Source organism: Lactuca saligna, chromosome 6 (assembly GCF_052625555.1).
Source record: "Lactuca saligna cultivar CGN05327 chromosome 6, ASM5262555v1, whole genome shotgun sequence".
In the NCBI taxonomy this organism is placed as follows: Eukaryota; Viridiplantae; Streptophyta; class Magnoliopsida; order Asterales; family Asteraceae; genus Lactuca; species Lactuca saligna.
In genome coordinates, this window is record NC_136422.1 from 33576694 (window position 1) to 33648782 (window position 72089).

The window sequence follows — 72089 nt, forward strand, 5'->3', positions numbered from 1 at the left end:
TTGCTATCCTGATATAGACTATTTTGAAAACAAATTTGTAATGACTATTGGTTTTTAAATGTTTTAAAAAGTTTTAATTTGGCATGATTCCATGGGTGTTACACAAAGCATGTCAACAATCATCCACACATACATTAGAGTCAAATAAGCCAGAAAATCATGGTGTGTGAGATACGATCATCCCGAGCTCTTCCCTTTTTAACCGGAAGTACCTGAAACATAAACTGAAAACCGTAAGCACAAAGCATAGTGAGTTTCCCCCAAATTACTACATTCCATACATAAAATGGGCCACGTCCGACATCGGGCCTAAAAAAAGTACAGATTTGTCAGTAACATGTGTTGGGCCCCGCCTAACACACTCATCAGCCCCCGAATGGCATCGGGCCCCGCCTGACATACATAGTCACATAGACAACTAGCATTCTAGTATCAATAATCTATGGGTCGGTGTTGGTGCATTCGACCCACTTAAAACACTATGAGAAGACTCACCTCGATCAGCTGATAAACAAAAACACTTCGGTTGTTGACCCAAACTGAGAGTCCAAATCCTTAATCCCGACTCCTAGGTTAAATGATTGTTTTACCCTTCCTTTATTGGGCCTAAAATATCACATTCATATCCTAAAGTCCAACAAGGCCTAAGAGACCTAAAGCACACCATAGCCCAAAAGGCATAAGATCCAATAATAACCCAACACCCTAAAACTCAAAAAGGCTCCCTGGTAAGTATGCTAAGCGTACCACCAGTATGCTCGGCATACTAGATCGCTACACAAGGAAACTGGAACCTAGATGCATACGCTCAGCATAGGCCCGACGTACGCCCTAGTTAACCAAAAACGCCAATTAAGCACCTAATGCTTTAAGTGCAACATCCAAAACATAGATCTTGCTCAAGGGAAACATATAAATCTGGCTCAAAAAGACTCAAACCTTAGATTTAGCATTCTACTTTCACCAAATGAACATTAATCCATGAATGGTTGATCTACAACCATCAAGATGTAAACTTTATGCAGTAAGGACCTTAGAAACAACAATAGGAGCAACTCAAAACTTCTGGAGTGACATTTACTCACTAAAACTCATTCATGGGACCAAATATGACCAAAACTCCACTAGATCTAGATCTAAGCATAGAATAACCAAGGCCAAGACTTTATACCTCCATGAAGCTAAAAATGATAAATGGAATCTGGATCTACAAGCTCCTACTTGATCAATTCTCCTCAACCAAGCTTTTTCTTCTTCAAGATACACCAAACACACACCAAAATACACACAAACATCAACTCTCTTTAGAAATGGGTTAGGGTTTCAAAATAGTGCTCAAAAGGGCCAATGGAGGTTGATAAGGAGAGAGCCTTAGGATATAAGATTGCTTAAATAGGGTCTAAACCCTATAAATTAGGGTTTGACCCCTGTCCACGTACGCCCACCATACGCACCCACCTATACATTTCATTTAAAGTCATAAGGGACCAATTTTGCGAATAATTTTCATTCCAAGGAATAAAATGTAAAATACCAAGAATCGAGTGGTACACAAACTCCCTACAATGGTATGATATAGGCTTGGATCTGATAGGTGAACACCATCAGTTGGAGAATAGTTTGCATTACTCTCTATAGGTGTATCCACTATCCGATTATCCATGAGTCGTGCTTGTTCAAACAAATCTGAAATATACTTCGTTTGAGATAGAAGATAACCCTTTAGATATTGAGCAACTTCATTCCCCCAATAAACAATGTAGTAAGCCTAAGTCTTTGATAGCAAAACGGTGAGCCAAATCATGCTTTAAAGATTTTATACCATCATGATCATCACCAGTAATAATCATGTCATCGACATATAAGGAAAGAATAATCTGACCTACACTTGTACACCGAATAAATAGAGTCGAGTCATGATTACTTGGTCGAAAACCAAGCGAAGTAACCACCGTAGAAAATTTCTCAAACCAAGTACAAGGGGTTTGTTTGAGACCATATAAAGCCTTCTGGAGTCAACAAACTTCACCTGGTTGGTGAGAAATATTTGGGGGAGAGAGGGAGAGAGAGAGAGAGAGAGAGAGACATTAATACTTCTTCATGAAGATCATCATTTAAAAATGCATTCTTGACATCCATTTGATAAAATTTTCATTGGCGAATGGAAGAAACTGCAATCAAGGTACAAACAGTCGTCACTTTTGCAACAGGAGCAAAGGTCTCCTCATAATCCATACCATACTTTTGTGCGTACCTTTTTCAACAAGTCAGTCTTTATAACACTCAACGAATCCATCAGACTTTTTTTATTATAAATACCCAATAAAGAACAATCGTGTGCTTCCCAAGTGGAAGCAGAACTAGATACCATGTATGAGTTTGATAAAGACCTTCAAGTTCCTCAGCCAAAGTGGTCTGCCAAAGGGATCAAATACAACCTCTTTGTAGGATGTTGGCTCAGAGAGATGATATACTTTAGCAATAAAAGAGGCAAACACTGGTGAGTAAGAGGAACAGACAAAGTCAAGAAGCTTTATGGACTTCTTATTACGATATGGTCTCGATAGTAGGGGATCCTGATGAGTTGTAGGCAGAGGATTAGCGACAGGTGGTGGATTAATGGCAAGTGGTGGATCAATAGCAAGTGATGGATCAGTGGCAGGAGTTGGATCATCAATAATTCGGCCATACCTCTTTGTTAATAAATTCGGCCATACCTCTTTGAAAAGAGGAGGATTCTTTAATTTTTATAAACTCTAAGTTTATAAAATATAAAATTTGTCTTTAGGTAAAAGACAAAAGAATCCAACTAGTCCAAAATGTTGTGCATGACTTATTAATTCATACCATATGAATTAATAACTAATTATACTCTCTTAAAATTATTATTTTCATAAAACAATAATTATTCCCTAATTAAAATACAAGAATTGGTATTCTTTATTAATAATCATATTAATAATAAATATACAAAATGTGTCAACTTGATAAATGTGTGACCCTATAGGATCATATATTATTAGCAATGTCACTCCATAATGATTCTTGGGCATATTGATCCAATATCTGGAAGGTGCCCAAACAACATTTCATAAGGAGACTTCCCTGAAGTGTGAGAAGTGGGAATGTGATTAATAAAGTAAGTTGTGGTAAGAACAAATTCTCCGAAAAACATATTAGGAACTTGAGCAGGGAGTAGCAAGGATCTTGCAGTTTCTAGGAGATGTCGATGTTTTCTTTCAACAAAACCATTCTGCTGAGGGGTGTCTATACATGATGACTAATGCACAGTACCATTAGATCACAATAATTGTTAAGAATCATTGGAGATAAATTCCCCTCCCAAATTACACTGAAAACATTTTATGACAGCAGAGTGTTGAGTCTTGACAAGGGCTCTGAAGTCACTATATATGGTGAAAAAATCAAACTTGCGCTTCATAAAACAAACCCAAGTATAATGAGTGTAATCATCAATGAATGAAACATAATAGATAGATCCTAATTTAGAGGTGATCGTGGTTGGACCCCACACATCATAATGCACAATATCAAAGGGAGCAACAGAACGAGTGACACTTTTATTAAACGGTAAAGCATAAAATTTTCTCAATTTACAACCACAACAATCAGAAATATCATCAGTTTTCAAAGAACCTAAGACGCCAATGTAAACCAAAAACTATAAATGTGGCGCTAACACATGTCCCAAACGAGAATGCCAAAGATAAAAATCAGACGACGAAGGACTTAAACGAAAAGATGACTAATCCACACTAGAGGCAGCAACATCAGCAACATGTAGCTGCTCCAAAACAAAAAGCTCCCCAAGTCTACGGCCTATCCCAATCACCCTCCAATACCAAATGTTTTGTACACAACAGAATGAATTAGAAAAGATGACCCAACAACCAAACTTACACAACTGACTGGCCAAAGCAAGATTTAAATCAAGTGTGGAAATATAATAGACATGTGCTAAAGATATATAAGGAGTGTAATAGAACCAGTACCCTCTACTGACATAGGTATATCACTAGTATACATAACATAGACGAGTGAACGAGGTGATATCGAAGCAAAATGTGATAAATGTAGCGACATGTGATGAGATGCACCAGAATCCAATATCCACAAGGATGAAGGAATACCTTAAGTGTTGGATGAAGACAGACATGAATGAGACATGAAAGCTGACATGATAGTTGGATTGGCAGAAATGAACTATTTGAATTGCTCAACAATCCGTGGATCCAAGGCTGATGGTGGTCTAAAATCTGTCTCATTCTCAACCGAAGGCGCAGCAACAACGTATTCTAGTGTCCTAAAAGGTGGAAATGAGGGGCGTGACTATCCAGAAGACTTGTTCTGATGTGATGGCTAAGACTGTGCAAGTGATCCGGTTTATTGTTGTTGTTGATTTCCCTTTCTTAACAATAAAGGATAATTTTTCCTTCATATGGTTCATCTTACAGAAAGCACACTCATCAAATGCAACTTTAGGATGATTCTGGTTTGAAGACTGAGGTCGTTGTGGAACAACGAAGACAACAGGAGTGGTTGTCTTAGGACCTTTGTCAGCATGGGACTTGATACGATTTTCTTCAGTAATCAACTCGTGAACAACCGAATCAATGGTGAAAAGAGGTGTGTTTGCAAGATTGATCCACATAAGCCTTCAAAATCTTAATGTAATGTCATCAAGAACTTAACCAAACGTTGTGTTGGATTAGTGTCTAAGTCCATAACTATTTTGGTATGTACTTGACCCGATTATGAGCATGGTCCTTTTGGGTTGCCTTCACCATAGCAATATGTAGGATGATTTAAGGAGATAAAGGTTTAAATATGATTTATTAATATATTATGAGAATAATATATTAAAGGAGAAATCATATTGTTTAATTAATATTAGTCAAGAATTAATTAAGAATTAATTTTGTGGCTAAAAGAGATTAATTAAATATAGGGGACTGGACTGCAATTATTGGATAATTGAGTTATTGGGCTAAGGAATGCTATAGGAATAAGGGGTGAACGAAATTATGATGGAAGCCCATCATATTTTCGTCCATAGCCTTGTCCAGAAGGTTCCATGGGCTGCTTAGAGTTTAAGATGTCCATTAGGGTTTTGACTGAAACCCTAGAAACCCACACTAGTATATAAAGGACCCCTTAGGCCCCAAAAACGTGGACAACACTTCCATTAGGGTTTCCAGCCGTTTTTGGTGCCTCCTTTTCTTCTCCTCTTCATCCAAGTTGCATATGTGTTTGTGACTCCATTAGAGGTACTACACTTGTGGTACTTGCTTTCAAGAGCTAAGGAAATTCAAGGAACTAGTTGTTATTGCTATATAACAACAAAAGGTATGTATTCTAGCTTTATATATGAATTTCGAAAATTATAGTAGCATGCCAGGTTTCTTTTTGTGTTCATAAAGCTGTATAACTAATAGTGAAAACATAGATCCAATACTAGGGTTGCATGCACACATAGGATTGTTTGTATTAAACCCAACAGTGGTATCAGAGCCATTGGTTTTTGTTTTCAATTAACTTTTATTCAAATTTATGAACTTGACATATTAGGGTTTATGGCTAATGAACCCTAAAGGCTAGGTAATTTTCGCAATTAGGGTTGCAAAACCCTAGATGGCGATTTTTGCTAGGGTTTCCCAAATCCTTTCCTTAGCCTCCAAGATTTTGAAATCTAGGGTTATCCAACCCTTGGATTTCGAAATTACCTCCTTCCCTAAGGTTAGATCCTAAATTTTAGGGATTTGGATAATCCCATATCTTGTAATTATCTTTTAATTGTTAAATATGGTAATTAAAGATCTTGAATTATCCCATCCCTTATTTTCGAGATTTAGAGAGGGATTCAAGGGATTAGGATATCTTAGATGTATAATTGGTAATTATCCTCATGATCTAGATAATCCCTTGTGATTTAATAATTTAAATTAATTGTTTAATTTATGGTAATTATTAAATCAAGAGTTTTAATATTTAAAATTTTAATTTAAATGTCTTAAATTCGAAAATTTTAAGTGAGATTAAAACCTAATTGTTTTGAAGAGTTTCAAAACTTGCCCTCAAGTTTTGGAATTTAAATTGTTGATTAAAAGTTAATTTTGAAAGTCTAAATTCCAAAACCCTGATTTTGAAAAAGTTCAAATTAAACCCTTATGGTTTTATTAAATTAATTAAGTGTATAATTAAAAAATCCATAATGATTTTGGTTAGTTAAAAGTATAATTTAAACGACCTAGTATTTTAAAAGTGTAAAATACACCCTTATACTATATATAACATTAAAAGTTTAATATTATATATGTATAACTAAAAAGTCAGTCTTACCGTTAGTAGGCCTCATTCACGAAACTAGTCTATAAGGGGTGTTTAAGGAAATTGCCTATAAAATGGCGATTGAATGGGTATCCACTCTTACCCACCGCACTCTTGACTAGTGGAGGGTCGTTAGCCGAACGGGTAGGATAGGACAGAAACCTTCCATTATAAGTATAATGAAGTACAAAGTAACTAAATGCTTTTTCAAATTCCCAAATCATAGTTACTTTAGGCAAAATGTGAAATTGTATGCTAACCCATGGAATTACACTTCGTACCCTTGTCAAACGTTAGTGGAGCGTGTGTGGTTAACCGGCACACTAATTTGGGGATGACATTGGTAGCGAAGGGTGACTCGATGTTTGTCATAGATCAATGGAGCGTGTGTGGCTAACCGGCACATTGATTAGGTGATAGTAACATTGGGTGCACCATGTGATTCGTATGGTTATTTACACCTTGTTTGTGATCCTCGGCATCCCAGTCACAAATAGTAGGGCATAATCGAGATTAAACATGCCATTGAAAAGTTCAATGAATCTCAAAAGATCTAGGAGTTTCAATTCATTTAAAACTTAAACTTATTTTTCGTTTTTCATGGTGGAAATTGGTAAATCGTCATTTACCTACCTTCAGATATTCTGCAACTAGATTACGGCATCCCTCTTCTAGGTTGTAGAGTATTGTGTTGGATCCTAGCTTGATGTTTCATTTGGGTGTTGCATCAAGAATTCTAATCAACTCAACTTGAATTTTCTCCCGTTTTGTAGATGTCTGAATCTTACAATGGTCTTCCCAAATCCTTTGGAACAAGCTTTCCAAATGAAGATGACGTTCCGAGATACGATCAAGGAAATGAGAGTCATGCTTCACTTCCTCCACCTCCTCCAATTATTCTCCCTGACCCACAAGTTCAAAGGCTTGAAAAGTTCAAGCTCACTCAAGCCCTTTTGGCAAGTAAACACGAAGATGGGAAACCTGTGTGTGCGCACGTCTTAGAGATGAAGTCATACATTGATAGGTTAAACATGTTGGGTGTCGAGATTTCAAGTGAGTTGGCTGTTGACTGAGTTCTTCAGTCACTTCCTGAATCATATAGTGAGTTCGTTAGAGAGTACTATATGATGGACCACGACGTGACCCTAATTGATCTCACCTATTTGCTTATAGCTGCTGAATCAGCAATGATTTGGCGTGCTGGTCAAGCAAATTTGTCTAGTGAATCAAACTCCCAAACTTTAATGGACACTGGCAACATTGGAAGTCCAGAAAGAACTAAGTCTGTGATTGTCCGATGTGTTGTGCCAAAGGAGTCTATTTGCTTTTATTGCCAAAAGAAGGGGCATTGGAGACGAAGCTGCCCTAATTACCTGAGAGATCTAAGAGATGGGAGAGTCAAGACGTATGGCTCTGCTTCAGGTAAAATCCATTAACTAACTCTTTTAAGTTCCTATTCTAGATTCTTAATACATGATGTGATAAGATTACATTTTGATGTTTTGTAGGATCGAAGAAAAGAGAGGAAGCTTGAGAAAAGAAGTGAGCTGAATCTGATCATGAAGAAATGGATTTCGATCGCATTACTTGAAGAATGGATTCTTGAGCTACAACTTGGAGTTAGAATAGATTGTTAACATAGTTTTTCAATTGAATTTCATTGTAAGGACAAGTTTTTTTTTCCGCAATAAAATAAATTTTGATTTTGTCTTATTTATTTATCCTTACAATGAAATATATGAAAAATTGATGTTCATGTACTTCTATTATTAGCAAAATGGATTTGATTCTTAATTATGGAAATGTCAAAAGTGTACCAAATAGGGAGACTTTCTCATCGCCCAAGTTTCAATTGGACAGAAACTTGGAATCATGCAATGTGTATTGTATGATGAATGGAAAACTTTCACATTTGGGAAACTTAGACTAATTCTTTGGCAAAGTGTCAGTTGAAGGACTAGGAGATCAAGTACACAACGTTGTGTGTTGATCAAGTCCACCACAAGAGTGACAAAGATATTTGTCATGATTTACTAAAGCTTAGTAAATATGATTATACTTATAAGATTAAGTATAATTCTGAGTTGATTGAAAAAGTTTCAATGAATAGTAGAACGAATAAAGAAGAATCAAGTAGGCAGAAAGATAAAAGTTTCTCTATTCTAAGAAGAAGGGAGAGTACCTTTTATTGTGTTTTATGATAAGTCTTAATGATTAAGAACCATATCTCAATTTATCCTCTAAGTGAGTCTTAGTGCATTTGCATGTCTAAGAAGAGGTATCAAGTATTGTAGAAATGGATATATCAATAAGTCAATCATACTTCGTTCCAATATCAAGTCTTAGAGTCAAGATTGTGACATTGAGTGAAAAGTCTTAAGTAGGTTTATAACACTCATCAAATGTGGAATTTGGAAAAGTTTTCTTATTCTTGCACATTTGAAATTGGTAAGTTGTGCTGTCTTGGATAAGATAAAGACCAACTAGGACCAATTGTGTGAAGTGTTTTGTCTTGATAAATGCTTCACTAACTCTTGAATATTTGTTTGTCAAGAAATGTTTCTTGACAAGAGAATCTTATATGTCAAGAAGTCAGTGGGAGTCTTAATGGTCTTAAAAAGTTTCAAGAACAAATCAAGAATAAACCTTATCGATCATCACTAGCACACGACTTGAGGTTTACAACCTATCGTGCTGACATTGTTTTGTTTCTGTGCCATTCCAATTGAGTTAATTGTGTATATGAGTTCTATGAGTTCTCATTTGAATACACACTAAAGCCTTAGTCGATGGAAAGTAAATTGATATGTAAGGACAAGTTACTAAACTACTTGGAAGGCATGGTGGGCACTCGTGTTACCATAGGGCAAGAAATCAAGATTAAGAAAGTTCAGTCCATATGAGTTTGGATTTGTCGCAAACCTTGGTTTTGGCAAATTCACATGGATAGGAACTCATACACCATAAAATCTAAGTGTCATAAGATTCCCTCCTTCATGAAAATGACTGTGAGGAAATGCTTTCACTAAGAGAGATTTTAAGAAGATAGCAATTGTGAAAATTGCATTCTCAAATTCGATTATGGTTACGGCATCCCTTTCCATAGTTCGAATTGTGAGATTTGGCAATTAGTTTCAACATTTGGAACTTAGTAACATAAGTTATGAATTGTTTAAACACACATATGAGCTATCTAAGGCAAAGGTGTATAAGGTTAAGAAGCTTAGATAAAGGCTTATCGAAGCATCTGGTAGTAGAAATATGAATTTCAGAAGTTCAATAGGCATTGTTTTCTGGAAGTTCATTTGTTTTCTGAATACATGTCAAAGCTAGTGGGAGCATAAATGTTATGCTTATATGATAATCATCATGATAGTGGGAGCATAAGTGTTATGCTTGTATGATTGTTATGGCGAGTATTGCAAGTTAGCAATATTAATTATAGAAAAACAAAGATTCCATTTGCAAAGTTGCATGGGTTGAAAAGTTGTTTTGCTATAATTAAGGGAGAGAATATTATACTCCGTTTCAAAATCTAAAGCTTAGATTAAGAAATTTTAATATTTTCAGTCAAAGGATACATTGTGTGTTCTTAAAATTCAATTATGATTACGGCATCCCTCTTCATAGTTCGAATTGTGAGAACATGACACATAAAATATTATGGCAAAAGATTGGTAAAGTATCATATCTTTATGTAAGACATTATGCATCGTGTCCCATACGCTTCGGGTATAGGATCGATTGTAAATGCTATAGTATTTTACCATTCTAAAATTTTCCATATGTCTAGCGCATTAAGAGGGAAAAAGGAATAGAATTGGTTTTGACTGAAAGAATTTAACAACTATCAAAGGACGATCCAAAGTTCGCTGAGGATTGATCGCTTGTAAGTAGTTGGAAGTATGGTATTGGATGGACCATATCGACATTATTATGAATAGATAAGATTCTATTAAGAATGAGTTGTCATATGGCAAATGTGGAAATGTTTTCATATTGGGAGTTGGATATTGAGAGTCTGTGCCTAGATTAGAAACTTTTATGCAAGAAGGATGTTCAAAGGAATGTACTTTGAATGTGAGACTTCACATATATGGAATTGTCTTGTAACAATTTCTAAGAAAGTACTTTGTAATTTCATTAGCTACGTCTTGGTGACTTTTGTGCTATGATTTTGCAAAGGGATCGTTGCATAAAATGTTAGAATCTAGCATATTCTAGTAGTGGCAAGAACCTTGTGTTCTTACACTAATAATTAGGATTAAGGAATTGTGAAATGAGCATCATTGGAAAAGTTTTCAGGTGATCTATTTCACAAAGCATGGACCATAGAAACAAGGTGTGCATGCTTAGAGCATGGGACAATTGTTGTTGTAATTTAAGTAATGAGTTGATTATCCGAAACATTAAATAATAAATAATGAGTAATCAATATGGTGGATAAATAGAAGTGTTTTATTTACTCTCACAAGTTTGGGTCCATATAGGATTGAGTATTATTATTATGTTTCATTTTGCATGTTTTGACTTCCAGAATAACTAGGTTATTCAAACATCCACAGTCAGTCATACGTTGGGAGTAGGTATGAATAAAGACTGTCATGAATCTGTCTGTAGATTGTCTGAAGTGTTTAGACATGGCACAAGTTTGCTGCAGAGTTCATGAGTGCTTTGATAAGATTAGAGTATTGGATTAAACCCACGCTCACTTGGATCACTTCATGGATTTATCACGAGTGATTAGTGAGACGATAATATTGTATATTCTTGAAACCGAGACGTGTGAGTTGTTATTTGTTAATCGGTTACACATTGATAATAAGTAAACGCACCAGTAACTTGGTGTTATAAAACTTATTGTTGTGTGTGATTCGATCAGTAAATACAAGCGAGCATTTGAGTCGAAGTTTATCCATTCCTTTTACCCAAAGTGGGATAAAAGCGATATCTATGGGCCTCTCGATGATTTAGTGATGACACCTAAGCGCTTGGCCAAGCCGGGACTAAGTTGATGTGTTCAATTGTAGTCTGTTGTCAGTCGTCATAAATCGGAAGTTGGGAAACAGTATAGAGAGAATGATTGAAATTCATGTCTTATGTCTATACGATATCTTGAGAATGGAGGAATATATAATCCCTTATCTAGAGGACACGTTATCTGATAAGATCAGAGTTGACAGCGGCTTTTGAAAGCTACGATTGCTGATCAGGTTCTGAAGTCATACGGAAAATAGTTATTAGACTTATCCAAGTGGGAGACTGTTGGATTAGTGTCTAAGTCCATAACTATTTTGGTATGTACTTGACCCGATTATGAGCATGGTCCTTTTGGGTTGCCTTCACCATAGCAATATGTAGGATGATTTAAGGAGATAAAGGTTTAAATATGATTTATTAATATATTATGAGAATAATATATTAAAGGAGAAATCATATTGTTTAATTAATATTAGTCAAGAATTAATTAAGAATTAATTTTGTGGCTAAAAGAGATTAATTAAATATAGGGGACTGGACTGCAATTATTGGATAATTGAGTTATTGGGCTAAGGAATGCTATAGGAATAAGGGGTGAACGAAATTATGATGGAAGCCCATCATATTTTCGTCCATAGCCTTGTCCAGAAGGTTCCATGGGCTGCTTAGAGTTTAAGCTGTCCATTAGGGTTTTGACTGAAACCCTAGAAACCCACACTAGTATATAAAGGACCCCTTAGGCCCCAAAAACGTGGACAACACTTCCATTAGGGTTTCCAGCCGTTTTTGGTGCCTCCTTTTCTTCTCCTCTTCATCCAAGTTGCATATGTGTTTGTGACTCCATTAGAGGTACTACACTTGTGGTACTTGCTTTCAAGAGCTAAGGAAATTCAAGGAACTAGTTGTTATTGCTATATAACAACAAAAGGTATGTATTCTAGCTTTATATATGAATTTCGAAAATTATAGTAGCATGCCAGGTTTCTTTTTGTGTTCATAAAGCTGTATAACTAATAGTGAAAACATAGATCCAATACTAGGGTTGCATGCACACATAGGATTGTTTGTATTAAACCCAACACGTTGCACTTCCATTCTATCAGTATAAGGCTTAAAAGCCTTCAACTCAGCAGGTCTTGTAAGAGCCAACTTATCCCGCAAATCTAACATAGTTGCATAGAATTCCTAACACTGAGATTGTTTTGTTGGAGGGCTCGAATATCAAATTCTAACTGGTACTGCTTTGCAAAATTAGATTGAGTACACAACCTATCCAAGTGATCCCAAACCTCTTTTAATGTGGCATACTTCGCCAACTAAGTACCAATAAACTGGATAACAGAATTATTAATCCAAGTAATGATCTTGGAGTTATTAGTCTCTCATGAATCCAGTAAGGCTACATAAATCACAGCCTTGTCATTTGTTGGTTTCTTCTTGTCACCTTTAACAATCCCCTATATAACCTTGCTTCCTAAGAAATTATTCATAACATAACTCTAATAGGCATACTTACTATCATCGAGTTGGGTACAAATGGATTGAAGATAATCATCTTTTGGGGCCATATTTTCAATAACAGTCAAACGAAAATAACAAAAACCAACAATAAATACAAACAACAAATATGATAGCAGTAGCAACAATGAAGATCTCGAAATCAACAAAATCGAACAAATCATACCAAGCAGAATACAGAAACGAAGCAAAAAATCATACCCAAACCTCATCGTACCTACTACAACTCATCCCTAAAAAACAAACATACAAATGATCAACAGAGCTCTAATACCATGAAAACTAACAAGTTAAATACATAGAACGGCTAGGATTTCGTGTTATTATCAAATGAAAAGTACGATTACAATATAAGGGAATGACAATTTATAGACTAATTAATTGAGGTGTCCTTGCTAATGGTCAACATAAAACTCAATACAAAATAAAACCCAAAATTTTATTAGGCTAACAGTTTATTTATATTTAAGTTTTAAGATTTTTAAATAAACTAGAAAAACTAAAAACCAAAACTCTACATAAAAATCTTAATCATCTAATGTTTTGACACGACACTACCCAGCACAACATGTTTTGTCAAGTTTAACCCTGCTAAGGTGACGTTTTTAAGTTGAACTTCTAAACTATGAAGTTGCTTAAGATCCACTTTAGTCCACATTACCAATGCCAAACTATGAAGTGTAATTGTGTGTTTTAATTTTTTTGTTGTAATTTTGGTTAATTGTAATTAAATAAAAAATTGTATGAAAATTAGATGTGCATTGGATGTACAATGAATAACCATAAGTATACAAACACCATACAGATGAAAATTTGATATGGTGTGACATCTCAATTTTTTTAACAGGACTAACAATTATAAACTCCCAAGATCTTAAAAGTTTCAACCAAAATTGACAAACATATATTGCTTCAAAACAACCAAGGAATTATAAAAGGATAACAAGATGCACACACGAATAAATGTTCAATCACAATAAGTTTGTTGATTATCTATCAAAAAGGTGGGCACTAATCTTTCATAAGAATTAAACATTGTATAATCATCATGTGAAACCATGGTGTTTATTGCTTATCTAACATTCAAGAGAGTGACAATAATCTTATATACAAATCCAGCATCTATTTAATAAGGAGAATCTTCAGAAAAATCCCAATATTTTCAGAAAAGTTACACTTTAGTCCCAAGATTTTTTTTTTAACGAAAAAGTCCTGAAAACCGGCAAAAATTTGCAGTTTGACCCTTTTTGACCGGTTGAAACCGGTACCAAGTTAATGTGGGACTATTTCGTAAACTAACCCAAAATATTGGGACTTTTCTGTAAACAAAAAATATTATGATTTTTCTGTAAAGAAAAATATTATGAGTTTTCTACAAAGAAAACCCTTATTATTATTATTATTATTATTATTATTATTATTATTATTATTAGTATAAATAAGAATTCTATTTTTTTGAACGTGTTATTATTAATATTGTTACTAATACATATAAATGCATTTAAATGAAAAAAATAATATTAATGACATTATTTAAGGGTGGAGGTGAAGGAGATAGTGACGTTTTTAGCATTGAAATTGTGAATATTTACTTATATATTTTTACTTTGTATATGGTCATTTCACTTTTGTTATTATTGTTTTCAATTCAGAATAATAATACTTAAAATTTTAAAAGAAGTTGCATATTTGTAAAATTATTTATAAATAGTTTAAGGTAGAAGGATTTCTCACTTTATATATAAAAATGTTTAAGGTAGAAGGATTACTTTCCAAATCCAACAGATCCACTACAAACATCTACATAGGTAGCTCATATCAAAATTTAAAAATATTAATTACAATATCTTGCTTGATAAAAAGTACTAGGATATGCTTTTTGGATTAATACTTTTGAATTTTGATTAGGGTTATTGTCACTGTAGCCTAACAAACATTAGTATATTGGTTTAAATGGTCCATCGTAGCTATTTTTTGCATTTGAAGGGCACTAACTTGTATTTTACGGGTCATTCTAGTACGTTTACCCACATTAAAAGGTAACACTGCTTTTTTATGTGGCATGTAAACATGTCATTCTACATTGACTTATAAATTTATCAGTTTAGTTTTATTTTATTTGTTTCAAACTCCATAACAATAAAATACTTCACCATGGTTATTATTACGCAAACTTGAGCTTTGCTGTCGTAACGTGCAAACAGCAAAGAGGCCTGAAAGTTGAGTTCCATCACCCCTTCCGACCTCCGCTGTCACCCAGTTCTTGTTCACCCCCTCTGTAAATTTGCTTAAGTTTCAATCTTGTGGAAGTGGAACTAATCTTCAAACCCACTATTCTTGTGATTCCACGATCTGTTTCTCATCTCTTTAATAGAAAAAAGTAGCGGAATGGAGTTTTTCTGGAAGACGAAATCGGTCCGACTAAAGACCCTAAATTCTCAATTGCCACAAATCGCTCTTAAATCCCCTAACAAATTCTACTTTTCCCCACTCAATCGTCCGGTTTCTCTTTCTGTTCTCTGTAAATTAATTTTTTGGTGATTATTTCTTGATTAACTCGAAAGAAACTTAAAGGGTTAACAATAAAGATACCACACCCATCACGAAGAATCACAAGATCACAAGGTATGGCTATGGCTTCCGAGAACAGCAAAAGCAACAACAACAGTGTAACCATAACATTATGTGAGTTTTCTTTCGTAATTTAATCTTGTTTGTCAATAATTACTCAAATGGGTTTGGTGTTTTGATTTTTTCATCTATGATTTAGTAGATGAAAACGACGAATCTATGAAGGATGTTGAAACAGTGGAAGCTAGACCAGAGAAATTATCTACGACCCACTTGTTGTGATGCACACCATGTGTTTTTGGAAATGCAGGGAAATGATCCACCGACTGCAAAGAAGGAAGGGAAGATGGTGTATTACATGGTTGTGGATGATGATGGATACGTTGATGATGGTTATGAAGAAACATCGTTTTTTACTCTAGGGGCATGGATCGGAGGATATGACTCTGAATGTGGAAGAACACACATGGATAAATGATATAATCGTGTGCTCTAGGAATCCATTGAATGACAAGCTTTTTCCACTCTGATTGTAGCTTGGCCACAACAACAATGGCGGGTTCTGGCAGCGCTTCAAGAAACACAACAGCAACCACCGTCTATGGTGGAGATAGATGAAGACAAGGAGGAAGGTGGTGGGTACGATATTGTTGCCAACAAGATATCTTCAGTGGCTACTGTCTTGAGAGAGAGAGAGAGAGAGAGAGAGAGAGAGAGAAAGAAAGATGAGGTGGATTAGTTACATGGCATTTGCAAATTGATGATTAGGATGAGATCACCGGGTAACCCCCTTCAAAATTTCCAAAAGGATATTTTAAAACCTAAAAATACAAGTTCGTGCCTTTTAAATACAAAAAATAGTCTTAAGGGACTATTTAAACCAATATACTAAAGTTTATTGGGCCATAGTGACTAACCCTTTTGATTAATACTTTTGAATTATTCCTATTACTTTCTATTAAAAAAAATATTGTAATTAATACTTTTGAATTTTGATATGGGTTACCTATGTAAATGTTTTTAGTGGATTCGTTGGATTTGGAAAGTAATTCTTCTACCTTAAACAATTTTATATACAAAATGAGAAACCTTTCTACCTTAAACTATTTATAAACAATTTTACAAATATGCAACTTCTTTTAAATTGTTAAGTATTAATATTATGAATTGAAAACAATAATAACAAATGTGAAATGACCATATCCAAGTAAAAATATACAAACAAGCATTCACGATTTCAATACTAAAAGCATCACCATCTCCTCTACCTCCAGCCTTAAATAATGTCTCTATTTTTATTGTTTCATTTAAATGCATTTATATGTATTACTAACAATATTAATAACTAGGTGTGAGACCCATAATTATATATATATATATATATATATATATATATATATATATATATATATATATATATATATATAATTTTAACAATTTGAAAAGTTTGAATTTATAAGAAAAATGAGAAAAATTTCAATTATTAAAATTAATAAAACTTTAATGTATTGAATACATTACATATATAAATTCTTTTTAATAAATACTTTACATATATATTACCTTACACATTAAATGTGAAATTTTAATTTAATAAAATGAAAAATACAATAAAATGATAAGTGGAAAATAGAAAATTTAAAAAATTTAGAAAATACTATGTGTCCAAATGAATGAGAAGATGACAAGTGGTAAAAAAAAACCTTCATTTATTAAGGAGGATAACAAGTTCAAAAAATAAAATTCTTATTTATATTTTTAATAATAATAATAATAATAATAATAATAATAATAAAGGTTTTGTTTGTAGAAAAATCCTAATATTTTTGTTTACAGAAAAATCCTAATATTTTTTATTTATAGAAAAGTCCTAATATTTTGGAATAGTTTACGAAATAGTTCGAAATTAATTTGGTACCGGTTTCAACCGGTCAAAAAGGGTCAAACTGCAAATTTTTGCCGGTTTTCAGGACTTTTTCGTTCAAAAAAAATCTTGGCACTAAAGTGTAACTTTTCCGAAAATATTGGGACTTTTCTGAAGAGTTCCCATTTAATAATCATGTGGAACTAAAAATATTAGAAAAAGATATTACCAAAATGCAGTTAAGTGATTAAGCAAGCAGCTATATAAAAAAAGCAATGCATCCAAAAGATGAATGAGAACATTTTGAACTAGCAATAAGAATCACAAATGAGATTATAGGAAGATACAAAATTCTGAACACACACTATCATTGATTTTCATACTTGTTATAACCAAAAAAGAAAGATAAAAAAGAACATTAACATCAAATTGTTCCAGAAAATTAACTAATTGAAGATTTAACTTGACAACTCACAGTGTATCGATCACCTAGACAGAAGTATGAATGACAAAACAAGATTCAGATCATTGACATGGAAGATCAAAGCTCAAACTCCTCATCTCGCAGAGCCATCTCAGCTGCTTCTTCATCCTCATCATCAAGAACAAAGTACTCGTTTTTCTCAACTGGCCTGAACATGTAAAACATCACCATATAGAACACAAGACTCGCGATTTCCTCAGCTGCATTTGATACCCATTGGTACTTATAAGCTGCAATGGTCTTCAGTGCAAAAACAACAATCCTTGTGAAGTACAAGTACCCAATAACCACTATGTAGAATTGTCTAAATAAAGTCAACTTTGCCAAATTCCTAGCAGCTTTTCCATCGGTTTTAGATGTTTCCCTCAAGGATCTAATCGACCAAACAATGGGGAAGATGATAGCACAGCAACATATGATGTCTACCAGTAAGAACACTTGGTTCCAAGTAACCCAATCTTTAATGAAAGGTCCGGTTTCTCCTATCACTATTGAAGCTACATTAGCCAAAACCTGAAGTGGGATCACAATCATCAGAACCTTCTTTTCCTTTTCTTGCAAGAATGGTTTCAAGAAAGACCATCCGGTTCCAATCAACACGATCACAGTGAACAAAAGCACAACCCTGATGAACTGAAATATATAGAACAATACATCCCATCCGTGAGGAGTACCTGTGACCTTGACATAATGTTTATCTTCTGCAGCGCAGATCAAGTTAAGTGCTTTCATAACAAGCAACCCACCCATCAGCAAATGAATCCTGTGAAACGATCGCTGGTTCTTGAAGCATATGGAGATCCAAAACCCTAGAAAACATAGATAAATCAAGGAGAAAATGAAGTAAAGAGACGGGAGCTGTGTTAGACCGGCTGATAAATAGTCTTTGGTGGTGCCATCATCGGTGTTGTAGAGCTCAGTGCGGACGTCCATAGTCACGATGGATTGGGGGTTGCAATTGGCGAAGAACAGTGAGTACTCATTGGGATATGTAACAGGGTACGATTTGTTGAAAGAAGACTGAGGAGGAGGAGAGAGATCTCGGAAAGTAAAGAGGAGTGAAATGAATTTGGAATCCACAACACAGAAATTAGGGTTCTGTTGAAGTTCAAGGAGGACTTGGATTAGCGATTCTTCCGATAGAAGGAAGAAACCGAGACGTGAGGGATCAGGTTGTGCCAAGGAGGAGGTGACCGAAACGGAGGAGATCGCGACGGAGACGTAACCTGTGTGTGTGAATCCGAACTTCTCAAAGAGGATCATAGGTCGGTTGTCGGATCGGATCTTCAGAGATTTGATCTCCGCCGTAGTTGGTGCAGTGGATATGAAGACGAGGAGGAAAACGGCTATGAGAATTTTTCCTAAAATCCTCATTTTGGATTCACCGGTGGTGGGTAACGGCGGAGGAAGGCGGTGGTCCAAAAAAAGGAGAGTTAACAAGAAATGATGTGGGGCGACTGCTTAGGCTGAAATACAGAGAGTAATGAGATGGTAGGCCGAATATGTGAGCCGTTCATTACAATGTACTCAAAGCTGATCCCAAATGTCGACCGTTGGATTAAAAGGTTTCCAGCATGGACGATGATCTGGTCATCGATGTATTTGGATCGGATCTATACCGGTTGGTAGTTAGTTGCGGTTTTCATATCACATTCTTTTCACTTATTATATCAATAATTTAAATATTTTGTATAGAAAAAAAATGGAGAAATAATATTAAGGTTAATTTATCTAATTTTATATAATAATCTGTCAATTTTTCATTGAAAAAAAAATCATTATTTCGTTAATTTAAATAAAATATAAAATAATCGGAATTTTTCTGTTAAAAAAATAAAAGTTGAGATTAAATCGGAAACTGGCCCAAAATATTAAGATTTTATTAGAGATTTCAGAAAAAAAAAATATATAAAAATCACTAAAGTTTTGTGAAAACTCAGATTAGCTGTTGTATTTTATTTCGATCTATAAAAATCATTATATTGGTGAAAAAGTTCGACACCACTACTTTGACCTATTGGTGCTGGTTTTACAAATTTGTGGGTTATTTATTTGTGAAAACTGCAAAAAAATTTCTTACATAATGGTTTCATAATCGATTTAATCATTATTTTTTTTCTATTCAATTAAATCTTAAAAACTGGTAATCGTATTCAATTTGACCATTTTACTCGATTAACATGTCATCCAACTTTTCAAAACTACACTTTTATTCCAGATTCCATTTTTTTTTAGAAATTTGGTAAAAAATTTACACATTTGGCCTGAATTTTAAACTTTATTACAAATTTAGTCAAAAATTTAACCTTTTTGCCCAAATTTCATAATTTTGTTATGAATTCATACTATTTTTGGTTTTTTAAATCATTTTTTCTCAAAGACGAACTTTGAATAGATTTTTTCTTTATAAAGTCAATTTTATATAAAAAAAACATATTTTCACATAAAAACTCTAATATTTCTATATAAAAACGATTTTTTAAAAACTTTTTTGTATATGAAATACCAATTTATAAAAATATATATACTTATTAATTACATAAATATATACAAATCCATTTTTATAATATATATATATATATATATATATATATATATATATATATATATATATATATATACACACACACACAAACATCTATTTTATTATAAATAGGTGTTTGTATATATTTTTTTATAAATATGTATACAAATATATTTATAATAAAATAGGTGTTTGTATAGATTTTTTTTGTAAAATATGTGTTTGTATACATGTTTTTTATAAAAATGAATTTGTATATATTTATGTACTTAATAAATACATATTTCTAAAAATAGGTATTTCGTGTACAAAAAAACTTTTTATATAGAAAATACAAGTTTTGTTTGTGAAAATATGTTTTTTTTTTGTATCAATATGATTTTTTGTTAAAAGTAAAAACATATTTGAAATTTTTTTTGAGAAAAAAAGTTATAAAAAAAATAAATTTATGATCAAATTTGTAATAAAATTTAAAATTTAGGCCAAAAGGGTAAAACATAATAAAATTCTGAAATTTAGGCCAAAAGGGTAAAATTTTGATCAAATTTGTAATAAAATTTAAAATTTTAGCCAAAAGTATAAATTTTGAAAGTTGGATGACCTGTTGACCGGATAAAATGGTTAAGTTGAATACGATTATCGGTTTTTATAACTTAATTGAATTATATATATATATATATATATATATATATATATATATATATATATATATATATATATATATATATATATATAAGGAAAAGTGAATACACCCTTAAGGGTATATAACCTTAGGTACCCAAACTCACCATACTATGTTGTTTTGTATCATATATATATATATTGTAATTGTCTAATGTTCTTATAATTCAACTTCTAACTTGATTTATTTTCAAGATTTTTATAAATTTTACATTTATCTTCCTCTTACATAGTTTCATTTTCAACTATAATATATATAACCTAATAGGTGCCGCCGCAAAAAGATGTGATGTAAGAGTAAGAAAATAGTGAAATTTTAAAAATCTTGAAAGTAAATCAAGTTATGGATTGAAGTTTAAGAACATTATAATGAATATATCAAACAAAACGACGTATTATGATGAGTTTGGGTACCTAAGCTTAGATACCCTTAAGGGTATATTCACTTTTCCCATATATATATATATATATATATATATATATATATATATATATATATAAATAACTAAATCGATTATGAGATTAATATATAAGGTTTTTTTTTAGATTAATATGTAAGGTTTTTTTTTAGTTTTCTCTTTTTACTTTGAAAAAAAAAGGATCATCACATCTACTAATACAAATGATAACATAAATACACATTCTTATACTCCAAACTATATATACTATGTTGTTTTGTATCATATATATACATTGTAATTGTCTAATGTTCTTATAATTCAACTTCTAACTTGATTTATTTTCAAGATTTTTATAAATTTTACATTTATCTTCCTCTTACATAGTTTCATTTTCAACTATAATATATATAACCTAATAGGTGCCGCCGCAAAAAGATGTGATGTAAGAGTAAGAAAATAGTGAAATTTTAAAAATCTTGAAAGTAAATCAAGTTATGGATTGAAGTTTAAGAACATTATAATGGATATATCAAACAAAACGACGTATTATGATGAGTTTGGGTACCTAAGCTTAGATACCCTTAAGGGTATATTCACTTTTCCCATATATATATATATATATATATATATATATATATATATATATATATATATATATATATATATATATATATATATATATATATATATATATATATATATATATATATATATATAATAACTAAATCGATTATGAGATTAATATATAAGGTTTTTTTTTAGATTAATATGTAAGGTTTTTTTTAGTTTTCTCTTTTTACTTTGAAAAAAAAAGGATCATCACATCTACTAATACAAATGATAACATAAATACACATTCTTATACTCCAAATAACAAGTTATTGATATTGATGTAAACACTAAATTGTGTGGGTTTTTTCAGCATAAAATGAAAAATACAAATTACAAAATATGTACATTGTCCATTCAAACAAATTGTATAGTTTCAAACACCATTATTTTCCTATCGGCAGACGAAAAAAGGTTTAGATATAGGCACTTTAAAATGCAAAATATATTTATTGGTTGTTTTTGTATTCTCCATAAAAGATAGTACGTAAAATATCATCTTATTTACTTTTTGTTTATTTGTTGAAATTACATAATGGACAATTGTTTTCAGATATGTATTTTGAATTAATGGTTAATTGTTTTTATAGGTCTTTCCTTTTGGAACAATACAGTTAGTTTGAATGGCAAAAAAACACATTTTGTAACTTGTTTTTTGCATTATATGATGAAAAGAAATAAATAATAGAATGTTTACATTAATATTGGTTGTTTTTGTATTCTCCATAAAAGATAGTACGTAAAATATCATCTTATTTACTTTTTGGTTATTTGTTGAAATTACATAATGGACAATTGTTTTCAGATATGTATTTTGAATTAATGGTTAATTGTTTTTATAGGTCTTTTCTTTTGGAACAATACAGTTAGTTTGAATGGGAAAAAAACACATTTTGTAACTTGTTTTTTGCATTATATGATGAAAAGAAATAAATAATAGAATGTTTACATTAATATCTTATTATTTGATGCATTCGTATTACTATTTGTAATTGTTTCACAACAATGTTCTCATAAGTTAACTTCTAACTTGATTTACTTGTATTATTTTTATAAATTACCTTTTTATCTCCTCTTACATTATTTTCATTTTCAACTACAATATATATAGTTTACTAGGTGTTCGGCAAAAAGATGTGATATAAGAGAAAACTAATAGTGAATTTCGAAAATCTTGAAAGTAAATCAAATTAGGTTGAAGTTTAAGAACATTATAATGAATATATGAAACTAAACGACGTATTATGGTGTGTTTGGGTACCTATGCTTATATATCCTTAACGGTATATTCAATTTTCCATATATATATATATATATATATATATATATATATATATATATATATATATATATATATATATATATATATATATATATATATATATATATAACGTAAATCAAGTTAGGGGTTGATGTTTAAAAACGTTATAATGAATATATCAAAAAAAATGTCGTATTTTGGTGGGTTGGTTACATTAGCTTATATACCCTCAAGGATATATTCACTTTTCTCTCTCTCTCTCTCTCTCTTTCTTTCTCTCTCTCTCTCTCTCTCTCTCTCTCTATATATATATATATATATATATATATATATATATATATATATATATATATATATATATATATATTTGTGGTTGTCGAGGCCAACAAAATAAATATCCTAAATGTTACACGCTAAAATAGTGTATAGTGGTAAAATAATCATATCCACGGAGATTGGTTTAATTTTATAACTCTATGAAAAATCTATTTGTAAAAATACTTGTAAAATGACAATAAATTAAAATTGGGGGGTTAATCTTTCGAAATACTTGAAATAAAGTGGAATTAAACTAAGATTTAAATGAAAATTTTCAACAAAAACAAGGGTTTGATGTAAAATCAGTAAGGGAAAGATGGTTGACTAAAGGTTTTCTCACTTTGATTTTTTGATGAACATATCATTAGAATCCAATAGTACAATATTTATTTTAAATCCTTAATTTGGCTATAATAATCCAAGAAACTTGAGATTACCTAGACTTTTTTTAGTTATTAAAATGGTTAGAGAAGTTCATAACAATTTTGTTAGTCAAAGTCACAATTTCCATTAAGCATGTAATTAATGAAAATATTCTTCATCGATCCATCAAGCCCATCTTGACTAAATCATATATTGTTCATTCCTAAAGTCCAAGTGAAAATCAATTTCGTCACATATCGTCATTCTCGCATATGCTCTTTGTTCGAAATATGAATCTAGTATAAATTTGTGTAAAGCAGAGTAAAAAATGAGTTATAAATTGATTAATTCTAGTAATCTAGCCAATCTAGCAATTTCACCATTAAAGATCAACGCTTCATTAAAAGGAAAAATCATTACCTTAAGGAGAAGAGGATGTTAATTATTGCAATCCTCCATCTTTAGCTTATCTTGGCACCTTCTTGGGTTCAAAATCGCCATCCATCTGCTCTCCATCAAATTGGGGAGGAAAATAATAGAGAATGAACCCTTAACAAGTTTAAACCTGTTTCCTGATTTGCGAAATTGCGCCGTGGTAGCATGCCTGCCGCGTCGTGGTGTGCCCTATTAGGGTGCGGTCTCTTTGGGACCGAGTCGTGGTTCCTTTCTCTTATAGCAATTACTTTCATTACCGCACCGCAGGTACCCATATACTACATCACGGTGCAAAGTACATTGCCTCGACTTACGAAAAAACTTTAGTCCATTTTACCGTTATAGAAACCACATTGTGGCAAGACCCTTACCGCGTCAGTACAATTGCACATCAACAGCTCCTTAGCTGATTCCATTCCAGCTTTGGTACAGTTTTCTTCCAATCTTCTAACACTCGTAACTTCTTTGTTTTAAACCCATTTTCTATGATGTTTATATCTAGATGAAGGTCGGGGATGAGTTCTACAACTCCATTATGTCACTTTAGACTGACTACTTATATGTCTTAATGTATTAAGTCACAAAATGGGCCCAAAAAGAAAAATCCCCATTTTACCCTTTATGGCATAAATGCTCCATCTCTTGCATCTCTTCTTTTGAACTCATCAATCTCATATTATAAAAGTGACTTAGACTTATCTTGAGTCATTTAATGAAGTTATATCTTCTCGATTAATGAAATTCCTCTAAATGACCAAATTGCCATTTTTGGCCAAACTTTCGCCCAAAGTCAAATCTCTCTAAATTTTGGGCTCATACAATAAGTGTATTGTTTGACATAATACGGTAAGATATATACGCGTTTATTTTTTACTTAAAACATAAAGACCATAAAACAAGGATTTCCATTAAGTCCTTACATATTTATTCAGATTTACTTTTAAGTTTTCCATGATTTTCTCCCATTACTCTTCATGGATAAAATGATGTTTAAAAAATATATGAAAAATTGATGATGATTTTGAAATGGAAGGAAAAAACATAAATGAGGTCAAATTCACTAAATTTCAGGAAATAACAGCTTACTTTACTCATGTTACCAATATAGACGACATACTTATTTTTTGACCAATAGTATCATCAAAGTTATTTTGTTTAACCAATAATAGCAACATATGTATCTTTTTAACCAGTAATAGCAACATATTTATTTGTTTAACCATTAATAGCAATGTACCTATCTATTTAACCAATAATAACAATGTACTTATTTGTTTAACCAAACAACATACTTATTTTGAATCATTAATATCAACATGTTTATCTTTTTAACCAATAATTGCAACATGCTTATTTTTAACCATTAATAGTAACACACTTATCTTTTTAACAAATAATATCAATGTACATTTTTAACCATTAATAGCAACAAACTTATCTCCTTGATCAATAATAGCAACACACTTATTTTTCAACCATTAGTAGTAATGTATTTATTGTTTTAACGAATAGCAACATACTTCTTTTAAACCAATAATAGTAACATACCTTTTATTTTGACCAACAATATAATTATCTATGTTTGATACTTAAAGGAATTAGAATGAACTCATCAATCCTTTTTTTAATCAGTTAACCCAACTAACATACATGTATATAACACTAGTTCCTTCTATTGATCCTTCTGGGTCTTTTTACCCCTTTATGATGGGAGGTCATATATATTAAAGTTTTTCACTTATTATTGCTTATTGAGTGTACTAAAGTGAAATTTCTATAGGTATAGATAGTTGGGATACTCTTTACCCTTGTTAATGGACGTTTTACCCTTGTTGATGGTTTTGTCTATGCTCCAGTCTTTCACCCGATGTGGGCGATATTGCTATTCTCCTATGATTTTGCTCCCTAAATCATTGACTCTCTTCATGGTCTTTTTTCAAAGCTATCAAGGTTGCTTCATTGATTCTGCTTTCAGCTTGGTTTCTTTATATGTAAGGCTTCCTTCGGTCCTTGGTTTTCTCGATTGGCAGCTTCAGTGGTGCTTCATTTGGTTCTACTTTTGAGCTCGGTGTTCTTTTCTACTTGTAAATTTATGTTTACAAGTGTGATATGTGATTTTTTTCCATCTTTTATATATATATATATATATATATATATATATATATATATATATATATATATATACTACTTTGTATATTTCCAACTTCTAACTGAAGTTGTTTTTTTTTCTTATAATAAATTGCTTGGCCATTCAAAAAATATAATGAAATGAGATAGTGATGCTCCTAAATCACATCATCCTTATCAACATTATTACATTAAATAAGTCATTTTAATCGTCTATATACTATACCTTAACAACCCTCAGATTTGACACTTAGTCCTTAACAAACACGTTAAATGCTATTACCCATCAATTCTATTAATATGTCATTAGCTAAGTGATTTGATAGACATGATTAACAATTGTGCTAATTTAATACACATTTAGCACACAAATGTAATTTTGCCAAAAATTCAAACTTGGCTTAACATCCTAAAAATGGATGATGATCTCTTTGAGGAAGGGATTTGTCTCAATAATTTGTTTAAGTTAAGGATGTTGTGAAAGGAGAATATTCATAGTTTTAAAAGGATAAATGGGTTGAAAAAGTGTCTAGAAAAAATATATTTCCTAGGTTTTATGTGATTAAATCCAATTAAAACTATTTAATTGTTGCATTGGATCTCGACCTTGACTGATTCAACACTGGTGTTGTTGTGGGGCTAGAAAATGAGAGTTCAAACTGAAATTGAAGAAAAAGATTTATCAGACATATTGCAATCATTAACCTTGATCAAAATATTGAAATTCTGATACAGCTGGATTTGAGAAGGAGACGATGCAAGTAAAATGTTGTTCATTTGTTGAGATCCCTTATAGAAAAGGTGAGATTTCTTCCCGATTCGAATGAAATGTGTTGGATGAGTTGGCTCCAATAAAACAAAGGTGAACTGTTTTATTTGGAGATTAATTAAAAATAACAATTCGTTGTCTAATAATTTAGATCTAAGAGGAATCCATTTACGATCATCTATGTTCTTTTTAAAAAGTCTAGAACTTGTCAGATTTTCAAGTGTCGTTTGGATTTCGATACTCTCATGTATTTTCAGCAACTCTTCTAATTTTTGGGCTGCTTTAACTAAAAAAAATCAAATTGTTCCATGTTCTTGCTTATTTGGTGTTCTCTAGTTCGTTTCGAAGGAAAAAAAAGGCTCTCGATTTTTGAATTTGAAGACTACATCTATGAAGTTGGTAGATGAAATCCAAATCAATCTTGTTAAGATGAAACATACAGAACAAAGAAGTCTAGCTTAAATTGGCATGAGTGGTGTTGTTTCCCTTTGTTTGCATTTTTTTCTAGGTGTGATTACTATTCTTACTTTTATGTTTGGTATAAGAAAAGTTATGTTTAATCAACATACAAAAACTTAATCAAACCTACAAAATATAATTATTCAAAACCATTGTTTATTAAAAAACAGTTGACAAAAACTGAACATTTGATATATTGTTTTCAATTCATCGTCTTTTATTCTTATAACCTATACCTAAGGTTTTGGTGGGATAGGGTTAGTGACATTGAGAGCAGTGGCATCGAAAGAGGGCATGTTATAATAACAGGAAGAAGGAAGGAACATTGAGGCTACAAATGAAGCAAAAGAAATGATCCTCAAAACCAATTGTTGTGATGCTTTACTTGTATGATTGATTACAAATGACCTGACATATTTATATGGAAAATGAGTTCTAAATTGATCTAGAGATTCCAATACCCTATTTACGCTGCATAACATTCTAAAATCCCAACAACTCTACTTAACCACTTCCACAAAGCTTAGAAAGATACTAAAGAACTTTAGAATATTGTATAGTATTGTACAAGGTTTAAAAAACCTTTTACAAGATTTTAATTTGTGTTAATAGTTGACAAGAAAGACCTAAAAAAGGATGCGGGAGTTATTACCGAGTCAACAAGACATAATTAAACTTAGGCAACTATGTTGGTTTAGACATCTTATAAAAGTATGATTAACAATCAATAAATCAAAATATCAATAATTAATTGTTATTTTTTGATCGTGTTTTTCTTGATGCGTTACTTATGCACTCATCCAACAATCATTCTGATCAAAATTTTATTAGCATAGGGTTAACCCAAACCCAAAAACCCCGAACATTCTCCGCATTTTGGGTAGATCTAAGTGAAGGTAAATAGGGGAGGTGTCACATATATGATTCAATAATTCGAGTTCGAGTGGTTAGAGTCAGGGACGGTTTTGTAGTGGTGCCCGGTGTGGCACCGGCAACACCTAGTTTTCGTATATGTAGTGTAAATTTTTTCAAAATTTTTTTTATATATATTGGCAACTACGCAAAAAAAATCGGCAACTACGTAAAAAAATTGGCAACTACGAAAAAAAATTTGCCACCCAATTGGATCAACCAAGCCCAAAAATATATTTATAACTTAGACTTATCAATTAGTAGTCCAAAAAGCCTATTAATTTTAGCCCAAAAAAAAACTAGTGTAGCCCAATGCTCATTTGGATAATTAGATATTTGGATATTTGGATCTTTTGATCCAATTGAGAGAAGGGCAAAAAAAAAAAAACTTGCGGCCGATGAGATAGAATAGCAAAACAGAAAGCAAAAAAAAAAAAAAAAAAAAAAACATCGACACAGTGAAGTCGACTTCGAGAGTTCATGTAACAGTTCAAATTTTCAAATAAATTTTTCATTTAAAATAAAACATCATTATTCGACAAAAGAGTTTATTCCAAGTTTATTGCAAAAATATAAATAACGAATCCTCAAGCTCTTCAACAATGGAAGTGTGTACGTGTCACGCCGGCGCCTTCCCACGGTCATCACTGGTACCTGAAAAACATAAACACAACTAGTAAGCATAAATGCTTAGTGAGTTCCCCAGTATACGACTTACCCACATACGCCTTCCGGCCCGGACCTTTCGGTCCACATAACATTGCCTTCCGGCCCGTAACATAATCGCCTTCCGGCCCATAACATATCGCCTTCCGGCCCGTATTAAGTTGCCTTCCGGCCCATAGTATTTTGCCTTCCGGCCCATAATAGTATAAAACATAACACATATAACATATCACACATAACACATAAGTCATACATCATACCGTCCTTTCTATCACATAAAGTCTCGCCTTCCGGCCCGTTTAAGCATACATCACATATAAGCATACATCACATATAAAGCATCTACCTCTCTAGACATAGCATAAATATAACACATACGACCTTCCGGTCACGCAGTCAAACCCTTCCGGGTGAAGTATAGTGAGAAGACTCACCTCGTAGTACGCAAGCTATACACCCTTCGAGCCAATCGCACTCGATCCGCTAATCTGCAGGCTCCCTATAATACCACATATGTTTATTAATGATCTTATCAAACAAGACAACTGGCCCTACTAAATTACATACAGGTCAACGGTCAACTTGACCGGACTCGTCGAGTGCAAAGGCAACTCGACGAGTCTAGACACCCCGACTCCACTCGCCGAGTCTAAAGAACGACTCGACGAGTCCCAGTAAGTCTTCAAGCTACTCGCCGAGTCTGAAGAACAACTCGGCGAGTCCTACTGAATCTTCAAGCTACTCGCCGAGTCTGGTCATTGGACTCGGCGAGTCCTCGCCATGCAGTCAAACAACTGCCTCCTGTAATTCGCATGATTCCGTAATATATAAATATGGGGCTTCCTGGACCTTTACACATTCTATTACTGGGATTTAAACGCTTATAACAACACTATAATCTATCAAATCCTTAAATGGGTTTCCTAAACCCTAGATTCGTGTACAACACCAAAACTACAGAAATGATCCGAGGATTACCTGGAAAACGTTTTCCCTGTGTCCCCAACCTTCAGAGCTCGACCCCTTGATCCTCCTTTGATCACCACCTTGCCCCTCCTTGCCTAACAACCTCTTCAAGCTTCCACTAGCCTTCACCCTTGTTCCAGACGCCCACAGCCGTTTAGGTTATCTTCAATCGGCCAAAAGACGAGACATGACGGCCCCAAAGACATTATATACGATCCAGAATCAAAACGGCTAGGGTTTCAGCTGAACAGCGTCGACTCGCCGAGTCCCTAATGGACTCGTCGAGTCCAGTCGCGAATCTGTGACCAAGACCGTGGACCTACTCGGCGAGTCAGGCATCAACTCGCCGAGTCCCCCCCCCCCCTTAATTATTTCCCCAAATTAATTTAAAGCAATACCTGAAATTCCGGGCTGTTACAACTCTCCCCCACTAGAACTAGACTTCGCCCTCGAAGTCTCATTCCGCGAATAACTCCGGATGTTGCTCCCGCATTTCACTCTCCGGCTCCCACGTCATCTCCGACCCCTTCCGATGTTGCCACTGAACCAACACCAAAGGTATCTCCTTGTTTCGCAAGACCTTGATCTTTCGATCCCTGATGGCTACTGGTCTCTCGGCGTAATTCAGGCTCGCATCCACCTGAATATCCTCTAACGGAACCACTGCCGATTCATCGGCTATACACTTCCTTAACTGCGATACGTGAAAGGTATTGTGAATCTGACTCAGCTCCGCTGGCAACTCCAACCGATACGCTACCCGACCTACCCTTGCAATTACACGAAATGGTCCTATGAACCGAGGCCCCAATTTGCCCCTCTTTCTGAACCGGATCACTCCTTTCCAAGGAGAAACCTTTAGGAGAACGAAGTCGCCAACCTGGAATTCGAGCTCGGACCGGCGTCTGTCCGCGTAACTCTTCTGTCGACTCTGGGCGGTCAATAGCCTCTGCCTCACTTGCTGAATCTGTTCGGTCGTCTGAAGTACGATCTCTGTATTACCCATCACTCTCTGTCCCACTTCTCCCCAGCAAATGGGAGTCCGACACCTCCTACCATACAACAACTCGAAAGGTGGCATACCAATGCTCGAATGATGGCTGTTGTTGTAGGAAAACTCAGCCAACGGCAGATGCGCATCCCAGCTACCCCCGAAGTCCAACACACACGCTCTAAGCATGTCTTCTAATGTCTGAATCGTCCGCTCGCTCTGACCATCGGTCTGGGGATGGTATGCGGTACTAAAATGCAGTTTAGTACCCAACTCCTCATGGAATTTCTTCCAGAACCTGGAAGTGAAACGTACATCGCGGTCCGAAACAATCGAGGTCGGCACTCCATGCCGAGATACTATCTCTCTCACATATAACTCTGCCAACTTCTATGCTGATGAACTTTCGCTAATGGCAAGGAAGTGTGCACTCTTTGTCAGCCTATCAACAATCACCCAAATCGCATCGACTCCCCTGACAGTTCTCGGTAATTTGGTGATGAAATCCATCGTGATCTGTTCCCACTTCCACTCAGGAATCTCCAAGGGTTGCAACTTACCATGCGGTCTCTGGTGCTCGGCCTTAACCCTACGGCAGATCAAACACCTCTCAACGAACCAAGCGACGTCTCTCTTCATACAAGGCCACCAATACTCCTTTCTCAAATCCAAATACATCTTCGTAGCACCGGGATGGATCGAGAATTTCGATCTGTGAGTCTCCTCCATCAACGTAACACGCGTACCGCCCACGAATGGTACCCAAATCCGACCCTGAAACGTTAGAAGTCCCCGTCCATCCATGACGAACTCTGAAATCAACCCGACGACCCGCTCCTTCTTCTGCATCCCAGATTTCACAACCTCGGCCTGTGCCCCACGTATAGCATCTAATACCGGAGCCATCACCGTCAATCTCAAACATACGTCCCGTAACGTAGTGCTCTCCGCTCTACGACTCAATGCATCGGCTACCACATTAGCCTTGCCTGGGTGGTATAGGATCTCACAATCATAATCCTTAACCACGTCTAACCATCTCCTCTGACGCATATTTAGGTTGGGTTGATCCATCAAATACTTCAAACTCTTATGGTCCGTGTATATGGTACAACGAACCCCGTACAGGTAGTGACGCCAAATTTTGAGGGCGAACACTACTGCCCCCAACTCTAAGTCATGCGTGGGATACCTCGCTTCGTGAGGCTTCAGCTGCCTCGACGCATAGGCTATCACATGGCCCCTCTGCATCAACACTGCACCCAGTCCCGAAATCGATGCGTCGCAATATACGACAAAGTCCTCCATCCCTTCCGGGAGAGCTAATACTGGGGCTTCGCACAGTCTCTGACGAAGTGTCTCGAAGGAAGTCTGCTGCTCGGGTCCCCATGAAAATGTAACACCCTTCCGAGTCAATCTGGTGAGCGGCACCGCGATCTTGGAGAAGTCCCTAATAAACCTCCGATAGTACCCCGCCAACCCAAGGAAACTCCTGATCTCAGAAGGTGACTTCGGTGCCTCCCAACTCATCACTGCTTCCACCTTGGCCGGATCGACCAATATCCCTGCCTGATTTACAACGTGTCCCAGAAATTGGACCTCCCGTAACCAGAAGTCACATTTGGAGAATTTTGCATATAGCTTCTCCGACCTCAGTACCTCAAGGACCTCCCTCAAATTCCCCTCATGCTGCTCTCTAGACCGCGAATACACCAGAATATCGTCGATAAATACAATCACAGACCGATCCAGCATCGGCCTGCATACCCTGTTCATGAGGTCCATGAACACTGCTGGGGCATTGGTGAGCCCAAAAGGCATCACCACGAACTCGTAATGCCCATACCGCGTCCTAAATGCTGTCTTCTAGACGTCCTCGTCCCGCACTCTTACCTGATGGTACCCTGATCTCAAATCGATCTTGGAAAACCAAGATGCCCCTTGCAACTGATCAAATAGATCATCGATCCTCGGTAACGGATAACGGTTTTTGACCGTCACCTTGTTCAGCTCCCGGTAATCGATACACATCCGGTGTGAACCATCCTTCTTCTTGACGAACAGAATCGGTGCTCCCCACGGCGAGCTACTTGGCCGAATAAATCCCTTTCCCAACAATTCCTGGAGTTGCGAGGACAACTCTTGCATCTCTGGAGGTGCAAGACGATAAGGCACCTTCGCAATAGGCGCAGCCCCTGGAACTAGATCGATACCAAACTCTACTTGCCTCGCAGGAGGTACTCCCGGCAAATCCTCGGGAAAAACATCTGAAAACTCGCGCACCACTGGAACCTCCTCCACTGTCTTCGGTCTCTCGGCAGTCTCCCGCGTATCCATCACATACGCCATAAAACCGTTACATCCCTGCTGTATACATTGCCTCGCCCTAGCGGCCGAACAAGAAGCTGATCCCGAGCGGGTACCCTCGCCGTATACCGTAAGAACTCCCCCACTAGGGTCTCGTATAGTCACCAGCTGACGCTCGCAGTCGATGACAGCGCTGAATCGGCTCAACCAGTCCATGCCTACGATGACACAGACGTCCCCCATCGCAATAGGAACTAGGTCAATCGGGAACGCGACCCCGAAAATCTCTAGCACACATCCCCGAAGAACCTCCGTAGCACAAACCACCCTCTCGGCCGCAATAGAAACGCTCAAAGGCCGACTTAACGGCTCACGACTAATGCCGATATGCTGACTAAAGGCTAACGATACAAACGATCTACTCGCACCCGAATCAAATAACACTAGAGCAGGCATAGAGTTCACAAGAAAAGTACCTACACATACATTAACATAAGCATAACATTTCGACCTTTAAGTAGATACGTGAATGATAACATACCTGCCACAACGTCGGGTGCAGCGCGGACCTCCTCCGCAGTCAGCTGAAAGGCTCTTCCGCGAGCCCTCGGGGCCTCGACCTTCGCCGGTCGGGTCTCAGTAGTCCTGATAGTAGGTGTAGCTCCCTGACGAAGTTGCGGACACTCGGCCTTCCGATGGCCTGTCTGGTTGCAGTGAAAGCAAACCATAAACCCCTTAGGGCAATCCCTGGCAATATGTCCCTCCTTGCCACACTTGTAGCAACCACCAGCTCGACACACCCCCTCGTGACTCCTGCCGCACTTCACGCAAGTGCGACCCTTCGGACCTCCCATCCTCGAATCAGCGAACTTAGTCCGCTTGGCTGCCGGCTGAGACTGAGCCGGCCGCCGATCCACCTGTCGAGACTCAGCCTCCTCCCTCGCCTGAGTCTCCAACTCGATCTCGCGCTTCCTGGCGTTCGCCTGAAGCTCAGTGAAAGTACGATAGGTGGAGTTTGATACAAACTCCCGGATCTCCCTCTTCAAAAAGCCCAAATATCGGCTCATCCGCGACTGCTCTGTAGATACCAGCTCAGGGCAGAACATTGCCCTCTCATGAAACTTCCGCGTGATCACTGCCACGGAGTCAGTACCCTGCTTAAGGGTCAAGAACTCCTGAATCAATCGCTCCCTCTCCACCGGGGGAACGTACTCGTCCCTGAACATCTCCGTAAACCTCTCCCATGTCACCGCTGAAATCTCTGCCTGAGTGAAGTTCTCCGTCACGAACTTCCACCAATCCTTCGCTCCCAGACGGAGCTGGTTCAATGCGAACCGTACCCTCAGGTGCTCCGGGCATGAGCAAGTATAGAAGCACCCCTCAATGTCAGCGATTCACCTCATAGCCGCAATCGGATCCTGCGTCCCATCAAATTCAGGGGGTTTCGTGTTGCTGAATTCCCTGAATAGCAATGAATCACCCCCTTGCGGCCTAGCAGCAGCCACAGCTGCGGTAGCGGCAGCGACTGCAGCTTCAGTAAGTGCGGCGTACCGCTCCTCGAACTCCTCCATCAGAGTGGTCTTAATAGACCCAAACATCTCCGGGATCTCAGCCCGAACCGCCGCAGCTACCTCTTCCTGAATAATCTGACGAATCTCCTCGTCACTCGCACCGCTCGAACTCGCCCCATTGCGTGTGATGACCATGATGTCTCTGAAATATAACATAAAATCATCAGAGACTCCACCAAGTACAATTGTACTCGATACGCGCCCTACTCAGTCTCCGATTTCCAGGGATTCTTACTTGGGTCTTCCACCGATCCAGTGTCTTCGGTAGTACGGGCCCAATACTACCGACCACACCGCATCAGTATTCGTCCCAAATCTTCCTCCCCAAATCCCGAATAATGAGTACTCTACCTCTAGTATGCACTATCTACTTGCATGCTACCAAATATCTCATATAAACAATCTCCCTAGACTAAGGCATCACAAAACAGGCAATTCTAGTCCTATCATGTATACCTAGTCTCTAGCATGCATAACAATTCATAATTCAGTGCATAACATAACATTGTAAGGTATTCTGGGGATCTTTACCGTTCGGGCGCTGGCTGATCGTACACACTGCTCCATTCTTGTTTTACCGCCTTACCATTTATGAAATGTTGTGTCTTTATTATTTTAAAAAGGTTTTTCCTCAAATCCCCGGTCTGAGTTCAGTTGCACCCGAAAGTACACCCGAATCCCTCAAACCAAGGCTCTGATACCAATTGTAACAGTTCAAATTTTCAAATAAAATTTTCATTTAAAATAAAACATCATTATTCGACAAAAGAGTTTATTCCAAGTTTATTGCAAAAATATAAATAACGAATCCTCAAGCTCTTCAACAATGGAAGTGTGTACGTGTCACGCCGGCGCCTTCCCACGGTCATCACTGGTACCTGAAAAACATAAACACAACTAGTAAGCATAAATGCTTAGTGAGTTCCCCAGTATACGACTTACCCACATACGCCTTCCGGCCCGGACCTTTCGGTCCACATAACATTGCCTTCCGGCCCGTAACATAATCGCCTTCCGGCCCATAACATATCGCCTTCCGGCCCGTATTAAGTTGCCTTCCGGCCCATAGTATTTTGCCTTCCGGCCCATAATAGTATAAAACATAACACATATAACATATCACACATAACACATAAGTCATACATCATACCGTCCTTTCTATCACATAAAGTCTCGCCTTCCGGCCCGTTTAAGCATACATCACATATAAGCATACATCACATATAAAGCATCTACCTCTCTAGACATAGCATAAATATAACACATACGACCTTCCGGTCACGCAGTCAAACCCTTCCGGGTGAAGTATAGTGAGAAGACTCACCTCGTAGTACGCAAGCTATACACCCTTCGAGCCACTCGCACTCGATCCGCTAATCTGCAGGCTCCATATAATACCACATACCTTTATTAATGATCTTATCAAACAAGACAACTGGCCCTACTAAATTACATACAGGTCAACGGTCAACTTGACCGGACTCGTCGAGTGCAAAGGCAACTCGACGAGTCTAGACACCCCGACTCCACTCGCCGAGTCTAAAGAACGACTCGACGAGTCCCAGTAAGTCTTCAAGCTACTCGCCGAGTCTGAAGAACAACTCGGCGAGTCCTACTGAATCTTCAAGCTACTCGCCGAGTCTGGTCATTGGACTCGGCGAGTCCTCGCCATGCAGTCAAACAACTGCCTCCTGTAATTCGCATGATTCCGTAATATATAAATATGGGGCTTCCTGGACCTTTACACATTCTATTACTGGGATTTAAACGCTTATAACAACACTATAATCTATCAAATCCTTAAATGGGTTTCCTAAACCCTAGATTCGTGTACAACACCAAAACTACAGAAATGATCCGAGGATTACCTGGAAAACGTTTTCCCTGTGTCCCCAACCTTCAGAGCTCGACCCCTTGATCCTCCTTTGATCACCACCTTGCCCCTCCTTGCCTAACAACCTCTTCAAGCTTCCACTAGCCTTCACCCTTGTTCCAGACGCCCACAGCCGTTTAGGTTATCTTCAATCGGCCAAAAGACGAGACATGACGGCCCCAAAGACATTATATACGATCCAGAATCAAAACGGCTAGGGTTTCAGCTGAACAGCGTTGACTCGTCGAGTCCAGTCGCGAATCTGTGACCAAGACCGTGGACCTACTCGGCGAGTCAGGCATCAACTCGCCGAGTCCCCCCCCCCCCTTAATTATTTCCCCAAATTAATTTAAAGCAATACCTGAAATTCCGGGCTGTTACAGTTCAACTGTGACGCACGCTCGGCTCAGCCCTCACGAAGACTTGCTTGGTGCTTGATGCTTCCATTGCTAATTCCTTCTAATTTCTTGAGTATCTTGTTGATTGAGTAGCAAAAATCGATTCCCAATTGTTCAATTCGACTCCAAGTGACCAAGCCCTAGCTAAGAATGAAAAAAGTAAGTGTTTGAAAATTGAAATTTTACCAATTTGTTTAGATTGAAATTGCTATGTTTTTATCTTGAATTGGTGAAATTGCTATGTTTTCATTGATGTTATTGATTTATTGATTGATTTGGTGAAATTTTACCTATTTGTTTAGGTTGAAATTGCTATGTTTTTATCTTGAATTGGTGAAATTGCTATATTTTCATTGATGATATTGACTTATTGATTGATTTGGTGAAATTTTACCAATTTGTTTAGGTTGAAATTGCTATATTTTTATCTTGAATTAGTGAAATTGCTATATTTTCATTGATGTTATTGACTTATTAATTGATTTGGTGAAATAAAATTGCTATGTCATATTGTCTTTATTGAAATTCAATTTTGATTTGGTGAAATTGCTATATTTCTATGTTTTGACTTTTGATTGAAGCTATTGGATGATTTGGTGAAATTATTAGTTATTTAGCTTAATGTTGAATTGTAGGTTACCCTTGGTGGTTTTCTTACCAAAAGACCAAGACCAAATATTAATGAAAGTGGTGAAGGATCTTCCCAAACACCAATCACCAACCAATCAATTCCTTCGGTCTCTAATGCAATTCCACAAAGACCATGCTCTAATGAAACTAATGATGGTGTTGATTTGAAAGATCTTTTAAAGGACCCGGCGGATAGTCCAATGATTACAAGTTATGCCTCAAATATAAGAGATGATGTAAGAAGGGCATATTTGCTTCAAGGACCTTGTCAAATAAGGCTACAAAAGTTTCCAAAAAAGAAAATAGGTGATAGATTAAGAAGCTTCGTTCCTTCATGGTTTAACGATTTTGATTAGTTGGAATATAGTGTGAAAAATAAAAAAGCATATTGTTTATATTGTTATGTATGTGGAGATCTCATGGGACAAAAAGGAGGGAGTGATGCATTTGTTTCCCAAGGTTTTGATACTTGGAATAAAAAAATGCATTTCGGACTCATGTGGGTAATGTTGATAGTTTTCACAACAAAGCAAGAGAAAAGTGTGACTTTTTATTAAGAGAAAAACAAGCTATTAATGTAGTCTTGAGGAGGCAAACCGAAGCGGAGGACCATAAATATAAAGCGCGATTACATGTTTCTATTATTGTTGTTAGAGTTTTATTGAAGACCGGTTTACCGTTTCGTGGTAATGACGAGTCGGTTAACTCGGAAAATAGAGGGCGTTACATTGAAGTGTTAAAAGCCATTCGAGAGACTAGTGAAGATATTTTCAACAATACTTTAGAAAATGCTCCTAAGAACAATCAACTTATTTGCCCTAAAATTCAAAAAGAACTTGTGCAATGTTTTGCACAAGAAGTACTTTTGAGTATTCGTCAAGAGATTGGTCAAGATGTATTCACTTTATTGGTTGATGAATCTAGCGATGTCTCAAAAAAGGAACAGATGGCTATTGTTTTGCGATATGTTGATATTCTTGGCTTTGTGAAAGAAAGATTCATTGGAGTTGTGCACGTGAAGGATACATCCTCTTTGACACTCAAAAACGCCTTAGATGAAGTACTTACAAGTAATAAGTTGAGTTTTAGTCAGGTAATTTATTCTTTACTTTTTTGTTACTTCAATTTAATTTAATTAGCTTTGTGTTATATTATTTATATATTTTACAATTTTTTTAATAGATAAGAGGACAAGGTTATGATGGGGCTAGCAATATGCGAGGGGAATTCAATGGTTTGAAAGCTTTGATATTACAAGAGAATGACACAACTTTTTATGTACATTGCTTTGCACACCAACTTCAATTGGTGGTTGTAGCTGTAGCAAAGAAGCATGATGGTGTTAGTGACTTTTTTGAGCAAATTTCGTTGGTGGTTAATGTTGTTTGTGCCTCGTGTAAAAGAAAAGACTTGCTACGGGAACAAGCAAGACAAAGGGTGCAAAAAGGCTTATGTAGTGGTGAACTTGAAATGGGAAGAGGATTAAATCAAGAAACTACACTTGTTTGGGCGGGATACAAGATGGGGTTCACATTTCAACACACTCACAAGTCTGATGAAGTTGTTTGCGGATGTTCTTGTGGTTTTAGAATTTATGAAAGTGGATGGAGGGTCATTGGCAAACCGCCAACAAGCGTCCGGAATTTTAGCATATTTTCAATCTTATGAGTTCGTGTTTTACTTGTATATGATGTATGACATTTTACACCTCACGGGTACATTATCAAAGCAACTTCAAAAAAAAGATCTAGACATTTTAGAAGCGGCTTCGATGGTTAGAGGGACAATGGACGCATTGCAATCTTTAAGAGACACGGGGTTTGCTACCATTTTGCCAAAGGTATCCTCTTTTTGTCAAACACACAATATTGCTACTCTGGAAATGCAGGATTTTTATATTGGTGCGAGAAACCGTACGACCACAAAGACCAATAGATTTCACTTTGAGGTTGAAATCTTCAACACGGTGGTAGATATGCAACTGATAGAATACCGGGATCGATTTAGTGAAACAAGCACCCAGTTACTAGAATACATGGGTGCTTTGAGCCCTTGTGATTCATTTTCAAAATTTGACAAATCAAAGTTGTTCAAGTTGGCTAAGTTTTACAAGTATGACTTTGATGATTCGGATTTGATAGATCTTGAAGGACAACTTGAGATATTTTATCACTCTTCCATCAAAGATGAGCGTTTTACCACTTTGAAAGGAATTTCCGAGCTTTCTCTTTTGATGGTTAGTACGGGGAAACATCGGTCTTATCTGTAACGCCCGGGTTTTCAGGGCTAAGCATTTTTGTCAATGTAATAGTCTAGGTCAACTATTGTAACTCTTTTTGAAGTAATAAATATGAAATATTTGAGTATTATGTGAATTATGTGTGTTTATGTGTTTATTATTTAATTATAAATGTATAATTAATAAAGAATAAAAATGAGCGTCAAAATTAAAGTGTGAGATAATCCCGATATCTCTACATAAAGTTGTAGAATATGTCTCAAGGTTTCCGTACATATAAAGAATGCCCAAATCCGAGCTATAACGAAGAAGTTATGGCCCACCGAAGTTTTACGGCTAAACCGGCACGACACCGAGAGACATAAATAGTGAATTTACGATAGAAGACTTTTTAGCCTTAGCAATCTAAACAAAAGTCGTAGAATGTGTTAAACTAAGAACATCGATAAAAAGAACGCCCAAATCTGACTTCGTATGAAGAAGTTATGATTTTTCTAAGATTCGGCTTAGCAGTGCACGGCCTGAAACTCGAATTTTAGTTCGAGCGGTTTTTGGCTTACGCAACATAAATGAGAGTTGAAGATCTCATTAATAGGAAATCAACGGTAAAAAGACAGACAAAAACAGAGTCCGTATGTAGAAGTTATTAATTTTACGCAGACGTTTAACAGTATAATCTCCTTGTACTGTTAAATTTAAGATCGGTCGAGAATTAGCTAACGGTGTCAAAATGAAAGTTGTAGATCTTGTTATTACCTACGCGTGTATATAAAGAACGTCAAAAACGGAGGTCGTATGTGAAAGTTACGGATTTTAGAAGTCGGAAGTGTGCTGTGCGAAAATGGGTGATGTGGCACAATCTTGGCCATTGCTTTCTCCCCAAGGCTTGCCACCAGATGGTGACATGTGGCACCAAGTTCAGCCACATTTCACCCTATAAATACCACCTCTCCCACCCTCATTTTCTTCACACCTTTCCCATTCTTTCTTCTCTTTACTCTCTCTCTCTCTCTAGAACCTCTCTCTAGCCCCGAAATCCCCCGAAAAGCCTAGGGAACCTCCCTAGCACGAGGCAGAAGCCCCGGAGTGCTCGAAGGCTCTGAGAAGAAGAGATTTTCGGCTCGGGAACGCTGCTCCAAGCAAAGCCCGGTTTTCTATAAAACCCGCTGTAAGTGAGCTACGCCTACGCTATTTTTAATATAACTTTTATTTAATTATAGTAACGTTATTAGGAACTTATAATAAATACTTGGGCTATTATTATGGGTTATATAAGTATTTTTTTGACGCTTATATAATAATAATAATAATAATAGCTAGACTATTAATTAGTCTCGACGAATAATAAACTAAACTCTAGTGGTAATAATACTAGGTTTCGTCGAAGAAAATTTCTTTTTAAGAAGCGAAGCGCTGTCTGAGTTCGGAATCACCACCTTTTCCGGTGAGTGCATAGTTACCTTCAACTTACACATAGATATGAAGTATTTTATATAAATTACGTGCTATGTGTGCATATTATCTGAATACTTGTTATCTATGCTAGATGAACGTTGTTATACATGTTTTCAATGATTTAAACTGTATACGTATTTTATATCTACGAAAATGTTGGGGTAAAACATGGGTAGATGTAATAGGTGATGTGTGATAAAATGATGAGAGGCCTCGATGTTGTTGTTGTTGATCCAGTCATCTAGCGGAGTATAGATGACGACCACGGACTCTTCTAGACAGTCCAGTGGAACACTAGCAGGCTCGCAACCTGTAGGTGTTGTGAACGATGTGTTCACCGGTGTACTCCATCCCCCACATGGTTGCCTATTAGGACATTTATTGCTGAGGAATCCCCTTAGCAGTAGTGTTCGTCCCGATGATGATCCTTAGGCTAGGTCCCTTATGATAGGTGTTTAGGGACGTAAAGTGAGGATAACGGGAACGGGTAATCGGGTTATTGTTGATTGATGAAATTAATAAACTTATTTATTGTGGGTTGAAAACCCTATGTGCTCACCAGGCTCCCAAGCCTGACCCACTCAGTTTTATGCATTACAGGTAGTGGCGCATGAGCATAGGTGTGATGTTTTGGACGAGGGATTACGGATATAGGCCTGTAGATATGAAATAATGTAGTAAGGCTTATATTGTACTGTTTATACTTTTGATCTGTACGAACATGACATCCCGAGTCTTTTAATGAAATACATTTCTATGGAAATGCTTTTGATAAATCTTTATCATATTATTGTTTTGGGACAAATTCCGTAACCCTTTTTTTAAAAAGATAACTCTGATTTTGAAATAAAGTATAAACAAAACCGGTCTTTTCTGGCCGTGATTTTGGGGATGTCACAGTTGGTACCAGAGCATTAGTTTAAGCGAACTAGGAATTTGTAGGATTTCTAGACTTAAACTTAGAATGCTAAGCGATGATTGTGAGGTGTGAGCACTAGCTTATTTTAGGAATTGTGCCTAAAATGCTTATATGTGCTAAATGCTTTATGCATGATATGCTGTTATTTTGTTCGGATCTATGGTCTGTTGCCGACCGGATCTGGAAACCTTATGTGTTTAGGATTCTAAACGTACGACTACGATATTAGAACTAGCATGTAAACGTTTCGGAGTGATAAGGACGATTTAAAACGTCTCTCCTAAATAAAGATCTAAATTCACCTTATTCGGTGTATAGATCAAGATGGCAAGGACCCGTAGCGGAAACGTAAACGCAAATGGGAATAGACACCAACCCCCCGTGATCGAGCAAATACCAGTTGTGGAAGCCGCTGTCGGACCAATAACGATGGCCGGAGTGCAAGCGATGATCCAGGCAATGTTGGATCGTCAAATGGAGGAAACCAGGCGTTTGCTCCAGCAAAATCGAGAGGAAGCGACTATTCAGCTCGAACAGCCCGAGTTGAACGAAGGGCAGACTGAAAAAGGAAACTACAGTGGGACTATTGGTCAAGCCAACCCACCGATAGTTAGGCAAAACCACCAGGATGGAGGAAATGATGGACGTGGATGCAAATACAAGGATTTCATGGCATCCAAACCACCGAGTCTATCCGGAAGCCCGACGCCGGTGGAAGTCATGAACTGGATCTCTGAGATGGAGACAATGTTTGAGAGTTGCGAGTGTAGCAATAGGCAGAAGACTGCTCTTGCAGTTCCTCTATTGAAATCTGGAGTACTAAGCTGGTGGAAGCTATTAGCTGATTCAATGCCCAAAGGTGAAGCAAGCAAAATGTCGTGGGAGGATTTCCTGGTACAGTTAAAGATGCAATACTGCTCTGAGCAGGATCTTCTGGAGATCAGCAACGAATTCCAGAATCTGAAGAAGGGAAGAATGAGCGTTACTGAATACGCTGCAAGCTTTACTGAGAAAATGAAGCTCGTTCCTCACCTCGTCCCAACCGAACTCTCCAAGGTTAACAAATTTGCCCTCGGATTACTAGCGGACTTCGGTCCAATGGTCAAGCAAACTACCACTCTGAAAGCTGCCATCTGGGCTGCTAAGAATGTGGAGACCCAGATACGAGAGAAGGGTCTGGAGAGAGCGGAAGTGGGAGAGAAAAGGAAATTTGACGGATCCTCGAGGTCCGGTAAGAAAGGAAGATTCTCGAAGTCTGGTTCGAGAGGAGGAGGATCAGAAGCAAAGTGGTGTGACAAGTGCATGAAGAAGCACTTTGGGAAGTGTGATGGAGGAGTCACTTGTTACAAATGCGGAAAGCCTGGACACTATGCCAACGAATGCACCCTCAACCAGAAGGCCTGTTATGGGTGTTATGAAGAAGGGCACATTTTGAAGGACTGCCCGAAGAAGAAGGAGGCAGGAAGACCCAACATACCACCAAAGCCGAAGGCGAGAGCCTTCCAGATGACGCTCGAGGCTGCAAAGGAGGCAGCAGACGTCGCTTCAGGTACCTTTCTTGTAAATGGTTTACCTGCAAATATACTGTTTGATTCCGGAGCCAACTACTCCTTTGTGTCGCATAAATTTAGTGCGAAATTAGCATTACCTGTAGAAAAACTTGATAACGCCTTAATTGTAGAAGTTGCCAGTGGCAAATTTGTACCTGTTAGTAATCGTATTAGGAACATCATCATTGACCTAAACGGAAACGAATTCCAGGAGGAACTATTACCCATAGAGTTAAACGGTTTCGACATCGTTTTGGGTATGGATTGGCTTAGCGCCAACGATGCCGAGATATTATGCCGAAAGAAGATAGTTAGGATAAACCCACCCGGAAAGGAATCATTTATGGTGTACGGGGACAAACGCAGAGTGAGTTCTGGAATCATCTCCTTGATGAAAGCCAGGAAATGTTTGTCCAAGGGATGTGCATCGTACTTGGCATTCGTAATCGATGCTAAGAAAGAAAAGAAAGAGGTGCAGAATATACCGGTTGTGTGCGATTATCCGGAAGTCTTTCCTGAAGATCTTCCCGGATTACCACCTGATAGGCAAGTAGAATTTCGTATAGACTTATTACCAGGAACAACACCGATAGCAAAGGCACCTTACCGATTAGCACCGACGGAGATGAAGGAGCTCATGATGCAACTTCAGAAGCTGTTGGACAGCGGTTTCATTCGACCTAGTTCATCACCCTGGGGAGCTCCGGTGTTATTCGTGAAGAAGAAGGACGGAAGCATGAGGATGTGCATAGACTACCGAGAGCTGAATAAGGCAACGGTGAAGAACAAGTATCCATTGCCGAGGATTGATGACCTATTCGATCAGCTGCAAGGTTCAAGCTACTTCTCAAAGATCGATCTTAGGTCAGGATATCAACAGCTGAAGGTGAGAGAGCAGGATATTGAGAAGACTGCATTCAGAACAAGATATGGACACTACGAGTTCTTGGTTATGTCATTCGGACTAACCAATGCTCCCGCAGCATTCATGGATTTGATGAACAGGGTTTGTAAACCATTCCTCGATAAATCCGTGATAGTGTTCATCGACGACATTCTCATCTACTCGAAAATCCAGGAGGAGCACGGCAAGCATCTACGAGAAGTATTGGAGGTGTTAAAGAAGGAGAAGCTTTTTGCAAAGTTCTCCAAATGCGACTTTTGGATACGGGAAGTCCAATTCTTGGGTCATGTTGTTAACCAGGAAGGAATAATGGTTGACCCTGCTAAGATCGAGGCTGTAATGAAGTGGGAACGTCCGAAGAGTCCCACGGAGATTCGAAGCTTTCTAGGATTAGCCGGATATTATCGACGGTTTATCCAAGGTTTTTCTTCGATAGCTGCTCCATTAACAGCTTTGACCCATAAAGGAGCTACGTATACATGGAGTGAGAAACACGATGAGGCGTTCGAGAAGCTAAAGAAGAAGTTATGTGAAGCACCGATACTTTCTCTACCTGATGGAGTCAAAGATTTCGCAGTTTATAGTGATGCATCTGGAGTCGGGTTGGGTTGTGTTCTGACCCAAAGAGAAAAGGTGATAGCATACGCATCTCGACAATTGAAAGAGCACGAAAAGAACTACCCCACTCATGATCTGGAGTTGGCAGCAGTAGTATTTGCCTTAAAGATATGGAGGCATTACCTCTACGGCACGAAGTGCAAGCTCTTCACTGATCATAAGAGTCTCCAGTATCTCTTTAATCAGAAGGAGTTGAACATGAGGCAACGACGCTGGCTAGAACTTCTCAAAGACTATGACTGTGAGATACTTTACCACCCAGGTAAAGCAAACATTGTTGCTGATGCTCTAAGTCGGAAAGTCAATCTTGAAAGAAAAAGGCCAAGAGCGTTAAGAATTGAAGTCGTCTCGACGATTGTGGAAAGTATCAGGAAAGCTCAAGAAGAAGCCTTAGAAAAGAATGACCGAAAGGAAGAACGTTTGGGAAAAACGTTAGTGTTCGGTACGAACAGTCGAGGACTGAAGGTATTCCAAGATCGAATTTGGGTACCTAAGACGGGAGGAATAAGAGATCTTCTAATGGAAGAAGCACACAAGACCATGTACTCGATTCATCCCGGTAGCACTAAAATGTATAGGGACCTAAAACCCTACTACTGGTGGCCGACGATGAAGCTCGATGTTGCGAAGTATGTGGCTGAGTGCGTAACATGTGCGAGGGTTAAGGCACAACATCAAAAACCGTATGGGAATTTAGAACCCTTACCTGTACCCATGGGTAAATGGGAAGACATCACCATGGATTTTGTGACTAAACTGCCCAGAACGAAGAATGGTCACGACATGATTTGGGTAGTCGTGGATCGTTTCACCAAGAGTGCACACTTCATAGCAGCCAACGAGAAGTGGTCTATGGATAAGCTCGCAAATGCTTACGTGAAGGAAATTGTAAGACTTCACGGTGTCCCTCTTACTATTGTGTCAGATCGTGATAGTCGTTTCACATCGAGGTTTTGGAGGAGTCTACAAGAGGAGTTGGGTACAAAGTTGTGTTTGAGTACTGCTTACCATCCGCAAACTGATGGTCAGAGTGAAAGAACAATTCAGACGTTGGAAGATATGCTGAGAGCATGTACCCTCGAATTCCAAGGGAATTGGGACGACCACTTACCCCTAGTAGAATTTTCCTACAACAATAGTTTTCACTCGAGCATCAAGATGGCACCTTATCAGGCCTTGTATGGACAGAAGTGTCGTACGCCGTCTTGTTGGCTTGAAGCCAGAGAGAAGCAGTTTATGGGCCCCGAGATAGTCCATGAGACTGCTGAGAAATTGAAGGTGATTAGGGAAAGAATGTTAGCAGCTCAGGATCGTCAGAAGAGCTATGCCGACAAGAAAAGACGACCGATAACCTTCGAAGTTGGGGATTCCGTTTTACTTAAAGTCTCACCGTGGAAGGGACTTATACGATTTGGGAAACGAGGAAAGTTGAGTCCAAGGTTTATTGGACCATTCAAAGTTCTTCAGAGGATTGGGAACCAAGCTTACAAGCTGGAATTGCCCGAAGAACTCAATGGTATTCATAACACCTTCCATGTGTGTTATTTGAGGAAATTCATGGGAGATGTTCCCGACATAATTCCAATCTCGGAATTAAGGATGGATGAGAATAAAAGGATGATCGAAGAGCCTGAGGCAATTATTGACCGTAAGACTAAGAAGTTACGACGCAAGATGGTCGACTTAGTGCTAGTCCGATGGAAACATTCGAATGGGCCGAATCTCACTTGGGAAACAGAGGATGACATGATGAGTCGCTATCCACATCTGTTTGCTGATGCATGATTCCGGGACGGAATCATCCTAAGGGGGTGAGAATTGTAACGCCCGGGTTTTCAGGGCTAAGCATTTTTGTCAATGTAATAGTCTAGGTCAACTATTGTAACTCTTTTTGAAGTAATAAATATGAAATATTTGAGTATTATGTGAATTATGTGTGTTTATGTGTTTATTATTTAATTATAAATGTATAATTAATAAAGAATAAAAATGAGCGTCAAAATTAAAGTGTGAGATAATCCCGATATCTCTACATAAAGTTGTAGAATATGTCTCAAGGTTTCCGTACATATAAAGAATGCCCAAATCCGAGCTATAACGAAGAAGTTATGGCCCACCGAAGTTTTACGGCTAAACCGGCACGACACCGAGAGACATAAATAGTGAATTTACGATAGAAGACTTTTTAGCCTTAGCAATCTAAACAAAAGTCGTAGAATGTGTTAAACTAAGAACATCGATAAAAAGAACGCCCAAATCTGACTTCGTATGAAGAAGTTATGATTTTTCTAAGATTCGGCTTAGCAGTGCACGGCCTGAAACTCGAATTTTAGTTCGAGCGGTTTTTGGCTTACGCAACATAAATGAGAGTTGAAGATCTCATTAATAGGAAATCAACGGTAAAAAGACAGACAAAAACAGAGTCCGTATGTAGAAGTTATTAATTTTACGCAGACGTTTAACAGTATAATCTCCTTGTACTGTTAAATTTAAGATCGGTCGAGAATTAGCTAACGGTGTCAAAATGAAAGTTGTAGATCTTGTTATTACCTACGCGTGTATATAAAGAACGTCAAAAACGGAGGTCGTATGTGAAAGTTACGGATTTTAGAAGTCGGAAGTGTGCTGTGCGAAAATGGGTGATGTGGCACAATCTTGGCCATTGCTTTCTCCCCAAGGCTTGCCACCAGATGGTGACATGTGGCACCAAGTTCAGCCACATTTCACCCTATAAATACCACCTCTCCCACCCTCATTTTCTTCACACCTTTCCCATTCTTTCTTCTCTTTACTCTCTCTAGCCCCGAAATCCCCCGAAAAGCCTAGGGAACCTCCCTAGCACGAGGCAGAAGCCCCGGAGTGCTCGAAGGCTCTGAGAAGAAGAGATTTTCGGCTCGGGAACGCTGCTCCAAGCAAAGCCCGGTTTTCTATAAAACCCGCTGTAAGTGAGCTACGCCTACGCTATTTTTAATATAACTTTTATTTAATTATAGTAACGTTATTAGGAACTTATAATAAATACTTGGGCTATTATTATGGGTTATATAAGTATTTTTTTGACGCTTATATAATAATAATAATAATAGCTAGACTATTAATTAGTCTCGACGAATAATAAACTAAACTCTAGTGGTAATAATACTAGGTTTCGTCGAAGAAAATTTCTTTTTAAGAAGCGAAGCGCTGTCTGAGTTCGGAATCACCACCTTTTCCGGTGAGTGCATAGTTACCTTCAACTTACACATAGATATGAAGTATTTTATATAAATTACGTGCTATGTGTGCATATTATCTGAATACTTGTTATCTATGCTAGATGAACGTTGTTATACATGTTTTCAATGATTTAAACTGTATACGTATTTTATATCTACGAAAATGTTGGGGTAAAACATGGGTAGATGTAATAGGTGATGTGTGATAAAATGATGAGAGGCCTCGATGTTGTTGTTGTTGATCCAGTCATCTAGCGGAGTATAGATGACGACCACGGACTCTTCTAGACAGTCCAGTGGAACACTAGCAGGCTCGCAACCTGTAGGTGTTGTGAACGATGTGTTCACCGGTGTACTCCATCCCCCACATGGTTGCCTATTAGGACATTTATTGCTGAGGAATCCCCTTAGCAGTAGTGTTCGTCCCGATGATGATCCTTAGGCTAGGTCCCTTATGATAGGTGTTTAGGGACGTAAAGTGAGGATAACGGGAACGGGTAATCGGGTTATTGTTGATTGATGAAATTAATAAACTTATTTATTGTGGGTTGAAAACCCTATGTGCTCACCAGGCTCCCAAGCCTGACCCACTCAGTTTTATGCATTACAGGTAGTGGCGCATGAGCATAGGTGTGATGTTTTGGACGAGGGATTACGGATATAGGCCTGTAGATATGAAATAATGTAGTAAGGCTTATATTGTACTGTTTATACTTTTGATCTGTACGAACATGACATCCCGAGTCTTTTAATGAAATACATTTCTATGGAAATGCTTTTGATAAATCTTTATCATATTATTGTTTTGGGACAAATTCCGTAACCCTTTTTTTAAAAAGATAACTCTGATTTTGAAATAAAGTATAAACAAAACCGGTCTTTTCTGGCCGTGATTTTGGGGATGTCACATTATCCTTTGGTTTATAAGTTTTTAAAGTTAGCTTTGATATTACCCATAGCAACCGCTAGTGTAGAAAGATGTTTTTCGAAGATGAAACTCCTGAAGACCGACTTGCGCAACAAGATTGGCGATGAGTTTTTGAACGATGCGTCGCTTTGCTATGTTGAGACCGAAGCACTTGTGAAAGTTGAGAATGAAAAGGTAATGGACCGGTTTCAAAAGATGTCCGCACGAAGAGGACAAATTTAAATTGTAACAGATGATAGATTGTTGTTATGGTTTTAACTTTTATGTAATGGATCACTTATTTGTATTAGACATAATGAATTAATTTTTGGTTTTATATTATGTTTGACCGGAAAAAAAAATCAGCAACACCTACTATCAATTCATGCGTCCGTCCTTGGTTAGAGTTGTTGATGCCATGTGTTCAAGACAAGTATATCGGCATATAGTAAATGTATATATACTTCTATAAATTTATCTAATTGTAGTAAAATGGCATATATAAATATATATCCTCGAAATACTACAAAAAATATGAACCATTACATGTATGTCCCACTCAAATTTAACTCGTTACTTTTTAATACATAACTAACTTCCCTAATGCCCAACAAAATAACTTTATGGATCCGTCATACTTTGTGTTCGTAGTATTAGGGCTGTAAACAAACCAAACGAACATAAACAGGGTCTTGTTCATGTTCGTTCGTTTAACTTGGCCGAACAACAAACGAACACGAACGAATAAACGAATGGGATTTTCTTGTTCATGTTCGTTCGTTTAGCAAATTACTTTGTTCATGTTCGTTCATTTATGTTCGTGAACATGCTAAACGAACATAAACGAACAAAGATAAACACAATTGAACATAAATGAACATATAATATAGCAATATAATAAAAAATAATTGAATATAGATGAATATAAATAAACTTAAAGGAACGAACATAAACGAACGTAAACGAACATCATAAACGAACGTTCACGAACATAAATGAACGAACGAGACCATTGTTCATGTTCGTTCATTTAACTAAACGAACGATAATTTTTGTTCATGTTCGTTCATTTATTAAATAAACGAACATAAACGAACTTCCCGCCCAACAATTCACGAATGGTTCGCCGAAAGTTCAGTTCGTTTACAGCCTTAGTTCGTATCGTTGTATTATCCAATGCACAACAAAGAGTGTGGATAAATGCATGTGGTGTCTAATTTGGAAATTTTTTTAAATTGTTAGAAACATTGTTTGTATTATGTTTTATGCCACCAACTCTCTAGACATCTAGGATATTTATGATTCAGTTCGCTTTTTTTACTAAAACTGAACCGAAACAAAAAGAATTTGGCTTTTGATCAACTAACTTACATCAACAGTTCGATTCGGTTTTTTTCGATCTTTATATTAAAAAAAAAAAAACAAATTACGGATTTTGGTTTCATGAAAGATTCTTTAAACCTCAAGAGTTCAAAATAAGTGTGTATGTGTTTGAATTTGCTCATATTAGTATGCCAAGTGTATATGTAGAAGATATTATATTAGTATGCCGTTAAACTAACCACGGATATGTGTAATTACTGTTGGAGATCAAAAAAAAAAAAAAAAAAAAAAAAAAAAAAAAAAAAAAAAGTATTTAGTCAATAAAGCTTTAAATGACAAATATACGAAGGGAGTAAAATGAAACATTATTAAATAAAGATGGTTGATTGTATTAAAATTGAGCCAAAAAAATTAGTACAATAAAAATGCCCAAAAGCAAATGGTAAAAAGTAAAAACATTAATTGAGGTCGATTCCTAATATTCAACCTTTCAAAAACTTCTCATTAGAGATACTCTAGCAAGATATCACACCACATCATATGTATAGAAAAAAAATAATAATAATAATAAGAAAACAGCATAATTTTACACCAAGAACGGTGAAATTTTGGTGTTGGGTTAAAGATGTATAATCATCGTCAATTTCTAATAATGTTTTTGTAGTATATATCATGCTACAAAAAATAATTTGTTTTAGTCGTTTTTCGTTAGAATCATATATATTACGTCTTTAGACAAGAAAAATAAAATGTTAGATCGACGCATTTGATGAACACTTAATATGATTCAACTCCGAGAGTCTTATCACATCCGAGACATCCTACAACCATTGATGCATGAAAAAGCTAAAATTCAGCAACTAATGCACAAAAAAATGCTCAAAAGACATATATGAGTATATGACAACTCCACTATTTTACATATCACATTATCACTTGCAAATATATATACACATGACCCCCGTAACTGGTTCAATACAAGTAGCAAAATAAATTGCAAAAATATAACCATAATAGCAATCGGTTTTTCCTAAACTAACCACCGTACCTATTAAAATACGAAAAGCACTCGACTTCGCAAAAACAAAACAATTTTTTCCCAAAATCATTTATTCTCGCAAAATCCAATATTTTATTTCCATTTACACTATAATAATAATAATAATACCACCATGGTGGTCATATACGTAAGCAGTCGTACTCTCAGGTACTGACCGCCTACATCTCAACTCCCCTACCCCATTCTAACGGGACTGGGGTGTTGCTGCTGTTGTTATTGTTGTTGTTATTGTTGCTGCTTTTAGATCGCGTATAGTTTCTTGAAATCATCGTTCTCCGAATCAGAATGTCCTGACACGGATCCCGAAAGCGACTTACTACTCCTCGCGGACCGACGAATACTTCTCAAATTATTAGCCTCAATCCGATGCATAATGACCCAATAACACATCGTTCCTAAAGTCGAAGCTAAAGTCAACGACCCAATAACCGTGACACCAACCGCCAACCACTTCTCATTTCCAACAACAATAAACGAAAGCGCAAGAAATGCGATCGACACAAAAACACACGCCAACCACATCAACTTATTAATAATCGCCATCACCTGCTTTTTCGCCCGCCGCTCCACCACCACTATCGAGGTCTGAACCACCACCACCGCCAGTGATATAAACAAAGCAAGCGAGTCAAAAAGCAAGAATACAATAAACTCGGGACTCGAAGCGATGTTTCCTTCACCCAAAGTGAAACCCTTAGGGATTTCGTTTGAATCATCAACGTATTGACCGGGTAATTGGTATATGGCTGCAAAAGTGACTGTAGCGATTAAGACGGCGACAACCGTTGTTGAATTTATCGCGTTGTTTAGGCTTTCGTGGTGCATTTTGTTGATTCGTTTTCCGATGCCTTTGACTCTTTTGTGTGTTTTGAGGGTGTGCGCGAGCTGGTCGTGCACTTCGTGTTTGATGTCGCTTACGGTTTGTTTGAGTTCGCGAGCAGTTGAGGTCAAAGGCGCGGTTTTTTTCATTGACTTTGAATTTACGAATCCGTGTTCGCGTAAAATTGTCGCGATTTCGGGTCGGCGTAATTTTTCGGCTGTATCGAGGGCAGTTTCGTCCGATTTGTTGACTGTGTTTTTGTTGATTATTTCCTTGTGGTTTAGTAATGCTAGAACAATCTGCAAAGGAAGCAATGTAGATGAGTTGTTATGAATTTTGTCCTCAAAAGTCAAAGTCAACTTTAACAAAAGTTTGAAAATCTTTAGAACATCTGTAAATGAAGCAGTATTTACGAGTTCTTGGGAATTTATTATTCAGGGGTCAAAAGTCAAAACACCACCTTTTAATGTCAAAATTTAGTGTAAAATCTTCCACTTTTTGAGAAAATTATGAATACTACAGTAAGCTTGATAACATAAACCAATAAAGAGAAAAATATTTGTGTTTTATTTTACTTAAAAGAATATCCAAGTACAATTGGACTCTAAAAACTAGCACTTTGACCTCAAAAGTCAAAGTCAGCTTTCTTGAAACAAGAGTATGACAATCTTTAGAACAATCTACAAATGGAAGTTTGTGTAAATTTTGTCACTTGTTGAAAAAAGTATCAATAGTACAGTAAAAATCAAAGAAAAACCTACACCTTGACAAAATTTAGTATCTCGACCTCAAAAGTCAAAGTCAACTATCTCGAAGATAAATCAAAAACCCTACGTACCTCTTTGCGACCCTTTCGTGTAGCTATATGCAACGCAGTGTTCTCCTTTTTATCAACCATGTTTATCAATCCATTATCAATCGCAACAAGTTCATTAATAATCTCAACATTTTGTCCTTTAGCAGCCATATGAAGAGCCGTTTGTCCCTTTTTATCGGCTCTAGTCGCAATTTCAGGCACTTTTTCCAAAAGCGCTTTCATCACTTCCAAATGGCCTTTTCTTGCACATGAATGTAAAGCTGTTTTATGGTTGCTTTTTGCTATTGTAGCCATGGTGCTATTTTTTTCTAAAAGAAACTTCACCACTTCGATATGACCTTGTTCACAAGCTGTGTGTAATGCGGTTGTGTTTGTTTGATCGAATGTCATTGAAAGCTCGGGTTGTGCTTCCATGAGAACTTTTAATACCTCTGAAAAGAAATACGTAAATCGGATTTAGTGTTTCAAGAATCACATTTGTTGTAGCGTGATAAAGGTAAATTTACAGAAAAACGATTATGTTTTGGGCCACGTGGTAGTATGATTATCACCGGTAATTTTCAAATTAACACGTGGTTATATTAAGATAAATGTAAAATTACCTAATTAGCCCTGATTATCTGGTTCTGACTCCGATTATTATTCAAGCCAAATAGCCTTTCGTAGCTTAGGTTTTAAAGAACTCGTACTAATCCCAAGAAAATGTTACTACTTTGACTTTTTTAGGTCAAACTTATTACTTTCTGAATTCAAGATTGGGTGTTGATCTTCTTACAATCCAAAGATTCTATATTTTTAATTATGTTTGTTATACTATTCGATGGGATTCGTGTTTTTTTTTCTTCTCAAGAACTAATATAGTAATACATCAGTTTTCAGCTCAATTGAAATCGGTTTGAACTCGATAATCAACAATAAACGAGAGAATTTAAAAGAGAAAACAAGTAACAAGAGCTTGAATTCGAGTTCATACCAAGATCTCCTTGTTTGGTGGCGATATGGAAGGCATCGAACCCACTTTTGGACTTGATACCAGCTGCCTCAAGGTCGTAATACTTCATCATCTCTCTCACCAAATCAACACAACCGTATTCAGCTGCAACATAAAGAGGGGTTTCGCCTGATTGATTGGTCTTCGACAACAATTCATTCAATTTTTGTTCATCTGTGCTGCTTAAGATTTCCATAGCTGAATTTATATCCCCTGCTCTAATTGCAATATGTAACGATGTATCATCTTTTTTCTCCATTGTTCTAGTTCTGCTTAAGCTCTGATGGCGGTTTCCGGCCACCGGAGAGTCCATCTGATTGAATTATAATCAAAATCGTCGTATCCTGATGAAAAAAATCCAACTTTAATAAGTTATGAAATAAACCCATATCAATCACAATTTTCAGATGGGCTTAAGCTGTTTAGTTCAATCAACAGCTGTTGTGCTCGTTATTCGTTTTTAATAATGAAGAATTCGTCGATCATAACTTAGAAATTGATCCGAACCAGAGGGGAAAAGGTCAAAACTAACCTAACTTGAGAGAAGAAGCAACGTATTGGGCGACAGATATCAAAAACTGATTTATAAATCATTAAAACTTAAATCCCTACCTGGGTTTTGAAGAACAGATTTTGTTGATGACTGGATCACTCAAACCATATTGGAAATCGCATAGAGAATTAGAAACTCTGAGGGACAAATGAGCAGAGCCAGCAAGACACTGGGAAGAATGATTGAAGGGCAGAAGAATCAGAGAGACGAGAGGTGGATTATTATTGGATTAATTGGTTGAAAATGAAGGCAAGCAAGTAAAAGTAAGTGTAGTAATTTCAAAGGATTGGGGAAGAAAAAAGTGGGGTTTAATAGAAAATAGACATTAAGCAATCATACGCATTCTTTATGTGGTGGTGGTCTCATGGATGTTCTGAATCCTAATATTCGTTTTTTCTTGCTTATGATTTGACTATTTCGTGAACCTCTTGAATGTTCTTTAACTATGAATGACCAAAAAAATCATTTGGACGGACTTGGTTACACGAACCGAACCGAACCAACCAGATATTGTATTAAACCAAACCAACGTACACACAAATGGGTCGGTCATCGGTTCTAAATATTTCTATACTTTCGGTTCCATAGGGTTTGGGTTTTATCTGGAATGGAACCGAAAATTTAAGAGACAATTATAAATTAAGCCAAATTTTCAATCAAATTCGACTCGGTTAATTTTAAGACAAAAATGATTTGTATGGTTTGCATTTTCTTCGGAAACATGCCTAAACCTTAATAATTTTGGATAAATGATTATTTTGAGCAAGTTTCTTTGTAGAATTGGGTCTAATATCTATTTTGTCTTTCTAATTTTTTTTTTCAATTATTTTTATTGTTTTTTCATTTTTATTAATAAAAAAATCTTTTAACCCATCCTACCCCTTTTATTATTAAATAATTTTGACCCACCATTAGGCTGTGCATAGGTTGGTTTGAATCGGTTTTGAATCCAAACCGAAAATGATCGATTATGGTTTTCAAAACTCAATATGATCGGTTCGGTTTTCAGATTTTGAAGTCGATTTTGACGGTTTTTCGATTTCTTGGGTTCAACTCATATACTCATAGGTTGTGGATTTAAACTTATGGGTTCAGGGTCAAAAAATTCATAATGGTATTTTAAAGTTTTTCTTGATTTTTCTATATAAGTAATTATTTATTAGATTATAAATAATAGTCTTAATAACTTAAGAGAGGCACATGGATTAATCTAGGAACAAAATTATATGAATGGTCCTTATGGTATGAGATAATTTTCGCATTGAGTCCCTAATTTATATTTTTGCTTCACCTATTACGTCTCCTAATTAATATCATGCCACTTGTTAACCTACTGATTCTTTATTTTAAATTTCAGATTTTAAATTTCTTATTTTAATTCATCAAAATTAATAATATTAGATTAAAAATTAAAATAAAATTAATATAGATTATAAGGTGATATAATTTCACGTATTTAATTAAATCAACGATTATAATTTTATATAACTAAAAAATATCTCTTGATTAGTATTTTATTTAAACTAGTTGATTAATAATTTTGAGTTTTTTACTAGGCTAGTTTAATTAATTTTGTAACTATGGTTCCCACGTGTTATAAAGTAGTATATAGAATAATCAGGTAAATGGCATAGGGAAATTTTCATGGGTCGGTTTGTCGGTTTTATATGTGGGTTGGTTTCTCGGTTTGGATAGATCGGTTTAAGGTTAAAAACTAAAACCGAAACCAATTTTTCGGTTTTTAAAAAGTTTAAACAATAACTGTTGGTTTTGCTTCGAATTCGATTTCGTCGATTTGGGTCGGTTTCTTTGTTCGGGTTTGATCGCCCTTATCCACCACAACCCCATTTCATTTTCTTCCTCACTCCCTTCATCCTTGTATAACCTTTCTTTTGACTATGATGTCACCGCCAACAATGAAGCTTCATTGCCAATGATACCCATTTTGCTCAGACCCATCACCAAGAAAAAATCATAGCATCAAAATATGTGTACCCTTGATGAGAGGTGCAAGAATAAAGATATTCGGTTCATTCTCTGTGTGTGTGTGTGGGGGGGGGGGGGGGGGTAAAAATACATGAGAGTTTCAGTTCATGATCCTGAGTTTGGTAGTAGAAAAATGATGATGAAAGTTTTCTTTTTTATAGTGTGTCTCTTATTCCTTAACCCTTCGATTATAGACTTGAAAAAGAATCGAGAAACATGGCTATATTTATGTTATCAACCCACCCTGTCATATATGATTTGCACGTCTCTTTCTCATTTTCTCTTGGATAAAAAGGTGATTTTGCAGGTTTTAGGGTGATATGATAGTGGGGATAAATGAAGAAGATGAAGTTAAAGTGGATTAACATCCCAAATCTAGAAGCGTCGATCTCATGGAGAACAACACCATATATATGCGTTTATATGCTTAAAGAATAAGACCATAAAATGTACGTGGTGGTGGATGTGGAAAATAGTGGTAGCTCACACTGGTGGTGGTGGTGTTGGTGGTGATGGTGGCCGACATTGGTGGTGGTGGTAATGGATATTGATGGAAGCAGGCATGTTCTTGAGTTCGACTTACCTGCTTTCCGAAACAAAGTTCAGAAGTGGCACCACAATTTTTTTTCTTAACGTTAGATCAAATATACATTACTTAATGTATATGCTATGTAATTTATAAACTCCTTGACAGCCTCAACAAGACCATATAATGTAAATGAAATGGATAAACATAAACTTAAAAGATTAGATATAGAAAACAAATTTCTGATTCAAGCCTTATGTTGGTTGGATATTAATAACAATCCTTGTTCAATATGCAATTCAAGATCACCAATAAGCAACTCCAAATGTACTTGTTTTCCTTACGTACCACAACCTAAACAATTGGTAATATCTTATTGCTGACATCACTTCCAAATGTACATAACAATTGTCTTTTTCTCCCTTTTAAGAAGCATCCATCTACCCCAATTACCTTTTTAATCATTTTCATCCACCCTTTTTTAAATCCATAAAAACACATATAAAACTTGCTAAAATAGTTTTTTTTTTACCATATGGTATTGTGAATACATTATTAGTGGATCATGAATTTTATATTCTAATATCCTCTACACATAACCATAATCTTACTATATGGCATTGTTAATACACAATTTTTTTTTACTATAATGTTCTACTAGGGGAACCCTCTATATGATGTAAATCATGTTTTATAGCCCTTCTACATTAAGCAAGACTAACCTTTTGTGATATCTCAAAAATCACAACCAATTTAAACTTTTCAAATCAACCCATCATAATCCTAATCCTAATAAAAGAATCCTGCTTTCACACTTGTCTCTTCTACAATAGTTTTCAGCCAAAAGTAATTTTACCATTATACCCTTCTATGTGTCCTTACGTCATTTAAGGTGTTTATTCCCAAAATCACGCATCTTTTCCTCCAATTTTGCAAACTTGGTTTTGGAAAAAAGATATTGATTCAAATTTAAAATACTCGAATGACGCAAAAATTTGTAAATACTACGATTATGGAGGAAGCTGGGGTTCTGAATCTCTTTAAACTCAATTGTTCATATTCTCTTTCTCCCCTTTCGGTGTTTGTCTGCAGATTCGCCCAGAAATTCAAAGCGAAAAAAATACAGATGCTAACTAAATCCATTCTTTTTGTTCTTGAAAGAAATATGCATGTGAAAATCTCAGCTTTTCTGTTTTGGTTCAGATATGTCTTTGATGAATTGCTTCAATTTCTGCACACCAAGTGTTCGATGAATTGCTTTAGAGGTTGTGCATAATAAGTGTTTCTGATTTTACCGATACGAAGGTAATACTCTATGATTTATCTGAAAATACACCCAAGTCATTGTAGACTAAGGAAATATATGTTGGATTAGTGTCTAAGTCCATAACTATTTTGGTATGTACTTGACCCGATGGTGTATGGTCCTTTTGGGTTGCCTTCACCAAAGCAACTTGATTGGAGAAATAAATAAAGAGAGAGAGGTTATTATGATTTATTAATATGTTATAAGAATAATATATTAAAGGAGAAATCATATTTGTTTAATTAATATTGGTCAATAATTAATTAGGAATTAATTTTGTGATCAAGTGTAATTAATTAAACTAGAGGGGTTGATTTGTAATTATGTGATAGTTACAAAATAAGGTAAGGATTATCTTAAATATAGGGTGAACGAATTTAAGGAGATAATGCCTTAGAATTCGACTAGGATAAGGGTTTCTAAGACTTATCTTATGGTTACTTGGTGGGCAAGCAACTAGATAAGGATAAGGACTAAAACCCTAATCTTTACACCTATATAAACCCCCTAAGGCTCATGAATTTGTCTAAGCCTTCCCAAGAAGTCCTAAGGACGAATTCCTACCTCTCTCCTCTCTCTTTATACCTTCTCCATTTGCTCTTGGTGTTTGTAAGCCATTAGAGGAGTGTCACTTGTGACTCTAAGCCTTCCAAAGTCAAATCAAGGAGGAATTAGGATTGTTATTGCTACATAACAATCAAGGTAATATCTTAAACCTAATTATATGTTAATATCGATTTCCATATGCTAGAATTAGGGTTTATAGTCTTGGATTCAAAGCATGTACAGTAGAGAAACCAAGATCCAAGCATTAGGGTTTGTATAAGCACATAGGATGTCTTATAACCAAAACCCATCAGTGGTATCAGAGCCTAGGATGGTTTCAATTGTATTGATGCATTGTATATATAAAAAATTCGATTTTTTGGTGTTCTAGAGGCTGGACTCGCCGAGTCCAGGCTTGACTCGACGAGTCAACTCGTCAAATAGTGCTTATCTCGGGATTTCTTGCTGTTTTAGCATATGGATAGTTACCTTATCATGTTAGATCAATATTAATCCGATTATATGATATACTTGACTATATTTTTGATCTAAATGAAGATATTTATCAATTAATAAGATAATTGTTTCCTTATAAGATAATTGATTAATTATTTTGAGTAAATTGATAAATTGTTTTGCAATAAATCATTAAATAAATCAAATATGGATAATTATGTGATTAAATGTTAATTTAAAATTATTTGTTATTTGATCCTTGTTGTTATGAAAAGTTTCATATTTTCCCCCTTAGGTTTTATAGTTTAAATTTGAACCCAAAAGTTTTGAAGTTTTGAAATTTAAATAGTTAAAACCCTAATGTTTTGAAAAAAGTTTCAAAACTTCCCCTCAAGTTTTGGAATTTAAAAGTTGATTAGGAATGTTAAATTCTAAAACCCTAGTAATGTTTTGAAAAGTTCAAATCACTCCCTTATGGTTTATTAATTGATTAAGGTGTATAATTAAAAGAGATTTAATAAATCCATAAAAGTTTAGGTTTACAATTTAATTGAATTAAAAGTATAATTGTTAAATTTGATCACCTAATATTTTAAAAGTGTAAAATGCACCCTATACTATATATAACATTAAAAATCTAACATTATATATACGTATGAGTAAAAGTCAGTCTTACCGTTAGTAGGCCTCATTCACGAAGCTGGTCTATAAGGGGTGTTTAAGGAAATTGCCTATAATATGGCGATTGAATGGGTATCCACTCTTACCCACCGCACTCTTGACTAGTGGAGGATCATTAGCCGAACGGGTAGGATAGGACGAAACCTTCCATTATAAGTATAATGAAATACAAAGTAACTAAATGTTTTGCGAATTCTCAATCTTAGTTACTTAGGCAAAAGTGAATTGATGCAATTCCATGAAATTACACTTTGTGCCCTTGCGAAGACGTTAGTGGAGCGTGTGTGGTTTACCGGCACACTAAATGGTTCTAAGCAAAGGTAGCAAAGGGTGACTCAATGTTTGTCATAGTTCGGTGGAGCGTGTGTGGTTTACCGGCACATCGAATAGGTGACTGTAACACGTGAGGGCACCATGTAACTTTGCATGGTTATTCACACCCGCTTTGTGATCCTCGGCATCCCAGTCACAAACAAGAGGGGCATATCGAGATTTAAACATGCCATTGAAATGTTCAATGAATCTCAAAGGATCTAGGAGTTTTCATAGATTTAAAACTTAAATTTCGTTTTCGTTTTTCATGGTGGAAATTAGTGAATCGTCATTCACTTACCTTCAAATATTCTGCAACTAGATTACGACATCGCTTTTCTAGGTTGTAGCGTATTGTTTTGGGTCCTTGCCTTGGTATCTCATTTGGGTGATTTACTAAGGACTCAATCGATCAACTAACTTGAATTTGTTTTCTCCCGTTTTGTAGATGTCAAAGTTCGACAACTATGGTCTTCCCAAATCCCGTGGAACAAGCATTCCACATGATGATGATATTCTACGATTCGATCGAGGAACAAGAAATCATGCTTCACTTCCTCCTCCTCCTCCAATTATTCTCCCTAACCCACAAGATTGTAAAATTGAAAGGTTCAATATCACTCAAGCCCTTTTGGCAAGTAAACATAAAGAAGGAAAGTCGGTGTATGCACACGTCTTAGGGATGAAGTCACACATTGATAGGTTAAGAATGATGGGATCCGTTGTCGGTGAAGAGATGGCTGTTGATTGGGTTCTTCAGTCACTTCCTAACTCGTATAGTGAGTTCGTAAGAGAGTACTATATGATGAACCGTGACGTGACCCTTATTGATCTCACCTATATGCTTATTGCTGCTGAATCAGCAATGGTTTGGCGCAATAGAAAAGAAAAGTTGATTGGCGAATCTGCCTTCAAGACCTCTATGGATATAGACAATGGCAATGAAAGACATGCAATGATCGAAAAGTTTGATCATAAGAGAAAGGCGATGTCTGAAGTAGTTCCATGTGTTGTTCCAAAAGAGTCAATTTGCTTTTATTGCCAAGAGAAGGGGCATTGGAGACGAAGTTGCCCTATTTACCTAAGAGATCTAAGAGATGGGTGAGTCAAAAGTATGACTACGCTTCAGGTAAAATACACTATCTAACTCCGCTAAGTTCCTATTCATTGATTCTTAATACATGATGTGATAAGATTTCATTGAATGTTTTGCAGGATCAGTGAAAAGAAAGGAAGCTTGATAAGAGAGCAAGATGAATCTAATCACAAGAGGTGGATCTCGATCGCATGGACTTGAAGATTGGATTTTGAGCTTAGATAGTTATGATAGAGTTGTTAGAAATTTTCCTTTTACATAGTTTTCAATAGATTTTGCATTGTAAGGACAAATATTTTTCCGCTGCTTTTATAAATAAAATAAATTTTGTTTGACTTATTTATTTATTTGTTTACTTCCTTGCAATGAAATCGTTATGAAAATTGATGTTTGCATATTTCTACAACGAATGGATATGATTCTTAGTTATGTTATTTATGGAAATGTCGAGAATTTACCAAATAGGGAGAGTTTCTCATCGCCCAAATTTCAATTGGACTGAAATTTGGAATCACGCAACTTGGATGAGAAATTTCATATTTGGAAATTAGACAAATTCGTTGACAAAGTGTCAAGTGAAGGACTAGGAGATCGAGTACACAAAGTTGTGTGTTGATCAAGTTCACCACAAGAGTAACAAAAATATTCGTCATGATTTACTAAAGGTTTAGTAAATATGATTATACTTACAGGATTAAGTGTAATTCTGAATTGATTAAAGGGTTTAGATCAATAGTAGAACGAATAAGAAGAGTCAAGTAGGCAGAAAAATAAAAGTTTCTCCATTCTAAGAAGAATGGAGAGTAGCTTTTATGCTTTATGATAGATCTTAATGATTAAGAACCATATCTCAATTGATCCTCTAAGTGAGTCTTAGTATAATTGTATGTTTAAGAAGGGGAATCAAGGATTGAAGAAATGGTTAAATCAAGAAGTCTATCATACTTCGTTCTAATAACAAGTCTTAAAGTTAAGATTGTGACAATGAGTGAAAAGTATTAAAGGTTTATAACATTCATCAAATGTGGAAAGTTGTGATGTCTTGAATAAGACAAAGACCGACTAGGACCAATTTATGAAGTGTTTTGATAAAAACTACACTAACTCTTGAATATTTGTTTGTCAAGAAATGGTTATTGACAAAAGAATCTTATATGTCAAGGAGTCAGTGGGAGCCTTAATGGTCTTAAAAGGTTTCAAGAACAAGTCAAATAAACCTTATTGATCATCACTAGCACACGAGTTGAGGTTTACAACCTATCGTGTTGACATTATTTTGTTTCTGTGTTGTTTCCAATTGAGTTAATTATGCATGTGAGTTCTATGAGTTCTCATTTTGAACGCATAAAAGGCAAGGCACCTTGATCAATGAAAGGTACATTGATAGGAAAAAGGTGAGATGCTTAACTACTTGGAAGACGTGGTGGGCAGCTGTGCTACCATAAGGCAAGAAATCAAGATTAAGAAAGTTCGGTCCATATGAGTTTGAATTTGTCGTAAACTTTGGTTTTAACAAATTCACAGGGATAGAAACACATACACCGTTTAAATCTAAGTGTCATAAGATTTCCTTCTTCATGAAAATGATTGTGAGGAAATGCTTTCACTAAGAAAGATTTTAAGATGATAGTGATTGTAAAATTGCATTCTCGAATTCGATCATGGTTACGGTATCCCTTTCTATAATTTGAATTGTGAGGTTTGGCAATTAGTCTTAATTGTTTAGACACACATATGAACTATCGAAGGAAAAGGTGTTCAAGTTCAAGAAGCCTTGATAAAAGATTATCAAAGCATTAAGTATTAGAAACATGGACTTAAGAAATTTAATAGGTATTGTTTTTCTGAAAGTTAAGATGTTTATGAATACATGTCGAAGCTAGTGGGAGCATAAGTGTTATGTTTTATAGTAATCATCATGATAGTGGGAGCATAAAAGTCATGATTGTATGATTATTATGGAAAGTTTTGCAAGTTGGCAATATTAATTATAGAAAACAAGAGTTATACCTTGCGAAGTCGTAAGGGTTGTAAAGTTGTTTTGCTATAATTAAGGGAGAGAATATTTGCTTCATTTCAAATATAAAGGATTAGGTTGAGAAATGTTGATAAATTTAGTCAAAGGTACATAGTGTGTTCTTAAAATTTCGATTATGATTACGACATTCCTCTTCACAATTCGAATTTTGAGAACATAGCAAATAAAACATTATGCATCGTGTCCCATACACTTCGGGTATAGGATCGATTGCAAATGCTTTAATGTTTGACCATTCTAAAATTTTCCAAATGTCTAGCGCATTTAGAGGAAAAGGGACTAGAATCGGTTTTGACTAAAATAATTAAACAACTATCAAAGAACAATCCAAAGTTCGATGAGGATTGGTTGCTTGTGAGTAGTTGGAAGCATGGTATTGAATGGACCATATCGACATTATTATGAATAGATAAGATTCTATTAAGAATAAGTTGTCATATGGAAAATATGGAAGCGTGTCCATATTGGGAATTGAATATTGAAAATCTATATCTAGATTAGAAACTTTTATGCAAAAGGATGTTCAAAGGAATGTACTTTGAGTGAGAGACATCATATCTAAGGAATTGTCTTGTAACAATCTCTGATAGAAGATTTTGTAACATCATTAGCAATAGTCTTTGTGACTTTGGTGCAGTGACATTACGAAAGAATCATTGCATAGAATGTTAGAATCTAGCATATTCTATAAGTAGCAAGAATTTTGATATTCTTTCACTTACGAAAAAGGATTCGGAGTAGTGAAATGAGAATGATTGGAAATGTGTTCAATGTGATCTATTTCACAAATTAAGAACCATAGATGAACATTGTGTTCATGCTAGGAGCATGGGATAAGTGTTGTAATTCAAGTAAGAAGTTGATTACCCGAAACGACAAATAATGAGTAATCGATATGGTGATAAATAAAAGGAGTTTTATTTATACTCAAAGGGTTGAGGCCATATGGGATTAGTATTATTCTTGTGTTTCACTTTGCATGTTTTGACTTCCAGAATAATTGAGTTTATTAAGAATAATCGAATTATTCAAACGGGCCACAGTCGTTCATATGTTGGAAGTAGATATGAATGAAGACTGTCGTGAATTGGTGTGTGGATTGTCTAAAAGAGTATTAGACATAAGCAAATGTTTGCTGCAACATTCATGAGTGCTTATGAATATGAATTTGAGCATTGGATTAAACCTACGCTCACTTGGATCACTCCATGAATTATATCACGAGTGATTGGTGAGACGATAACATCTTATATTCTTGAAACCGAGATGTGTAAGTTGTATCTTGCTAATCGGTTGCACATTGATAATATGTAAACGCACTAGTAACTTGGTGTTATAAAACATATTGTTGTGTGTGATTTGGTTAATGAGTGCAAGCAAGCATTGTATCAAAGTTTATCTGTTCCTTTTATCCCAGGTAAGATAAGAGCGATATCTTTGGGCCCCTCGATGGTTTAGTGATGACAAACGTAAATGCTCGGCCGGGCTAGGGCTAATTTGATTTGTTCAATTAGTCTGCCGTCATAAATCGGAGATCGAGAAATAGTACAAAGAGAATGATTAGAAATCATGTCTCATACAATATCTAAAATGGAGGAATATATGATCCCTTATCTAAGGACACGCGTATCTGATTGGATCAGAGTTGACAGCGGCTTTGGAAAGCTACAATTGCAGATCAGGATCTGAAGTCATACGCAAAATAGTTATTAGACTTATCCAAGTGGGAGACTGTTGGATTAGTGTCTAAGTCCATAACTATTTTGGTATGTACTTGACCCGATTGTGCATGGTCCTTTTGGGTTGCCTTCACCAAAGCAACTTGATTGGAGAAATAAATAAAGAGAGAGAGGTTATTATGATTTATTAATATGTTATAAGAATAATATATTAAAGGAGAAATCATATTTGTTTAATTAATATTGGTCAATAATTAATTAGGAATTAATTTTGTGATCAAGTGTAATTAATTAAACTAGAGGGGCTGATTTGTAATTATGTGATAGTTACAAAATAAGGTAAGGATTATCTTAAATATAGGGTGAATGAATTTAAGGAGATAATGCCTTAGAATTCGACTAGGATAAGGGTTTCTAAGACTTATCTTATGGTTACTTGGTGGGCAAGCAACTGGATAAGGATAAGAACTAAAACCCTAATCTTTACACCTATATAAACCCCCTAAGGCTCATGAATCCGTCTAAGCCTTCCCAAGAAGTCCTAAGGACGAATTCCTACCTCTCTCCTCTCTCTTTATACCTTCTCCATTTGATCTTGGTGTTTGTAAGCCATTAGAGGAGTGACACTTGTGACTCTAAGCCTTCCAAAGTCAAATCAAGGAGGAACTAGGATTGTTATTGGTACATAACAATCAAAGTAATATCTTAAACCTAATTATATGTTAATATCGATTTCCATATGCTAGAATTAGGGTTTATAGTCTTGGATTCAAAGCATGTACAATAGAGAAACCTAGATCCAAGCATTAGGGTTTGTATGAGCACATAGGATGTCTTATGACCATAACCCATCAATATAAACCATTAACTGTACATTTATATTACTCAAATAGAAGTGTTTACCTAATGGTTGAGGGTATAATTGTAAATTGATTATTCCATCGAGCTCAATCATCGTAGAGACGTAATTGTGGAGGGATATGGAAAAAATGAAGCTGTTGGATAGCTTTTGGAAGATTTTATGACTTCAATTATTTTGTTGCTGGTTTAGGACCTTATGATTTTGTTCAAGTAACCTGATTTGAGAATCTTTGTATCTCATTTCATGAAACTTTGGTTCTGCAATATGTTTGATTTATAATAGTGTTTTTTTGTGCATTAGGAATTTTATAATGGTAATCTTCAACAATGTGAAACAATTCATGAAAAAATGGGGTGTACGGCTCAAGTATACATCATAAGTTGATCACCCAAATGGGCGGTGCAAAGGTATAAGAGTTTTTTTTTGGATCTTTTTATTCTCTGAATTTATTTATTTTAAATGTTTTTAAGATATTTCCATATTTTTAATAAAAAATTGTATCATGTTTTTAGGTGGCCTTGAATGTGTATGCATTGTTATACTTGAGTCACGTTGCAATTACTTTTTTAGATTATTTCCAATATTTGAGTATAGAATTAATGTTGAACTTGCAATTCCGGCGAGAAACCACGTTTACAAGTGTTTGAAGAATTCACAATGGGTTTTCATCCTAGATCATGGGAAATTGTGAGATATTATATGATATATATAAATGATGATTAATTTGAATTTATGTTGGAAAATTACTATTTTAACCTTGACACACTATTCAACTCCTCATAAGTTTACAATGACATGGCTCAAATCGGTTATGAAAAATGCTAAAAAGGCTTATATGGATTACAGGGTGAGGAAATGTACCTCCATTTTCTTTACTTTTTCAGCCTCTTTTTTTTTCCAAATTAAAATTTTGCTAGAGAATTTATATCTTTTTGTTTTTTATTATAGTTTCGATACTGACCAGAGTAATGTATCACTCTATATGACAACAATTGGATCCCATTCAAATTTAGTACAAATACTATCCATAAAGGTTTTTTCATATCTAGCCACATTATTTTGTTTCCATTTAATGGTTTTTATTGTTTAATGCACATCTGATTCTATGGTTCAATACACATCACTTGAAGGATTCCAAAAAAGATAATCACAGCTTGCATATAGGCTCTTGAAATCCATCTTTAACAAATTTGATCAAATCAACACCTCAATAAAAAAAATCTTCCGAACATTACACACTAACATGTGTGCTTTAAATCTACAGTGACATTTATACCATTACATAAAGTAGTTTTAAATTAATTGGACTAATTGCTTTTGGTTCAATACACATCCCATTTGTTCCATAGTTATAACTTATACTTTGATGTTTGCTTCCTAATTTACATCATTAAACCTATTTCCAGTTTTTAATTTATAGTTGATAATTTGGATTTTGTTTTTGGTTAATGATTATCGTTTAATTTTAAGAGATATATGCAGGTTTTGAATAGAGGGGAATCTCTGAACGCCGTGACAATAATGAGGTGCTGAAAGGATATGGTTGGGTCATTGATTAAGATAATACCAATTATGGATTTTTTTTTTCAGTTGATCTTTTTTCATCTTTAACTTTTCTCACTGATCATTTCATTATATGGGGTTTTATTTCTTTAAGTTGATCAAGGGCTTCGTAACCTACAAATTTCTTATGTTTTTTTCAGTGCAATGTAATAATGATCCTTGCCGAGTTTCCTCACATTTTAAGTACATGGTTTTTGCATGCCAAATGTTTGTTATAATTTCTAACTTAACGTTTTGTTTCTAAGAATGTATGGGAGTTTCTAAGTTCAAATCACAAATCAACTTCTTTTATTAATATGCAGGTATCGATTTAAAGAGATGCAACAAAGCCGTTTTTACAATCATGTACATGCATGTCTACAAACCATAAGTTCATGGTATATCGTCTCTAGGTCTCACTTTAAAAAAATGATGAATGAGTTTTTTGTAAACTTTTTAGTGAAATTACAACTCTTGTCCTGCTTTACATAGTTATTTTTTTTAGGAGTGTGGCCTGAATAGTAGCATAAATGAACCAGGTGTCATGCCTTTTTGCTATCATTGTGTAATCTCCTTTAATATCCTCCAAGATTTGTCAATGTGATGATTTTACTATCACAAAATGACCATTAATCATGTATATTATAATATAGAAGAAGTTTGTATTATATTTTAAAATTTTGAAATGAATGAAGACTCAAAAAATAAGTTTGTAGCTTCAAATGATTTCTTATTAAGATCCTGTCAAATAAATAGTAAATTTGAATAAAAAATTATCAATATTTTTTTTACCCATGGTTTCCACGGGTTGTAACCTAGTTTACTAATAAAAGTGTTTACAAAACCATTGTTCAAAACAGAGTCTCCCAATATCAATAACATAAAATCAGGATGTGTACGGTCACGCCTTCTCCTTCCCGCGATCCTCAAAAGTATCTGAAACCATAAGCAAAAACTATAAGCCAACGCTTAGTGAGTTTCCCCCAAAGTACCACCATACAAAATACATAACATAAACGAACAAGCATGTTGGGTCCAATTAGTCATCATACTGGAATCCCCTGGGTCCAGAGCCATCGGTCTGGATTACCCCTAGCTCAATCAGTCATCGAACTGGAATGCCAATATACTACGGGTCCACTCATTCATTCGATTGGAATACCGTTGGGCCCTCAGTATGAGTCTAACATGCCAAATAGACCCTCATCCCATATCTGGAATGCTCCCGAGCCCTCATTATGAGTCTGCCATGTCAATCGGCCCTCAGCTCATATCTGGGATGCTCTCAGGTTTGTTGGCTACAACACAAAGAAGTACAACCTCAAACCAACATAATATGTCAACATATACATAACAGATAAACATATAATTAGTCAACAATCAAATAGGAAGATCTACAGATTACTACCACCTAGTAACACCCTATAAATTAGGATACATATCTAACATATCACTACAACATAGCAACACAAGGTAAACCATGATATCAATCCAATGGGTCAGCCTTGGTGCCTTCGACCTAAAAATACAGTGAGGAAAAACTCACCTCATAGTTCGAACAATCACTGATGAGGTCTCAACTTCGAATCTCAGCTCTAATCGTCACCTATCCATCCAAATGACCAATTCTCAAGCACAATTCAAAATACCCAAAATACCTATAAGTCAAATGTGGTTAAAATCAGGTAAAACTCAAAATTCCCAAAAATTCAACCGAGTCAACCCAGTTGAGTATGCCTAGCATACTTAGTTGTACGCCTAGTTGAGTACGCCCAACATTCTCAGCTGTACGCCCAACATACACGATGATTGACAAGGCACGTGCCTGTTGACCACGTACGCACAATATATGCCTTGTATGCCCAGCGTACACAACTGGCTGCCAACCCATCTCATTAAGAGCTTAATCCTTAAGCCCTTAAGTCCATTTTCCAGATCCGAGTCCAAAATGATGCCCTTGACCATAAAGTTTCCAATTTTATGGTCTTGCATGGCTATTAGGTGCCCAACACCAAAGATCCTAACCTCTTAATCCATTAAGATCATGCATGAGAAGAACTAGTGTCCAAGATTACATTTTTGTGGCTCAAGAGGCTCCAAAACCTCTGAAAGGACAACTTATTGGGTCAAGAACATGTCAAGCTCAAGATTCACCATTTTGGGACAAAAAGTGTCTTAAAGGAGGAAACGACTAGATCTACAAGATGGAGTGATCAATATGAAAACTTTATAGCTCCTGGAGGTTGCTAATAATAAGGAAATCCTAGATCCAAGATGCTTCTAAGCTCCAAGCTCTTCTCACGGATCTCTTCTTCTTCTTCAAGAACACTTCTAAACACTCAAAAAGGCTCCAAAATGCACTCTTTCATTTAGGGTTTGCTTGGGGTCGTTTCTCACAAAGGGTGACTGAAGAAGAGATGAGATATGAGGCTATAATGAGGTTTAAATATGAACCAAACCCTAAAAATTAGGGTTTACATGATCCTCACATACGCCCCGCGTACGAGGTGTACGCCCAGTGTACACAACGTACGCTCAACATACTAAACAATGGGCAAAATTAGCATATTGCCACTATTTTGCAATCCTTTTCCAATCCCAAGGGCCAATATGCAATGTTATTCAAACATAAGGTCAAAATTGGAATTACCTCATCATCGAGATGTTACACCTTTATTCCCAAAAAAACATTGACTTACTTCTAATCTTAGTTGTCTAATACTTACTTTCTCAATATGTAAAATTTATTTAGTATAGTGGCTACCAATATATGAATATGTTACAATTGATCCCAAAGCAAACAAAGTGTCCGGATTAAAGGCTTATTCCGGAGTCAACTTTCCGTGGCATGTGAGATCCGAAGTAGAGAGGGGTTCCAGGCCAAGAGGGTCCCCTTTTGGGTTTTCTCCTTAGGATTTGAGTTGTTTTCAACTAAGGAAGGTACATACAGAGATATGAGAGATATTTGAGATATGTGGAGAGATTTATGAGAGATTTCACATTCTTGGAGAGATTTGGGAGAAATTCGATATACTTGGAGAGATTTGATATACTTGGAGAGATTTGGGAGAGATTTCACATACTTGGAGAGATTTGGGAGAGATTTCACATACTTGGAGACATTTCCTTTACTTGGAGAGTTTGGGAGAGACTCGATATACTAGGAGAGATTTCATTTACGTGGAGAGATTTCACATACTTGGAGAGATTTAGGAGAGATTTCACATACTTGGAGAGATTTGCATTCTAACACTACATGGCTCATTAGGAATTCATATTGTACACTTAGTCTTGTTAGCACGAGTGTCACAATAGTCCTTGCTTACTTGAGGACAAAATTTCCTAGCCAAAAATGCTAGTTGTGACAGAGAGGATGAATAAAATATTAAATTAAAGGGATAAGAGCATGAGACTACATGCATAATTTTCAAAGATGTTATCAGCAGATGTAGTAAACACTACAACCTATGTAATCATCCGAGGACCTTCAGTTCTAATAGGGTTTAAATTTTATAAGAGTAATGGCGAGGTCAAGAGATATATCTTGCTCATCTAAAGTTCTTCGGATGTGTCTCGGACATCAGAATCAATGATACATATATACACAAGATAGATGCAAAGGCAAAGAGGCGCATCTTTATTGGCTAACTTTTGGATGGTAT

The 72089-nt window shown here is 35.9% G+C and overlaps 3 protein-coding genes across 3 annotated transcripts; 1 reads left to right on the forward strand and 2 right to left on the reverse strand.

Annotated features, from left to right (window-relative positions):
* Positions 1–17632: 17632 nt before the first annotated feature.
* On the reverse strand, positions 17633–19260 carry LOC145000934 (protein CANDIDATE G-PROTEIN COUPLED RECEPTOR 7-like). The gene has a single exon (XM_078960236.1). It carries the CDS (start codon positions 19137–19139, stop codon positions 17823–17825), a length of 1317 nt encoding a protein of 438 aa, XP_078816362.1. The 5' UTR covers positions 19140–19260; the 3' UTR covers positions 17633–17822.
* Positions 19261–39812: 20552 nt separating this feature from the next.
* Positions 39813–40295, forward strand: LOC145002428 (uncharacterized). Its single transcript, XM_078961706.1, has 2 exons — positions 39813–39866; positions 39915–40295. The coding sequence occupies exons 1-2, from the start codon at positions 39813–39815 to the stop codon at positions 40293–40295; spliced, it is 435 nt and encodes a 144-aa protein (XP_078817832.1).
* An 11737-nt stretch (positions 40296–52032) lies between these two features.
* Positions 52033–55745, reverse strand: LOC145002208 (ankyrin repeat-containing protein At5g02620-like). Its single transcript, XM_078961500.1, has 4 exons — positions 55457–55745; positions 54827–55188; positions 53875–54284; positions 52033–53335 (listed from the first exon to the last, which is right to left on the reverse strand). The coding sequence occupies exons 2-4, from the start codon at positions 55155–55157 to the stop codon at positions 52457–52459; spliced, it is 1620 nt and encodes a 539-aa protein (XP_078817626.1). The 5' UTR covers positions 55158–55188; positions 55457–55745; the 3' UTR covers positions 52033–52456.
* Positions 55746–72089: the final 16344 nt, after the last annotated feature.

What these genes read in the sequence shown, in the direction of transcription:
- LOC145000934 (XM_078960236.1), bottom strand. Translation starts at nt 19,139, where the DNA reads ATGAGGATTTTAGGAAAAATTCTCATAGCCGTTTTCCTCCTCGTCTTC.
- LOC145002428 (XM_078961706.1), top strand. Translation starts at nt 39,813, where the DNA reads ATGGACGCATTGCAATCTTTAAGAGACACGGGGTTTGCTACCATTTTG. An exon ending in TTGCTACCATTTTGCCAAAG is followed by an intron (nt 39,867 to 39,914) that starts GTATCCTCTTTT and finishes CTGGAAATGCAG; the next exon opens with GATTTTTATATTGGTGCGAG.
- LOC145002208 (XM_078961500.1), bottom strand. Translation starts at nt 55,157, where the DNA reads ATGGACTCTCCGGTGGCCGGAAACCGCCATCAGAGCTTAAGCAGAACT. An exon ending in CACCAAACAAGGAGATCTTG is followed by an intron (nt 54,285 to 54,826) that starts GTATGAACTCGA and finishes ATTTCTTTTCAG; the next exon opens with AGGTATTAAAAGTTCTCATG. An exon ending in CACGAAAGGGTCGCAAAGAG is followed by an intron (nt 53,336 to 53,874) that starts GTACGTAGGGTT and finishes CTTCCTTTGCAG; the next exon opens with ATTGTTCTAGCATTACTAAA.